The sequence below is a fragment of the Vulpes lagopus genome, chromosome 15 (assembly GCF_018345385.1).
Source record: "Vulpes lagopus strain Blue_001 chromosome 15, ASM1834538v1, whole genome shotgun sequence".
In the NCBI taxonomy this organism is placed as follows: domain Eukaryota; kingdom Metazoa; phylum Chordata; class Mammalia; order Carnivora; family Canidae; genus Vulpes; species Vulpes lagopus.
Window position 1 is genome coordinate 20291100 of NC_054838.1, and position 72089 is coordinate 20363188.

At 37.1% G+C, this 72089-nt stretch overlaps 6 protein-coding genes across 6 annotated transcripts in view; 2 read left to right on the forward strand and 4 right to left on the reverse strand.

The window, feature by feature from the left end:
- Nucleotides 1-448, forward strand: part of LOC121476535 (olfactory receptor 56A4-like) — a 960-nt gene extending 512 nt beyond the window's left edge. The window contains exon 1 of the mRNA XM_041730624.1: nucleotides 1-448. This exon is cut by the window's left edge and continues 512 nt beyond it. Within this exon, the coding sequence (XP_041586558.1) occupies nucleotides 1-448 (448 nt within the window).
- A 13194-nt stretch (nucleotides 449-13642) lies between these two features.
- Nucleotides 13643-15350, forward strand: LOC121476505 (olfactory receptor 56A1-like). The gene is made up of 2 exons (XM_041730570.1): nucleotides 13643-13891; nucleotides 14655-15350. Exons 1-2 carry the CDS (start codon nucleotides 13643-13645, stop codon nucleotides 15348-15350), a joined length of 945 nt encoding a protein of 314 aa, XP_041586504.1.
- Nucleotides 15351-29813: 14463 nt separating this feature from the next.
- On the reverse strand, nucleotides 29814-30755 carry LOC121476528 (olfactory receptor 56A3-like). Its single transcript, XM_041730596.1, has one exon. It carries the CDS (start codon nucleotides 30753-30755, stop codon nucleotides 29814-29816), a length of 942 nt encoding a protein of 313 aa, XP_041586530.1.
- A 3606-nt stretch (nucleotides 30756-34361) lies between these two features.
- Nucleotides 34362-36044, reverse strand: LOC121476352 (cyclin-G1-like). The gene is given in 2 exon segments (XM_041730293.1): nucleotides 34362-35377; nucleotides 35379-36044. Coding segments are annotated over 2 exon segments (888 nt in total). The 3' UTR covers nucleotides 34362-35155.
- Nucleotides 36045-54451: 18407 nt separating this feature from the next.
- Nucleotides 54452-55405, reverse strand: LOC121476536 (olfactory receptor 56A3-like). The gene has a single exon (XM_041730626.1). The coding sequence runs from the start codon at nucleotides 55397-55399 to the stop codon at nucleotides 54452-54454; it is 948 nt and encodes a 315-aa protein (XP_041586560.1). The 5' UTR covers nucleotides 55400-55405.
- Nucleotides 55406-64747: 9342 nt separating this feature from the next.
- Nucleotides 64748-65707, reverse strand: LOC121476100 (olfactory receptor 56A3-like). The gene has a single exon (XM_041729844.1). It carries the CDS (start codon nucleotides 65705-65707, stop codon nucleotides 64748-64750), a length of 960 nt encoding a protein of 319 aa, XP_041585778.1.
- Between the last annotated feature and the right edge of the window lie 6382 nt (nucleotides 65708-72089).

The window sequence follows — 72089 nt, forward strand, 5'->3', positions numbered from 1 at the left end:
TTCTTCCCGGCTCAGATACTGTGCAGAGAACATCATCAAGAACTGTATCTGTACTAACTTGTCTGTATCCAAACTTTCCTGTGATGACATCACCTTCAATCAACTCTACCAGTTTGTGGCAGGCTGGACCCTACTGGGCTCTGACCTCATCCTAATTATTCTGTCCTACTCCTTCATCCTGAAAGCTGTGCTAAGAATCAAGGCTGAGGGTGCTATGGCCAAAGCTCTAGGCACCTGTGGTTCTCACTTCATCCTCATCCTCTTCTTTAGCACAGTCCTGTTGGTTCTGGTCATCACTAACCTGGCCAGGAAGAGAATTCCCCCAGATGTCCCCATCTTGCTCAACATCCTGCACCACCTCATCCCCCCAGCTCTGAACCCCATTGTTTATGGTGTGAGAACCAAGGATATCAAGCAAGGAATCCAGAAGCTACTTAGAAGATTGTAAGAAGTAAAATGAGTAAGAACTCACCTGGAGAATTGAAATTGATAATGGGGAATAGTTTTCATAATACATAGGAAATTTAAATAGTTACTATAGGAATAAGTTTGGAATTTACATTCTCCAAATTTTCATTGATTATGGAGATATTCATATCCTGACTCTTTTTTTTTTTTTTTAACCTGCACTGACTGGAACCTTAGTTTTTTGCATTCTAGAGTTACCTGAAGCTTCCCTTAGGCTCATCTGTGTGAGAGAGAATTGTCAAATCATAATTACAGGAACTTAATTAGAACGATAATGCTTTTCAAATGAAGAAAAAAATGGTATTCTAGTCACTTTCAGTGCCTCTCAGTTTCCTCAATTGCTTAATACTTAAATATGTATTAGGTCTTTTGGTTCTATCTGCCACAGTTCAAACTGATTTTGTGTCATGAATGAGTCTTCTCTGGAAATACAGAAGTTGTCTCTAGGACTTTGATTCTTTTTTTTTTTTTTTTTAAGACTTTGATTCTCATAGTGAGGGAATGACATGTGTCACCCACTGCCTCCTCTAAGCCCTGCCAGATATTGTTAATGTATTTATCTAATGCCACTTCTCTGGAGTATGAATTTCCTGTAGTTCCTCACTTATTTTTAATGAATTAAACAATTTTCACAAGATGACTCATTTTTGTATGTGTGCACTTTGCTTTAAGCAGAAGTGTGTGTCCTGTTTTCAGATGTGCTTTACTAACTCGCGTTTTCATCCTCTCCTATCTGACTTTTTCCATCAGATGTCAGGCACTATCTGTATCCCCACTTCTTCCTGCTTATCTTAGTTATACAATTAAATTGACTTATTCATTCTACTTTCATCTCTGCTGTGTCAGTCTCCTGTGCTGGTGCCAACACAGTGTCCTATGGGATCCAGGCACCGTATTAGTGGGTTATTTGAACAAGGAAGGTGTGTTTAATTCTTTTCAATTCTCTTCCTGATCATGCTCTGAAAATGGTGGGGACTCAATATTTCCTGGAATTATTTTACATTGGCAACATCCTCTTTTGGATACGGAGAGCTTCCTTCTCACATATAAGAGCCATTTGAGAATGTCCTCTAACATAGCTGATCTATGATAAAGCTAGTCATTCTTGGAGGATTTATAAACTAATTTATCATTACCATAGTATTGTCTTTCACCAAAGTGATGGCTTTAATCCATTCTCTCTTATCTGTTGACAGCTCCAAAGACTGATCCTAACCAAAGTATAAACTTCTCAAACAGTATCCTATTCACACATCATTCCAGTTGCTCCTAGCTCATTATTTTCAAATTATACCCATTGATTTTTTTTTTCTTAAGGACAATGCTCAAGAATCTTCTTCCACAAAGAAAACCATTACCAGTGTCTTCATTTGATAAACTGCAAGTTTACAATGCTTCCCTTTATTCACCCCAGTGGAAGTAATCTGATAATCTTGATCAACATGCTTATCTTCTGCTGATACTAGATTATGAATTCCTAAGTCTGTTGAGAGTTTTGTTCATCTTCTTGACTTTATATACTTAGGGCTGCCAACACAATTATTTACATATTTTAGTTATTTTTGTTGAACTAAAGTGAATAATTCATACATGCACATTTTGTTTCTTATTTCCTCTGAAAACTTCTTAGAAGAAAGATCAAGTTGTTAATATAATGTATTCTCCAAAGCACTTTGCAAAAAAAAAGCCTTATATAACTCACAGTTCAATGTGATTTTATATAGCATAGAACATAAGACTGCTTCTTTTGGAGGAGATACAAATGAGTCTTTATTTGAATCCCAGGTATTCCAATCTGGTCACTGACTAGATGTGTAACTTCTGACCCACTGATCTGAGCTCTCATTTTCTCATTTAAGAAGAGTGGTAACTGACCTTTAATTATATAATTATCTGATTATTGGGTGGCCTACTCTATGGAAAGTTTTTCAGTCTCCTTCAGAGACTAAAACATGCTAATAACTTGTAAATGGGAACCCATTTTACTATCTCCTATAAACATTGATTTCTCTCATTCAAAGGAAGATGCTCTTCATTATTTTATACATCACGATGTATTTCAGGAATGTTCTGTCCTGCCCTGTGTGTCATTCCTGGTCCCCAGTGCAATTTCTTGATTATTGTGCATCACTGTCTTATAAAATCCTTTTCTTACTTGAAGTTCATGGTGTTGTGCCACGGCATCCTGAGTCATTCCTTGTTCTAAGTCATCTTTTAAAACCTTGGTCCTGCTGCCTCATTTCAGATGTTGGTAGTTGCCTAACAGTCTGGAATGGATCCAGACTAAAAGCACTTCTCTTCACAATGAAAGACTGTAGGCTTCTCAAGTGAGCCATGAGGAACATGTAATCACAGATTCACCACATGTATTTCTATGATTTTTTATGTTACTATTTCATTTTTATAATTTAGAAATTGTATTTCCACAATTTTTCATGTTACTGACTCATTTAAAAAGATTTATTAAAGTAAATAAATTTTAATTTTGTTAAAATAACATCTTATTTTAATTTTAATTTCATGTTACTGTTTCATTTTTAAAATTTCAAATTTCATTCAAAATGAAGTATGAATTTACAGAAAAAATCAAATTTTCTATAATTTACCTCTTGAAGCACACAATAATATTTGTTAGATTTCCATATTGGCCGTCATTTCTTTTTTTTTTTTTTAATCTTTGGATACTAGGATTTTATATCTAGAATGATTTTTGAGTCATCAAATCTAGAATCCTCTTGGAATTTCCACTAAAGATTATTTGATAACTAAACATTCAAGATTTGCTTAATTTAATATGTTGGCAAGAAACTATCTTGTAGCACTTTGGATAGAAAGCCTTATTTTTGTTTGGGATTTTAAAAATCCTCTCACTTGTCTGCAATTTTTTTCCTTGGGCCCATATGGAAACTATCTGGTAAGTTAAATTTCTAGTATTAGCTTCAGTCATTTTAACAGCATTCCATTTAGGAGCTTGTAGGCTTGATACCTCTCAAAGAGGTATATTGCTCACTGTCTTTCTAAATAATTTCTCATTTCCCTCTAATGTGCTTTCTCCTTTATAAGTTCTATTAGGTTAGTATTTGTTACTCATCTTTGCTTTTCTTACCAAGTCAAGCAGAATAACAAACTTGTAAAAGGTGTTTAGCAAATGCATATGTGATAGATTAACAAAATGTGGAATGAAGCATATAATAAAATAGAATGTGGGAGGTAAATTTTATATTGAGGAATATGGTCCTAAATGTCTGATATCTCTTACAGAGAAATACTCCAATGCATGGGATTTTAAGATGCTTTGGGTGAAGTGGTATAAACCTCTAGTTTTCTCTTTCTTTTTGTATTTAAATGCATACATCTTTCCTTCATCTTTGGAAGTGTGTAGATCTGTGTAAGTATGTGTGTAGGCTTAGGAGGATTCTAGGTTTGATGACTCTAAAATCACTATAGATATGAAATCCTAGATATCCAAAGATTAAGAAAAAAGAAATGACAGCCAATGTGGAGAATCTACCAAATACTATGTTTGTGTAGGATGCAATACTTCAGGGAATGGTGACCATGAGGACAGGAAACTCAAGGCATCTCTATTATCTTTTGATCTACAAAAAAGGCAACATTACGACTTTAGCAATTTCATGGAGCCCATCCAAGAACATAAAGCAACAAGAAGTTGAAGAGTCACATGCTGGAAGCAGACTACTAGCTGAATAAGTTATCTACTTAGAGGAAAGTTACACAGTACCTTCGAAATATCCATTTAAAGGCTTGGCACAAGATAAGTCAGAGAAAAACAAACACTGAATATATCACTTATATGTGGAATCTAAAAAAAAATCAAACCTGGATGGCGCAGCGGTTTGGCGCCTGCCTTTGGCCCAGGGCGCGATCCTGGAGACCCGGGATCGAATCCCACATCGGGCTCCCGGGGCATGGAGCCTGCTTCTCCCTTTGCCTGTGTCTCTGTCTCTCTCTCTCTCTCTCTCTCTGTGGCTATCATAAATAAATAAAAATTAAAAAAAAAATATAAAAAAAAAAACAGAAAGTAGCATGGTAGTTACCAGGGGATGGAGAGTGAGGGAATAATATTGATAGTGTTTAAGGGTATAAACTTATAATGAATCATAAATAGCCCATAAATAGATCTAGTGCACAGTATAATCAATACAAATAATAATAATATTGTACCATAATTATGTAACATGATAAATATTGCTCCAACAGCATAATGCAATATATAAATGTAGCAAAGTAATACTTTCTATATAACTTAAATTTATGCAATGTTATACGTCAAATTTATTCAATTTAAAAAACGTCTTAGCAGAAGTAATACTTTGTGTTAGGGTTTCCATTCCACCCTGAATATAAAAGAATGAGAATGCACCTCTTAGATATTGGTGTTTGAGAACCCAAAGATACAGAGATTATTATGCACCAGACATACACTATTCCATCAGACACATTATTCCACTACACACAGTTTTGGTGGAATGTCTTTAAGTTAGCCCAAAATATGTAAAGTGTAGCTCAGATCTGCATCTAGAAGTGATGCTGAATGGAGAAACCAAGAAAGGAAAATTATTATCCAATTTTGAGATGTAAGTGTCAGGGTTTTTAATTTCTTTTCTGCACCAGATGATGAGTGCTCAAAAATGTCAGAGACTGGGGAACCCTGGGTGGCTCAGCGGTTTAGCGCCTGCCTTTGGCCGGGGGCATGATCCTGGAGTCCCGGGATCGAGTCCCATGTCGAGCTTTCAGCATGGAGCCTGCTTCTCCCTCTGCCTGTGTCTCTGTCTGTCTGTCTGTCTGTCTGTCTCTCTCTCTCTCTCTGTGTCTATCATAAATGAATAATAAATCTTAAAAAAAATGTCTGAGATTTTGTCATTTTTCCTCATGAACTTTGGTATTACCAAGGAAGATGTCAGTTACATTAAGAACTACAGCTCCAAGTTGAAAGATAAAGTTGGAAAAGAGATAGCTGTAAAGCTTTAAACATTGTTTGGAGAAGAGTTTGTCAGCTTGAAGACATAGGGACAGGGAGATACTGGTGCTCAAGTAATGAGAACAGTGGCTTAATGAGAACAGTGGCCATTCTGATGTCTAACACTGAGTAAAATTGTGTCCAGAGCTGGACTAGCTAAGGCAAGAATAAGATTAGGTTAACCTAAAATCAGAGCCCACATGGAGACATTTGAGGAAAGGGAGAATTTACTTTCCTGAGAGATAATTTGTCATGCGTTAAGACTCCAGTTCTCTCTCCCACAGCTGTGGTGGAATGGAACAGTGTATAGAAACACCCCTCCATAAGAGGTTAACACTTGGCTTATTATGTTTTTGGAGAAAACATGGCAAAATTAGTAACTCAGGATGATGGATGGTCTAGGAATCATCCAAAGAGAACTGAAGTACCAATTTGAGATTTTATAGGCTCTTCAACATTTCACTTGTTAACCTACAAAATAAAACAGCCAGTTATTTTACCAGCAAAGTAAGTTTATAGCACAGAATTGCAATACAGGACATGCAAGCTACCCCCAAACCATAGGCAAGCCCAACAAGCAAAGAAGAGGAACATTATTTTACGGAGAAGAAGGAAGAAGTTGGAAGGGGTTGTTGAAAAGTCGATTGGAGAAAAGCAAGAATTCGGGGTTATGACAATTTCTCATTGACTGAGTTGCAGGAGTAGCCAGTTTCTTATCGGAGATGCAATGTACATCTTTTCCTATTGGGTTCTGTAATCGACAAGTTTTCCCGTAATCAGTGCTGAGTCGTATGGCGCCCCCTTCTGGTCTCTGGTCTCTATTTCTGTGACGTTTCCCTTTATTGATTTTCACATACCAAGTTGTCCTTCTGTGGACAACTGGCCACATCTGCCCCTGCCTCAGAAAGCTTAATCCTATATTCTGCAGCTCCTACCCTGAAAGGGCCAAGCATTTGGGATATCAGCTCCCAAATGAACAAAATGAGAGATTGAATACGGTTGAAATGAGTTTGGATTCTGCCTCAATACCACTTAGTTTTATCCTGTTGCTCTAGGATTTAGTCTTCCATCTGAGAGAATCTTCAGAAGGGCACAGGGATGAGGCAAAGCATAAAATTATACTGGTGTGGCTGAATTACTATATTTGCAGAAACACAAAGAATTTGATTTTAAGAGTTTTTTTTATCCAAAACTCATGGGAGCCACAGAAGGATGTTTAAAGGGGGAAATGGCATGATCTAAATTACATTTTATTCAGATTGTTCTGAAAGAAGCATTGCAGAGGTATTTGAGGAGTTACACTAGAGGCATATGGATCATTCTAGACTATCAGAGGAATCATACACCAAAGGATGAATTCACATCTATGGTATTTCAGCCAGACCTAGCCTTTCCCTCTCCCTACTGGCAATGGTGTTATTTTCCAAAAATAAAGGGATGCAGGTAACCAAGACCTTGAGTTACTTCACAGGAATACAGGACACAAAGCACTGCCAATCAATATTTGTGACCTTATTCTTGATTTTGTCACTTGGAAATAGTTTTGTGCTTCAGGGGCCCATAAATTAATTGCCCATCATTATCTCTCTCTCTCATGAATATTCCTCATGCCTCCAAATTAAACACTCTTCAGACCCTCTTCCAAGGCACTAGCTTTTAATTTTAACATTCAGAAGGGAAATCCATCTGGACTTATATTGGTATATAGTGGATATCCTATTGATTCATCTAACATTTGTTAAAATGACGGTTTTTCCCAGGACCCTGAAATTGTTAGTTTGCTTTTCTTATCAGGCAGGTGGCTATCTATCTATCATCTATCTATCTATCATCTATCTATCTATCTATCTATCTATCTATCTATCATCTATCTATCTATCTATCTATCTATCTATCTATCTATCTATCATCTATCTATCTAATCTATTTCTGGGCTAACTGTTTAATTATTTGTTTGGCTATCTTTGTGCCAATATCACACTCTCTTACTCCTGATAGCTCTGTAATATGTTTTGAAATCTGGCAGCCAATATAAGCCATCCAGGTCCTCTTTAAGATTGCTTTATTCAATTCCCACATGAAGCTTTACAGGTTTTACATGTTTTACATTGACTTCTCTCTCTCTCTTTTTTAAAGATTTATTTAAAGATTTTATTTATTTATTCATGAGACACACACGCACACACACACACACACACACACACACACACACACAGGCAGAGACACAGAGGGAGAAGCAGGCTTCATGCAGGGAACCCAATATGGGACTCAATCCTGGGACTCCAGGGTTACACCCTGAGCCTAAGGCAGATGCTCAACTACTGAGCCACCCAGGCATCCCTACAAATGACTTCTTAAAAAAAAAAAAGAGGGAGAAACTGCTGGGAATTTGACTGGGATTGCTTTAACTTTGGGGTAGGGTTGACATCCTTACAGTATTAAATTTTCCAATCAATAGCTACATTTGTGTATTTTATTTAGGTTCCAATTTTGTATATTTCAGTGTAAAGAGTATATAATCTTTGTTAGACTTATTCTTAGATACTATTTTTGTCTGATACTGTTTTGAATGTGTACTTTTTGTTTTGTTTTCTGTTTGTTGTCATAGCTAATTTGTGTATTGGCTATGTTTTGGGTCATAACGCTAAATTCATGTATTCTAGTATTTTACTTTTGGGTTTTCTAAATCCTCATATGTTTGCAAAATGACAGTTTTACTTTTTCTTTGCAATCCTCCTGCTTGCTATTTTTTTCCAGATTTACTGTACTGAAATGAGCCTCCAGTGTTGTGTTGAAGAGAAATGGTGATAGTAGAAATTTTTGCCTTTTATTTTGTCTTTTATTAAAGGAACAGTCTTTATTATTTAACCATTGATTACCATGACTGCTATAGGTCTTTTTGAAATATGCTTTATCAGATGAAGGAAATTCCCTCCTATTTTAACTTGCTAAGATTTTAAAAGGGGTGTTTACTTCGGTCAAATGCTTTTTCTGTTTCCTTTGAGATGATCACATGGATTCATTGTTATTCTGTAAATGTAGCAAGTCACATTAGTTTTCAAATATTACATTCCACTTGTTTGTGATCACTTACCATTTTTATATATTCATGGCATTTGATTTGCTGATGATTTTAAAAGAATTCTTCTAAAAAAGATTTATTTTAGAAAGAGAAAGAGAGTGTATGAGCAGGGGAAGGGGCCGAGGGAGAGAAAGCCTGAGATCATGACCTGAGCCAAAATCAAGAGTTGGCTGCTTAAGGAACCGAGCCACTCACATACTCTGTTAAGAACTTTTATATCCATGTTCATGACAGAAATTGATTTATTTTCTTTTCTGGTAATGGAATTTCTTCCCTCATTCTTTTATTTTTAATCTGTGTATTGTCTGTATAATTGAAGTGGGGTTTTCATAGGTATCGTATAATTGGCCAGGACTTTTTATTCAAACTCACAATTTTTGCCTTTTAATTGGGTGTTAATTTATTTGCACTTAGTTTTATCATTGATATGATTGGATTTAAATCTACCATCTTGTTATTTGTTTTCTATACAATTTATCTGTTCTTTGTTCCATGTTTTCTTGTTTTAATGCTTTATATTGGATTATTTCTTACTGTTTCTTCTCTTCTTTTGATTATTAATTATAGCTTTTTGTTTTTTATTTTAGTTGTTGCTTTAAGTTAAGTATACATCAAGTTATCACAGAATGCCTTAAAGTGATATACCATTTCATATATAGTATAACAATCTTGTAAGAGCTTGCTTATTTATTTACCTGTGTAATTATCATTTCTGGAACTGTTTATTTCTTTGTGTGGAACCAGATTTTCATCTACTGTCATTTTCTTTCTGCTGAAAAAGAATTCCTCTAATATTTTTTGTAGTTCAGGGTTCCTGGTAATGAATAATTTCAGCTTTTATAGGTCTGAAAACATATTTTTTTTCCTCTTTAGTTTTTGAAAGATATTTTCACTAAATATAGAATTCTAAGTTGACAAAATTTTTTTGGTTCTTTAAAGACATTGCTGTATCCTCACTTGAATCACTTTTGACAAAAAAAATCTGCTGTTATACTTAGCATTTTTCCTTTGTGTGTAATTTGTCTGTTTTCCTATGTCTTTTAAGATGTTCTTTTTATCATTGATTTTGAGCCGTTTGATCATGATGTGCCTTCGTGTAGTTTTTCTTCAGGTTTCTTGTGTTTGGGAGATCTTTCTGATTTTACCTTAATTATTGCTTTCCTTTTACTTTTTTGATTAGTTCTTTTTTCAGATGTCATTTATTCATTGCTTTTTATTCTTCTTTTCATTCATATGTAATATATTTTATTACATGTAATACATTAAATGTGTTAAATGTAATATATAATATACATATATGTATATATATTTGACTATAGATTTCTTTTTATGTACTCTTACTATTCTATAGGGTTGCTTATGTTTTATATTATATCAGTTCAAAATATTTGCCGGGGCAGCCTGGGTAGTTTAGCAGTGGTTTAGCACTGCCTTCAGTGGTTTAGCACCGCCTTCAGCCCAGGGTGTGATCCTGGAGACCTGGGATCGAGTCCCATGTCAGGCTTCCTGCATGCAGCCTGCTTCTCCCTCTGCCTGTGTCTCTGCCTCTCTCTCTCTCTCACGCTGTCTCTGTGTCTCTCATGAATAAATAAAATCTTTAAAAAAATAAAAAAACCCAAAATATTTGCCAATTTACATTTTGATTTTTTCTGTTACTTATAGTTAGATATATATTATTTAATATGTGTGATGTGCATATTTTCAGATACATTATTATTATTGTTTCATGGTTTAATTCCACTGTGGTCAGAGCACATATTCTGAATAATTTCAATATTTTGAAATTTGTTAAGACTTTTTTATGTTTCAGCATTTAGTTGGTTTTGATCATGTTTTATATACACTTGAAAAGAATATTCATACTATTGTTATTGGGTATAATGTTCTGTACATGTCATTTGAGCAAGATTTGTTAATTACATCGTTCTAATGTTTCATATCAGGGTGGGTCTTATTTTTATCAGATATTCTGTCATATTTTAGGAAAGGCATGTTGAAATCTAACTTTGTGGATTTATTTCTTGTTTTGTGTTGATTTTTTGCATTATTTTAATAGAAGTTACAATATTGGTATATTTTCTAATTCATCATTATAATCACTTCATCATTATAAAATGTCCTTCATTACTTCTGGTAATGCTTCTAGCTTTAATAAGAATAGCTACTGACATTCTCCTGGTTAGTATTTTCATGATATATTTTTCCATTTTTTTGTTTTCAATCAGAGTGTTTATACTTAAAATGTGTCTTTTTGGTAAGCAACATGAATATATTCAATCTGATAGTCTTAGTCTTTTACTTGGAATACTCGGTCTATTTACATAAATGCAACTGCATATTGCTTTATAGCTACCATCTTATTATTTGTATATTACTTCACACATTTTAATTTCCTTCTTCAGCTTTTTTTGTCTTATTTTGGATTAATGAAATTTTTATGCAGTCTTTTTTAGTGTTATTTCAGTGATAATCCCAGAATAAAAACTGATATTCTTGACTTACTACAGTCTACTTAAATATACTGTTTGGAGTGTTCAGGATTCCTTATAGTTGTTTTCCTATAAGTGACATATTTTTCCCTTTGTGAAAATATTTCTAAAAATTAATATAAATTAATGATGAAATAAATCATCATAAAGTACTCATTTTAAAAACTATTTTTCTATAATGCAGCTAATTTGTAAGATGAAGTCATTCCATAAGTCTGTTACTGTTTGTCTTTCTATAGAGTCCTTTAGTTACATCTTACAAGTCTCTGAGTGATATTCCTTTCCGTTAGAAGTGATACATCTCAGTTTAGGTAACTCTTGGACACCTCAAAAGAAACTATGAGCTAATCACTACTCTATCACTTCCTTTGAGTATAAATGCAAAAATCTCTCTTTTTACGTTAGGAAAGTGTGTGTGCATCTGCAGGGAGGCAGGAACCCATGGGAGCAGGATGCCCCAAGCAACTCTTCATGTTTCCAGCCACAGGAGAGTGGTGGCTGTTATAGGGACAACATCTTCATAAAGCTGTCCAGAGCCAAAGTCACAACACTCTTTCCTGTTCCACCAAAGCCATAAGGAGAGGGCTAGTGAGAGTTGGAGAAGCTACACATTACCTGACAGCAGCTGGATGGTCAAATTGCCATCTGGAGCAGACTTTTTCTGTAAGTATTTTTGATAGCAGTACATTGGAAAGCCAAGCATAAGTGATACTTTGAGTTTGGTCTTCAATTTAGTTCACTGTTTGTTTAGAAGAATGGTATCATATCCTCAGATGTTAGTTTGTGAAGACCCTGCCACACAAAAAAGTGATACATACCTTGTTCTTGACCTTAATGAGCTTTGGTCCTCCTAGGATAAGTGGCTAAGAACTATAGATCCAGGCAGAGAGATAAAACCATGAAAAGGGAACCTATAGAATTCCTCTGTAGGAGGAAGATAACTGTCAAATTAGGAGACCAGAAATTGGCCAGAATTGTGCTCATATAAATAAAGATAATGGGAGAAGCAGCCTGTGATGTTGAGGCTGAACAGAGCTGAGGCTATGGCTGGCTTAACTGAGGTAGCAGTCTTGGATTAGGGTTCATCTAAGTTAGTGGTTAGGTCAGCTATGACAAGTCAGTGTAGCTTTATCATTCTCAAAATATTGTTCCTGAAAAAGAAGTATTGGCATTACCTGGAAACTTGTTAGGAAGGGAAATTCTTGGCTCCTTATCCCCCCAAACTATAAGATTAGTAACTCTGGAGGTTGGTATCAGCAATCTGCATTTCAACTGGCTCTCTAGGTGATCCCATACACACCTATAATTGAGATCCACTGGTCCAGATAAAGGAAAATCCTGATGAGAAGCCCACATTATATATTCAAGAAAAACAAATAAACAGCTCTAATCCTTGATTGGGATATTTGTGTGTATGTGTGTATGTATGCTTGGGGGCATCCTAACAACATGCCCCCAAATCCATCTGTGAGAGATGGTTTTTCTCCAGAGGAGGGGGAAAACAGCAGAGGAGCATGCCTAGAGGAGAATACAGCAGAACGTGGCAACTGCTTCCCATGAGGGCCTGGGATGATTAAGAAGATACATGAAGAGAACTGAAGCTCCAGTGTGTGCAGCATCCGGTCCTGGGGCATATTTCAGTATTCCTTTAGTTATTCTTATTCTAGAAGCTTCATTTCCTTATTTTTTTCTCAACCCAGGAGACAGTGGTTTTTATTTCATTATTTTAAGTTACTTACCAAACCTAGATGCAAGTAACATGCAGGACATGTATCTTTTGTATTTATTATTTTCATCCCTAGGTTTTATCACTAAATTTTTTCCCCATTCTGCTTTGTTCAACTTTATACTGAGTGTTAAACAAGACTGCTGGTGGTTCACAGTACAGCAAGATATGGAGATGCTAAATTAAAAGAGTCAAGGGTATTTTAATGCTTCAATAATCTGTTAATCTCATATATCTGACTTGTACTTATTGAGTGCCTATGATGTCAGCAGGTGCATGAAGTGCTTTCCTCTGTGCTATAATAAAAAGATGAAATTCCATTGCTGACAGATGGAGCACTGACTTTTTTGGAATACAAGCAGGAAATATCATTTGTATAGGAGAGTTTTATTAATGTTTTAACAACAGCCTGCTCAGGATATTTAAGGATCATAAAGAAACAATGGAAAGAAGAGGCATGTAACTATGGATACAGGAAAAATAACAAGAAAAAATATTCCTAAGAACTGTAACTTCTTGTCTAGATAGAATGGGAGAGGCAGAAGTTAGTTATCTGAAGGCAAGAGAGTTGATTCTAGGAGTAGGATATCACATATAAAAACACAGAAGTGAGACAAAGTGCAAAGAATGTTCTATTGGTGGCTGAGTCTATGTGTAGAGTATATATTTGTGAATGGAATTATTCTTTATTCATAGTTATGAATGCTAAGGACATTGTTTTAACAAAGAATAACTTGTATAATTTAAATTGTAGACAGATTTTATGTCATTCGAACTGTGGAGAACCTTGACGGCCTAGAACAGAGGCAGTACATCAGTTAGAAGTTACTAATGAAACAGTCAAACCGCGAATTCATGTCTTTTCTTTCAGCCAGTTTCAGGCCCACCTGCCAGTCATGGTACTATTTCTCAACAACACAGGCACCCAAGTGACTGAATTCCTGATGATCTGCTTCCCAGGATTGCAGGACACACAGCATTGGCTCTCTGTAGTCCTGGCTCCCCTTCTGGTTTTGGCCCTTGGGGCTAACTTTGTGTTGTTACTCACCATCCAGCAGGAGACATCTCTGCATGAACCCATGTACTACCTGCTTGCCATCCTTTCCATGCTGGACATCATCCTTTGCCTCACTGTCATTCCTAAGGTTAGACCCCCCCTCTAGATTCACTTCCAGGTACTCAGTCATCTATCTCTGAATAGTATTGTTTTGTTGCTGTAAATCCTCCTACCTCTGAAGGCAAATTCTTAACGAGTTGCCCACACTACCACACTGGGTCTATCACAGCTCCCACATATGTCCCTTTCATTCTCAGTGTCCACTTCTTGAAAAGTTTCATTCTTCCCAACTGACAGGCCCTCTTTCAATGTCTCAGTCAATGAAATGCCAAGTTTTCACTTTGTTTTTACTTCTAGGGAGAGATTCTTCTTGACTCAGAATGATCCCACCTTTACATCCAAGAAGTCTAGAATTTACTTACTAAAATGTAACTGGATGTATATTTACATCATATGCTGAGATAGGAGTCATATTTGGAAGAGGTTTCTTTTGTGTATAAAGAGATTGGAGGGTATCCAAATATAAGTATTATACTTACTGAGTTCTGATATTCTTGTGATACATTTAGGTGGGCAGATGTGTTCAGCCGGAATTTGGCTAAGAAATCTGAGGTTGATCAAGAGAAGACAGGCTAGAAATAAGCTTTTTTAAACAAAAGACATTATCTATAGATAGAGACAAAAGTGTATAAATCTGGCTTTAATTGGGATACACATAGAAGGTACTTGAAATTAGGATACTGCTATGATTTGGGGATATAGATGGTTGAAAAAGACATTGGGAGTTTCCCCAAAGTTAGGTACCCTAGAGTGGAAATGGATGCAGTTTTTGAGAATAATGATTCTGGCAGGTCCTGCTCATCTTCTGGTTCAACATGAAGACCATCAGCTTTGCAGGCTGCTTTCTGCAGATGTTCATCATGAATACATTCCTTCCCATGGAGTCCTCCACCTTCCTGGTCATGGCCTATGACCGCTATGTGGCCATTTGTTATCCTCTCCGCTACCCATCCATCATCACTGAAAAGTTTGTCTCTTATGCAGCTGTCTTCATTGTCTTCCGCAATTTGCTGGCCACACTACCCACACCAGTTCTGGCTGCCAGGCTCAACTACTGTGCCAGCAATGTGGTGGAAAACTGTATCTGTGCCAACATTTCTGTAGCAAAGCTCTCCTGTGGGAATATCCACCTAAACAAGCTCTACCAGTTTGTGAGTGTTTGGTGTCTACTGGGTTCTGACCTGGTGCTCATCTTGCTATCCTACTGCTTCATCTTGAGGGCTGTTATGCGTCTGCAGTCAGGAGGTGCAGCCACCAAAGCCCTGAGTACTTGTGGTTCCCATCTCATTCTTATACTTTTCTTCTATACATTGCTACTAGTCTTCATCTTTACAAACAAGGCAAGAAAGAAGGTGCCCTTAGAGGTACCCATTCTTCTTAATGTTTTACACCACCTCATTCCACCAGCTCTGAATCCCATTGTTTATGGAGTACGAACCCAGGAAATCAAACAAGGGATTATCAAGCTACTCAAGTACCAGTTCTGAGAGATATGAGTCAAAGACCAGGGATTATGGAAGTTTGTTTTAGTGTTGGTTTCATTTGAATGCCACAAGGAACATATTTGACATCCATGATGCTATCCTCATCTTGAACTTAAACCTTCTCTAGCCACTATCACAATATTTACCCTCACTAACTCCTCTTCAAATCTTCATTAAACACACATTTGGTCATCCATTGCTTTTTAATTTTAACCCCTTGCCATCATGATCCTTCAATTACTCATTAAATGATTATTTAATACCTTCCACATCCTTCTCAGTGTTTAAATTCTGAGTGCCTATCACATTTAATTCATAGGGCAAAGATGAGACACTTTATATAGAACATGGGAAATATGGGTATGGTTAGGGGAGCCAATGAAAGGAGTAATGGCTTGGATTAAGATGTTGAGTAAAAATTAAAGTTATGGGTCACAATATTAGGTGATAGTCCACATGTAGTGTATAAAAGATGGAGAGGAGTAAAGGATGACTCCAAGGCTTTTTAAAAGAATTTAAAAAAATTTTAACTTAAATTCAATTTAGGTAACATATGATGTATTATTAGATTTAGGGGTAGTACTTAGTGATTCATCAGTTGCATATAACACCCAGTGCTCATTACATCAAATGCCCTCTTTAATGCACATCACTCAGTTATCCTATTCCCCTACCCATCGCCCTCTAGCAACCCTCAGTTTGTTTCCTACAGTTAAGAGTTTCTTATGGTTTTCCTCCCTCTCTGTTCTTACTTTATTTTTCCTTCACCTCCCCTATGTTCATCAGTTTTGTTTCTTGAATTCCACATATGAGTGAAATCATATGGTATTTGTCTTTCTCTGTCTAATTACTTCATTTAGCGTAATGCCCTCTGCTCCCATTCACATCACGGCAAATGGCAAGATTTCATTCTTTTTGATGGCTGAGTAATAGTCCATTGCATATCTATACCACATCTTCTTTATCCATTTATATGTCAGTGGACATCTGGGCTCTTTCCATATTTTTTAAAGTTTTAATTTAAATCCCAGTTAGTTTGCCACATCAGTGGCATATTAGTTTCAGGTGTACAATATACTGGTTCAACATTTCCACTCAACACCTAGGGATCATCACAACAAATATACTCCTTAATTTCCATCACCTATTTAACCCATCCTCCCACCCATCTCCATTCTGATAACCTTCAGTTTATTCTCCATAGATAAGAGTCTATTTCTCCAACTTTTTGTAAGAGCAGTTGGAAAGTCAGAGTTGCCATTAATCGAGGAGCCTGTTTTATGTGTGGTATCAGAAGTTTGGCTTTGGACACTTAACTCTATTTTGATACCAAACTCCTACAAATGACTATACTTTTAAAATAACTATTAAATATCTAAATGGGGAAGTAGAAGTAAGCAATTGAACATATGGCACTGCTCCAGGACAAGATCTAAGCTAGAGACAAATTTTTTTAGTCATAAGAGTGAATAGGTGGTATTTAAATCCAATTTAGATGTGTGATATGAATTATGTCTATGAATTATCACTTATTTTTATTTTTTTCTTTGAGAAATTTGTTCAAATGCTGGGTATTCTGGATCCACACTTGTTTGCCACTTTCCAGAGACTATAGTCTCATTAAAGTCAGAAACTGTGTTTAATTCTTCTGTGTATCTGGCACATAGTAGGTGCTTTTTAAATTAATAAATAATTTTGACTGTCTCAAAACTTTTGGTCTTAGTGTGTGACATCTGGATTATGGAGTCTTAATCCAAAAATAATACTATTTGGTGATGAAATTTCATGTGCTGGTTTTTAGCAGATACATATTAAAAGTTTTATCATTTTTATAAGAGTAAAAACGTTCATTAACATAATTTAGCAGAGTAATGGACTTCTTATATTCAAAACAGACAATATTTTAAGGACATAGCAGTAAGCTCCTTGACATCAGTCTTGGCACTGATTTTTTTGGATGATACCAAAAGCAAAAGCAACAAAAGCAAAAATAAACTATTCATACTACATCAAACTAAAAAGCTTCTGCGCAGCAAAGGAAATCATCAACAAAATGAAGAAGCAATCTATCAAATGGGAAAAAAATACTTGCAAATCATATATCTGATAAGGGGTTAATATTAAAAATATATAATGAAGGGGAAGTCATCAGAGAGGAAGAGTTTTAACTATAGGAAAAAAACTGAGTGTTACTGGGGAGGAAGTGAGTAGGCGGATGGGATAATTGAGTGATGGGCCATTAAGAAGGTATGTGATGTGATGAGCACTGGGTGCTATATGCAACTGATGAATTATTGAACATTACATTAGAAACTAAGGATGTACTAAATGTTAGCTAATTGAATGTAAATTAAAAAATAAAAAAACCCCAAATTTGTAATGAACTCATACAACTCAAAAGCAAAAAAGAAAATCTGATTAAATAATAGACAGAGGATCTAATGGACATTTTTCCAAAGAAGACATACAGATGACCAACAGGTACATGAAAAGATGCTCAACATCATTTATCATCAGGGAAATGCAAATTAAAATCCAATAAGATATTACATCACACCCATTAGAATGAATATTATCAAAAATATAAGAAATAAGAAGTATTAGCAAGAATATGAAGAAGAAACACTTATGCATTGTTGGTGGCAATGTAAATTTGTGCAGCTCCTATAGAAAACAATATAGAGGTTCCGAAAAAAATTAAAAATAGAACTACCCAATGATCCATCAATTCCCCTCTGGGCATTTGTCTGAAGAAACTGAAAATACTAATTGGAAAAGATACATGTACTACCACGTTCATTGCAGCTTTATTTATTTATTTATTTATTGTCTATTTATTTACTTGTTTACTTATTTTTTTAATTAATTTTTATTGGTGTTCAATTTACCAACATACAAAAAAACACCCAGTGCTCATTCCGTCAAGTGTCCGCCTCAGTGCCCGTCACCCATTCCCCTCCAACACCCGCCCTCCTCCCCTTCCACCACCCCTAGTTCGTTTCCCCGAGTTAGGAGTCTTTATGTTCTGTCTCCCTTCCTGATATTTCCCAACATTTCTTCTCCCTTCCTTTATATTCCCTTTCACTATTATTTATATTCCCCAAATGAATGAGAACATACACTGTCCTTCTCCGATTGACTTACTTCACTCAGCATAATACCCTCCAGTTCCATCCACGTTGAAGCAAATGGTGGGTATTTGTCGTTTCTAATGGCTGAGTAATATTCCATTGTATACATAAACCACATCTTCTTTATCCATTCATCTTTCGATGGACACCGAGGCTCCTTCCACAGTTTGGCTATTGTGGCCATTGCTGCTAGAAACATCGGGGTGCAGGTGTCCCGACGTTTCATTGCATCTGAATCTTTGGGGTGAATCCCCAACAGTGCAATTGCTGGGTCGGAGGGCAGGTCTATTTTTAACTCTTTGAGGAACCTCCACACAGTTTTCCAGAGTGGCTGCACCAGTTCACATTCCCACCAACAGTGTAAGAGGGTTCCCTTTTCTCCGCATCCTCTCCAACATTTGTGGTTTCCTGCCTTGTTAATTTTCCCCATTCTCACTGGTGTGAGGTGGTATCTCATTGTGGTTTTGATTTGTATTTCCCTGATGGCAAGTGATGCAGAGCATTTTCTCATGTGCATGTTGGCCAGGTCCATGTCTTCCTCTGTGAGATTTCTGTTCATGTCTTTTGCCCATTTCATGATTGGATTGTTTGTTTCTTTGGTGTTGAGTTTAATAAGTTCTTTATAGGTCTTGGAAACTAGCCCTTTATCTGATACGTCATTTGCAAATATCTTCTCCCATTCTGTAGGTTGTCTTTTAGTTTTGTTGACTGTATCCTTTGCTGTGCAAAAGCTTCTTATCTTGATGAAGTCCCAATAGTTCATTTTTGCTTTTGTTTCTTTTGCCTTTGTGGATGTATCCCGCAAGAAGTTACTGTGGCCAAGTTCAAAAAGGGTGTTGCCTGTGTTCTCTTCTATGATTTTGATGGACTCTTGTCTCACATTTAGATCTCTCATCCATTTTGAGTTTATCTTTGTGTATGGTGAAAGAGAGTGGTCCAGTTTCATTCTTCTGCATGTGGATGTCCAATTTTCCCAGCACCATTTATTGAAGAGACTGTCTTTCTTCCAATGGATAGTCTTTCCTCCTTTATCAAATATTAGATGACCGTACATTTCAGGGTCCACTTCTGGGTTCTCTATTCTGTTGCATTGATCTATGTGTCTGTTTTTGTGCCAGTACCACACTGTCTTGATGACCACAGCTTTGTAGTACAACCTGAAATCTGGCATTGTGATGCCCCCAGCTATGGTTTTCTTTTTGAAAATTCCCCTGGCTATTCGGGGTGTTTTCTGATTCCACACAAATCTTAAAATAATTTGTTCTAACTCTCTGAAGAAAGTCCATGGTATTTTGATAGGGATTGCATTAAACGTGTAAATTGCCCTGGGTAACATTGACATTTTCACAATATTAATTCTGCCAATCCATGAGCATGGAATATTTTTCCATCTCTTTGTGTCTTCCTCAATTTCTTTCAGAAGTGTTCTATAGTTTTTAGGGTATAGATCCTGCACCTCTTTGGTTAGTTTTATTCCTAGGTATCTTATGCTTTTGGGTGCAATTGTAAATGGGATTGACTCCTTAATTTCTCTTTCTTCAGTCTCATTGTTAGTGTATAGAAATGCCATTGATTTCTGGGCATTGATTTTATATCCTGCCACGCTACCAAATTGCTGTATGAGTTCTAGCAATCTTGGGGTGGAGTCTTTTGGGTTTTCTATGTAGAGTTATCATGTCATCAGCGAAGAGGGAGAGTTTGACTTCTTCTTTGCCAATTTGAATGCCTTTAATGTCTTTTTGTTGTCTGATTGCTGAGGCGAGGACTTCCAGAACTATGTTGAACAGCAGTGGTGAGAGTGGACATCCCTGTCTTGTTCCTGATCTTAGGGGAAAGGCTCCCAGTGCTTCCCCATTGAGAATGATATTTGCTGTGGGCTTTTCGTAAATGGCTTTTAAGATGTCGAGGAAAGTTCCCTCTATCCTAACACTCTGAAGTGTTTTGATCAGGAATGGATGCTGTATTTTGTCAAATGCTTTCTCTGCATCTAATGAGAGGATCATATAGTTGTTGGTTTCTCTCTTGCTGATATGATGAATCACACTGATTGTTTTACGAGTGTTGAACCAGCCTTGTGTCCCGGAGATAAATCCTACTTGGTCATGGTGAATAATTTTCTTAATGTGTTGTTGGTTCCTATTGGCTAGTATCTTGTTGAGAATTTTTGCATCCATGTTCATCAGGGATATTGGTCTGTAATTCTCCTTTTTGGTGGGGTCTTTGTCTGGTTTCGGAATTAAGGTGATGCTGGCCTCATAGAACGAATTTGGAAGTACTCCATCTCTTTCTATCTTTCCAAACAGCTTTAGTAGAATAGGTATGATTTCTTCTTTAAACGTTTGATAGAATTCCCCTGGGAAGCCATCTGGCCCTGGACTCTTGTGTCTTGGGAGGTTTTTGATGACTGCTTCAATTTCCTCCCTGGTTATTGGCCTGTTCAGGTTTTCTATTTCTTCCTGCTCCAGTTTTGGTAGTTTGTGGCTTTCCAGGAATGCATCCATTTCTTCTAGATTTCCTAATTTATTGGCGTACAGCTGTTCATAATATGTTTTTAAAATCGTTTGTATTTCCTTGGTGTTGGTAGTGATCTCTCCTTTCTCATTCATGATTTTATTAATTTGAGTCTTCTCTCTCTTCTTTTTAATAAGGTTGGCTAATAGTTTATCTATCTTATTAATTCTTTCAAAGAACCAACTCCTGGTTCTGTTGATCTGTTCACAGTTCTTCTGGTCTCGATTTCATTTATTTCTGCTCGAATTTTAATTAACTCTCTTCTTCTGCTGGGCGTGGGGTCCATTTGCTGCTTTTTCTCTAGCTCCTTTATGTGTAAGTTGAGCTTTTGTATTTGAGTTCTTTCCATTTTTTGAATGGATGCTTGTATAGCGATGTATTTCCCCCTCAGGACTGCTTTTGCTGCATCCCCAAGATTTTGAACGGTTGTATCTTCATTCTCATTAGTTTCCATGAATCTTTTTAATTCTTCCTTAATTTCCTGGTTCACCTTTTCATCTTTTAGCAGGATGGTCCTTAACCTCCACGTGTTTGTGGTCCTTCCAAACTTCTTGTTGTGATTAAGTTCTAATTTCAAGGCATTATGGTCTGAGAATATACAGGGGACTATCCCGATCTTTTGGTATCGGTTCAGACCCGATTTGTGACCCAGTATGTGGTCTATTCTGGAGAAAGTTCCATGTGCACTTGAGAAGAATGTGTATTCAGTTGAGTTTGGATGTAAAGTTCTGTAGATATCTGTGAAATCCATCTGGTCCAGTGTATCATTTAAAGCTCTCGTTTCTTTGGAGATGTTGTGCTTAGAAGACCTATCTAGTATAGAGAGAGCTAGATTGAAGTCACCAAGTATAAGTGTATTATTACCAAAGTATTTCTTCAGTTTGGTTATTAATTGGTTTAAATATTTGGCAGCTCCCACATTCGGGGCATATATATTGAGGATTGTTAAGTCCTCTTGTTGGATAGATCCTTTGAGTATGAGATAGTGTCCCTCTTCATCTCTCACTATAGTCTTCGGGGTAAATTTTAATTTATCTGATATAAGGATGGCTACCCCTGCTTTCTTTTGAGGACCATTTGAATGGTAAATGGTTCTCCAACCTTTTATTTTCAGGTTGTAGGTGTCCTTCTGTCTAAAATGAGTCTCTTGTAGACAGCAAATAGATGGGTCCTGCTTTTTTATCCAGTCTGAAACCCTGCGCCTTTTGATGGGGTCATTAAGCCCGTTCACGTTCAGAGTTACTATTGAGAGATATGAGTTTAGTGTCACCATGATATCTATTCAGTCCTTGTTTTTGTGGATTGTTCCACTGAACTTCTTCTTAAAGGGGAATTTTAAGAGTCCCCCTTAAAATTTCTTGCAGAGCTGGTTTGGAGGTTACATATTCTTTCAGTTTCTGCCTGTCTTGGAAGCTCTTTATCTCTCCTTCCATTCTGAATGAGAGCCTTGCTGGATAAAGTATTCTTGGTTGCATGTTCTTCTCCTTTCGGACCCTGAATATATCCTGCCAGCCCTTTCTGGCCTGCCAGGTCTCTGTGGAGAGGTCTGCTGTTACCCTAATATTCCTCCCCATAAAAGTCAGGGACTTTTTTTCTCTTGCTGCTTTAAGGATCTTCTCCTTATCTTTGGAATTTGCAAGCTTCACTATTAAATGTTGAGGTGTTGAACGGTTTTTGTTGATTTTAGGGGGGGATCTCTCTATTTCCTGGATCTGAATGCCTGTTTCCCTTCCCAGATTAGGAAAGTTTTCAGCTAGGATTTGTTCAAATACTTATTCTGGCCCTCTGTCCCTTTTGGCGCCCTCGGGAACCCCAATTAAACATAGGTTTTTCTTCCTCAGGCTGTCATTTATTTCCCTTAATCTATCCTCATGGTCTTTTAATTGTCTGTCTCTTTTTTCCTCAGTTTCCCTCTTTGCCATCAACTTGTCTTCTATGTCACTCACTCGTTCTTCCACCTCGTTAAGCCTCATCGTTAGGACTTCTAGCTTGGATTGCATCTCATTTAATTGATTTTTAATTTCTGCCTGATTGGATCTAAATTCTGCAGTCATGAAGTCTCTTGAGTCCTTTATGCTTTTTTCTAGAGCCACCAGTAGCTGTAAAATAGTGCTTCTGAATTGGCTTTCTGACATTGAATTGTAATCCAGATTTTGTAACTGTGGGAGAGAGGGCTGTTTCTGATTCTTTTTTTTGAGGTGAGGTTTTCCTTCTAGTCATTTTGCTCAGTGCAGAGTGGCCAAAAACAAGTTGTATTGGGAATTGGAGAAAAAGAGAGAGAAGGAAAGAAAAGAGAAAAAGAAAAAAGAGAAAGAAAAAAAAGGGGGAAAAAGAGAAGAAAAAGAGAAAGAAAAAGAAAGAAAGAAAGGAGAAAAAAAGGGGGGTGGGGGGGAAGCAATCAGAAATCAAGAAGAAAGAAAGAAAAAAAAGCACAAAACAAAACAAAAACAAAAAAAAAAAAACAAAAACAAAAACAAAAAAAACACGGGGGAGTATCTTCCGATTCTGTATACTTTAAGTCCCTTGACTTACCCTGGACCTGGTCCGTCTCCTTGGTCTTCTGGGGGAGGGGCCTGCTGTGCTGATTCTCAGGTGTTAGCACTTGGGGGAGCTGCTCTGCCCCTGCCTGGTGCAGGGCTCAATGGGGGTTGTTTACCCCGTGAGGCCCCGGGAGGAAGCCACAGTAGCGGGGGCAGCTCTGGGACCCTGGAGTCAGCTCCCGCAGTAGCTCCGGGGCTCTCCGTCTGCAGGGCCTGGGGGCTCCCGGGCGGGGCCGCTGATCTGCTCAGCTCGGGGCAGGAGCGTCCTCGCTGTCCTGGGCCCTCCCGGCCTCTGCCTGTCCCGGGGGAGGCCGGATCCTGGGCTGTGTCCCGGCGCCCTGTGCTCCGGGGCCTGCGCTGTTGGATTCGCGCTCCCGCCCCGCAGCCCCCTCCGCGGAGCCACCGCCCGAGCCCCTCCGAGCTGTTCCCGGAGCCGCGCAGCCCCCTCCGCGGAGCCGCCGCCCAAGCCCCTCCGAGCTGCTCCGGGTCCCGCCGAGCGCTGCAGCCCTTAGGGAGCTCGGCGCATCTCCGGGTCGCAGTTCCTCTGTTACTGTCCCAGGGAGCCCGAGGGCGTCCCCGCCTTTCTGGGGATCCTGCTCCAATTCCCCTGGAGGCCTTTCCGCGGGGAAGGTTGGTGCAGCTCCTGCTCCTCCGGGACGGGGCTCTCCTGTCCTGGGGACACTCGCCCCGGCCTCAGCCCGGCTCCTCGGGGCCCCTCCCCCTTGGAGGCCTTTTGGTTCTTTATTTCTTTTTCCCGTCTTCCTACCTTGATAGAAGCGCGAATTCTTCTCACTGTAGCATTCCAGCTCGTCTCTCTTTAAGTCTCAGGCCGAATTCGTAGATTTTCAGGATGATTTGAAGGTTTTCTAGGTAATTTGTTGGGACAGGTGATTTGGAGACCCTACTCTTCCGCCGTCTTGCCCCTCCCTCTTTTACTTATTTTTAAATAGGCTTTATGCCCAATATGAGGCTTGAACTCATGACTCTGAGATCATGGGTCTCATGTTCTACTGATTGAGCCAGCCAGGCACCCCTGCAGCATTATTTATAATATTCAAGATATGGAAACAACCTAAATATCCATTGATGGATGAATGGATGAAGAAAATGTGATACACACACACACACACACACACACACAGGAATATTAGTCTGCCATAAAAAAGAATGAAATCTTGCCATCTGTGACAACAGGGATGGACCTTGAGGGTATTATGCTAAGTTAAATAAGTCAGAAAAAGGCAAGTACTGTATAATCTCACTTACATATAAAATCTAAAACAACACAAAAAGGATCCTGAGCTTGTAGAAACAGATAACAGATTGATAATGGCCAGAAGTGGGGGGTGGGGGTTGGGTGAAATTGGTGAATGGGGTCAAAAGGCATAAAGTTTCAGTTATATAACAAATCATGGGGATGTATAGGTAATAAAACTGTACTGCATATTTGAAAGTTGCTATGAGTGTAGATCTTAAAGTTCTCGTCATAAAAAATTTTGTAACTATGTATGGTGATGGATGTTAGGTACACTGTAGGGACCACTTCACAGTATATGCAAATATCAAATCATTATGTTGTACACCTGAAACTAACATAACGTTTTATCAATTAAAACATAAATGAAGACATTCATACAGTAGGATGTTATGAAACATATAGTCAATAGACAGAAAACTTGAAACCTCTCATTGGACAAACAGAATATGTCCCTGCCCCTGCCACTACAACCGAGATCCCCCAGAATCCCTGGTAAAGTATATAGGGAAAGGAGATTGTTTTAGATTTCTTTTATTTACAGCTACCCCAGCCAGATTTAGTAATCTTCTACTCTTCAGCTCAGAACTGCCTCCTCCAGTCTAAGAGTAATGAGAATGAAATTATGCAATTAATCAATATTTGAAGAAAATGCTGAATGTTGAGCACCATTCTAATTAAACTTGCCCAAGATAAAATGTTCTCCCTGTAGTAGCATTCCATCTGTAGTATCATTATAATAATAGGGTCTAGCCTTTAAATTCCAGCCTCTTCTCCTGTATGTCTCTGGTTTGTAGGATTGGGTGCCAGCTTTGGTACTGATGTGAGTTCCCATTTATTAGTTCTGGATTGACCTCTAGTCCTTTGTCAGGTCTTAACTGATAGTCACCTTTTAATATCCATTTGTTCTTTGTCACAGGTCCTGCTACTTCCAGATCTTTCCATTGGCCATTGCCCTAGACTTCTGCCTTAGCCTCCCTTTGGCTGTATCCCCCCTCCCTGCTAGGATGTCCACTACCTCTTGGACTTCTACCTGTTCTCAGCTTTGGCCTCTTTGCTTACTGTTCCATCTGATTGGAACAGTCTTATAGGTTCAAATGATTAATTTATCAACATTCACAATCTCAGTTCAAAAATGACCAACCTACACAGAGAGTACCTTCTTATTTTTTTATTAAAAACATTTTTTTATTGGAGTTCAATTTACCAACATATAGCGTAAAACCCAGTGCTCATCCCGCCAAGTGTCCCCCTCAGTACCCATCACCCAGTCACCCCATCCCCCTGCTCACTTACCTTTCCACTACCTCTTTTTCGTTTCCCAGAGTTGGGAGTCTCTCATGTTTTGTCACCCTCACTGATATTTTCACCATTTTCTCTCCTTTCCCCTTTATTCCCTTTCACTAGTTTTTGTATTCCCCAAATGAATGAGACCATATAATGTTTCTCCTTCTCTGATTGACTTATTTCACTCAGCATAATACCCTCCAGTTCCATCCACGTCGAAGCAAATGGTGGGTATTTGTCATTTCTAATGGCTGAGGAATATTCCATTGTATACATAGACCACAGCTCCTTTATCCATTCATCTTTCAATGGACACCGAGAGTACCTCCTTAATAGTTACACCCAAAGTGGCCTCCTGCTCCTGCTTCAGGTCACTCTAACACATCATGCCATCTTTTTTTCTTTATAGTGCTTACTGCTTTCTGGAATGATTTATCTATTTAGAATCCTACATCATGATATGCCTGGCATTTCAGGTATTGAATACATATTAAGTACAGTAATAACTCATCCCAAAGTTTGTCTTGCAGGGCCACTGTCATACCCTGTGAACATTCTGAAATATTTTCTTAGATCAGTCTCCAGTTTAAGTTACAATGTCCTGAGATATTTGTCTGATACATCTCCCAGTGACAGGGAAAGAATCTGTGATTCCTAGTAATGTTAAAGTTTCCAACAAATCCTTCATTTATCATTATCTGGATTTGCTCCATGGTTCAGAAAGGTAGATTTCCCAGTGTTTCATTTTGAATGGTAGATTATAAGGCTTTCTACATTTTATATCTCCTCTAAAAACCTTAAAAAAATTAAAACTAGTCAATATTAAATACTGATTGTATAAAATTGTGAAATCTCTTCAAGGCAAGATTTCAGCTCAGATAAATAAATATGATGTAATTATTTCCTTTCTGATAAACTCCACTTGAGCAACCATTGCTTATTATCAGGTTAATATTTATTATTATTCACTAATAAAGCTAATTACTAATAACATTTTCCTGGATTTATTTAAGACTTATCTTTAGCCTTAGTCCTGTTATTGGATTTTGGGACTGTTTGACATGCAGAGAGCTAAAAATAAACCTTCCACCGTTTTAATCTTTTACCCTACATTCTGAGATTCTATATTCTCTCATTATTTTTAGCACAAAGAAGTCATCATTTGCCCTGATTCCGTGGCCTCCTTTTCTCTTCATGGTAAAGCAGAAATGAATGAGAGACATTTCATTTATTACTATGGCCATTTAAACAAACATTTTATTTATTTATTCATGAGAGACACAGAGAGAGACAGAGATGGAGGAGGGAGAAACAGGCTCCCTACCGGCAGCCTGATAGAGGACTTGATCCTGGGACCCCAGCATCATGCCCTGAGCCAAAGGAAGATGCTCAACCACTGAGCCAACCAGGGGCCCCACAACAGTAAAATTTTAGTTGGATATCTAGTCTATATAATAAAGGTGCATTGTGTGAAGGAAATTTTGACCTAATATTCCCTGAAATTATTGTTTATTACTAGGATGAAGTACATGTATTTTCATTTTCAAGCAGGTGTTAATAGGAGTCCATCAGTAGTGAAACCAAAGACCATTAGAAGAAAGATTATTTTCATTACTGAATGGAGGATTAAAGAAACAGACAACATGTGGAGGACCCAACCTTAAATAGATCAGTGATTTGTTAAGTAGTTTATTTCAAGACAAAGAGCCTAGACTTGGGGAACTGTACTGATAGTGGACTGTGAGGCATTTTAATTTTAGGGTCAGAAGGCAGGAACCCATAATTTGGGGTCTAGTAGGACTTTCCTGAATTGATATTTCCCCCATCAGTAATTCTAGGAGCATGTGAATCCTAAGGACAAGGTGAAGACTCAAATAGTATGACAGATTTTTAAGACTCAGATAGTATGGCTCAAATCTTATGACAGCTTTTTCAGTATGCTTTGTTTATTAGGGGGCATCAAAGTTATCAGATCATGAAGTAAACATACAAAGAGTCCTCCCATTAGGAAGGACCACCGACTTCCTCCGGGCAGGTGAATGCAGGCTGGACCTATACATGTGCATATATAAATGATCTTTCAGGAAGGCTTGGATTTCCACCTGTGAACAAAATTATAAATTATAGTATTTGGAAGTTATTCCTGACACAATGTTTAAATTTCCCATTTAGTTTCAGCTGTCATGAGGGAGTGGGAGGAAGTGTTCATGCCCATGCTTGGAAACAAGACTCAATAGCATGAGTGATGCCTATCTTAAGGCAGATCATGGTTTCATAGACTCTGAGAAGGAGAAATGTGTTTTAAAATAGCTAGTTCACTGTTTTCATGTAGCAGATGAAGATGCTATAGGGATGCTACTAATTTGTTCCTGGTCACAAATCTTGTATGTGGTTGTGCAAGAACTAGAGTACATAACTTCTAACTCACCATCTCAGGATTTTTCTTTTTTTCAAGTTGCTTACTGAACTTATTCATATATCATTTATTTCCATCTCCTTCTAAGTAGAAGAAAACATTCCTTCAATGTTATAGGGTCTAGATTGCTTTATATTCTGTCTAAACAGCTTGTGCATTTCTCAATGACTATAAATTTGTTCTGTGCATCTTTGTGCCCTCTAACTCCAACAAAGTTCCTATACCAGAGCAGATGCCTAGAAAATCTTTGTTCAATTCATAGTAGGTCTTAGTATATTAAAGTTTCATTACTGGAACATCTTCTGATTCTGTGACATATTAGTACACCAAAGCAGAACTCTATAAACATATCACAAAGTGAATCTTTGACCCCTGAAGATGAAGCTTCAAGCACAGACAGTAGTGTGAAGACATGGAAGAGAGGCTTTGTGAGATAACTTCTCTGAAACCCAGCAAATGCCATTTTTCCACATGTGAGCACTTCTTGGAAAAACTCTAACCATTTGAGGGTTGCACCAGAAAAGGCAGTTTTTGCTTGGTCAAGGAGAAGAAAGTTATTGGCTCGGTTGGAGGTAACTAAAAGAGATTTACTTATGGACTCTAGTTATTTTTCATCATTCAGAGCTGATATTTAAAGACTGTGGTCTTTTTCAACTGGATTATACAACTAGGTTGAGAACAATAATAACAATAACATTATAAACAAAGACATTAATATCCACAGTTTATATATATATACACACACATTTTTAAGATTTATTTATTTATTTTGGACAGAATGAGAGAGAGAGAGAGAGCATGAGTGCAGGGGAGAGAGGCTGAGGGAGAGGAAGAGAGAGAGAGAGAGAATTTTTCAAGTGGACTCCTTGCTGAGTGCAGAGCCTGATGCAGGGCTTGATCTCATGACTGTGAGATTATGACCTGGGATGATATCAAGAGTCAGATGCTTAACAGACTGAGCCACCAGGTGCCCACACAGTTATGTATTTTTAAAAAATTACCTGTACAGAATAGTAAATACAATATTAACTGGGATTCATTTCTTATCTGTATAATTCATCCTCCTGAGTTCTCACATTGTAGATAAGATAGAACTACAAAGATTGGGGAAAATTTTTAAAAAGTCACAGAGATGCCAGATTTTTCTTGGGGGATTATTAGGGCTTGAAGCAGAGGGATAGAGTCAAGAAATTCTTTCACGTTTTAACTTACTTTCCTTAATCTTATGTCTTGACCTATATGGAGCTATGAGTTTCAACCCAAGTTTTCATTATCTGATTTATAACTCATCCTTATATTAGGAATGCAGAGATCCAATTGTCCTCACTACCACCCCTTCTTCAGTAATCTCTGGATTCCTTGCTTGATCTCCTGGGTTCGCACTCCATAAACAATGGGGTTGAGGGCTGCGGGGATGACATTGTGGAGGACATTGAGCAAGACTGGCACATCAGGAGAGACTTTCTTCTTCATCATATGAGTGAGTACGAAGACCAGAAGGACGGTGCTGAAGAAGAGGATAAGGATGAAGTGAGAACCACATGTGCTCAGGGCCTTGGCCATGGCACCCTCTGCCTTGAGTCTCAGCACAGCTCGGAGTATAAGGCCGTAGGAGAGGAAGATGAGGATGAGGTCAGATCCTAGCAGTGTCCAGCCTCCAGCAAATTGGAGAATGCGATTGATGGTGACATCATCACAGGAGAGCTTGGAGACAGACAAATTGGCGCAAATGCAATTCTCAATAACATTTCTCCCACAATAATTGAGTCGCGATGATAGAATGGGGAGAGTCACTGTTACAATCCCATTTCTGGCCAAAATAAAGGCAGCAGCCTTAGCTACAAATCGTTCAGTGATGATAGATGGGTACCTCAGTGGGTGGCATATGGCCACATAGCGGTCATAGGCCATGACCATAAATGTGCAGGACTCCATGGCATAGAAACAATTAATGATGTACATCTGTAGGAAGCAGGCATCAAAGCTGATGGACTTGAGGTCAAACCAGAAGATGATCAGGACCTTCGGGATGACAGTGAGGCAGAGAACAATGTCCAGGAGGGAGAGGAGGCTGAGCAGGTAGTACATGGGCTGGTGTAGAGAGGCTTCCAGCCAGATGGTGATCAGGAGAACACCATTGGCCCCCATGGCCACGAGGAACAAGATGCTGAGGGGCAGGGATAACCAGAGCTGCCAACTGGGGGACCTGACAAAACAATTCAGGAGGAACTCTGAAACCCCAGTGGAGCCATTTCTGTGAGGTGTCATCTTGTGGTTTTTGTTTCTATAGATTTTCTTTCACGATCTAAAAAGTTAGGATCAAAATTAACCTCTGACTGTAATTAAAATGGAAGAAAAGTCACTTCATTGGAATCAACTTATGGCTCTATTTTGCTTTAACTGGAGATTTTGCATGTTACATATAGGAGAAGAAATTAATTTCAATCCTTAACAAATTTTTTTCTCACTTCTGGAATATTTCTAATTTCTTAATGAATCAACCTTATAAAATAGAATTAGTAATTTCAGTTAGCTGTGAGGCAGCATCCTTACTTTTGAAAAAATAGGTCCTCTAATTTAAGCAGTGTGAAGGTGGTGAGATTGGCCTTTAGTAATTCCTCTCTGAATCCCTTTACCCAGTTGTCCATATAATGTCCCCAACCTCCACAGCAGGTACTGTTCAATGTTGTCACTCCTTTCTTCCCATGTACCTTTCATACAAGAGACACAAAGATTATCTTTGTTCTCAAGGAAATGACAATCTGTTGGGTGTGATAAGAATAGATAAATATAACAACAATACTAAGAATAATAACAGAGCATTATGCAGAATATTTGGAGAGTATAGGTAAATATTAACTTCATTCACAGGGAAGTCAAGTGTTCCCAGGACTCCCCTCCTGTTGAATTTTAAAGACAAGTCCAAAAAACTCTTGTGGAAAAGAGTTATCTATTGCAACGAGAGATGCCTTCAAAATGTTTAACATCAGCATGTCTAGAGTCTTTAAAATCATGCTGTGTAGGGTCCCTAGATTTATCCATCTAGTACTGATGTTCTGCTCAGGTGTCATCCCATGATTGGAAATTACTCTGCTTCATCAGCGTTTGAATTTCACTGTTTTGCATTTGTTTCGCTAGCAGGAAAATACAAACCTCTGCAGCGTATTGAATGGATTTCCAACACCTACCAGGCACTGTGTTAAAATATATTAGCAGCATTATCTCACTTTACTATTAAAACAGCTGTGTGAGGTATGCCTTAATATGAATTTACAAATGAGGAAAATGAGGTGAAGAAAGCTTGAGAAAATTAGATCATAGGTAGTAGAACTTTCAATCTAGATGCAAAATTCTATTTCATTTTAAACCCAACTTTTAGTCACCTATACTGTACTACATCTCACCAGCAAAGGATCATTAGTTGTGTAGTCTCTCAGAATTCTTCTGAGACCTGGCATGCCATGATAATGTGTTTGGTTCCTCAGTCTCTGTCAAAGGAAAAAAATCTGTCCTTCTAAGGTAGCAAAAATTTTTGAAAATTGATTACAACAGTAGAGAGGTAGTTTTGGAACGGGGGCTGAGGAGATAAGAGGATTTTTAACAGAATTATGAATGGAGAACTGAAAATAGTTTTTAGTCATCACAATCCATGTGATGTAGCTGTTAAAATGACACGCTTGTTTCCATCTTTGTATGTCCTTGTTCCTATAGGTCCAGTCCTGATCACCTTGTTGTTTCTTAGACCTGAACCTTCTTACCAATAGCCTCGGGAACTGCTGGGTCAGAGAAAGGTAGTGGGAATTACCCTCCTCCTCCCCAACTCCTCTTTTCATTCCATTCAATGTTCTGCTTTAAAATCAAGGGAATGCTCTCCTTTAAGTGTCTGCCAGGAACCGTGTGTCTCTTCCTGGAGGCAAAAGTAATTTTAAGACACATGGAGAGTTTACCTTATCTCCCACTTCTTTTCCTGTTATTAAGGATAGCATATGCTAACAATGTCTACATAAATTTCAGAGTGGTTTTAAAGTTTGCTTCAATGTGGATGGAACTGGAGGGTATTATGCTGAGTGAAATAAGTCAATCGGAGAAGGACAAACAGTGTATGTTCTCATTCATTTGGGGAATATAAATAATAGTGAAAGGGAATATAAAGGAAGGGAAAAGAAATGTTGGGAAATATCAGGAAGGGAGACAGAACATAAAGACTCCTAACTCTGGGAAACGAACTAGGGGTGGTGGAAGGGGAGGAGGGCGGGTGTTGGAGGGGAATGGGTGACGGGCACTGAGGCTGGACACTTGACGGGATGAGCATTGGGTGTTTTTCTGTATGTTGGTAAATTGAACACCAATAAAAATTAATTTTAAAAAAATAAAGTTTAAAGTTGTCTCATTTGTGCCAATGAGACACAGTACAAGGAAGATTTGCTGTTATACCAGCTAGTTTTACCACAGCACATGCAAATTTCAGTGTCAAATTCTGACACTACTTCCTCCTGTCAAGACTTGTCTTTTGCACTTCATTTTTTTATTCCAGCTTCTCCTCTGCTCACATCTTATACAGTAACATTATAGCACTTTCATTCTTAGCACAGCTTCCAATCTCACCTTAGTTAAGCTGGATGAAGGATCCCCTCCCTGATTAAGCTGGATGAAGGATCCCCTGATTTCTAGAGAGTCCAGCCATTTGGAAGCACCCCTGCTGCAGGAAAAGGGGATCCATAAGGAAACCTAGAAGAAGGAGAATTTTTAAAAAATTTTCTGAGTAGTCTTGGAAAGATTATTTCTAGCACTAGGATAGAATTTCTAGAGAGCACAAAGGAAGAATTTTCCATCTTATGGTTCTATTCTCTTTTTTTTCTTTCTTTTTTTCTTCCTGTCTCTTTTTCTTCAACCAACAATTTATTCAACAATGAGTATCTACTCACCTCTACGCTAAAGTACTTGGATGTACATAGATACTTTTTGTTTCCTTTTTCAATCGTCCTCTGCGATCAGAGACCATCTATGGTGGATAGGACAGAAGCCCCAAAGCTAATTTTTCTTGCCTGCATGAGGGTCAGACTGAAGAAAGCCAGTTGAAGTTGGAAACTAATGCAGGGAATTAATTTAAGCCCTTTCCCTAGGCTCCAGAATGGAACTGTGTTATGGGATGCTAGAAACACAGCTTTGAAATTTGGAGGGGATGAAAAGGTTGCCTAGCCCCATGGTATTTGGATAAACTTGTGAAATATTCCCACCAGTCTATCCTTTGAATTATGGACTGGATCCAGAGACAGAAAGGAAATTACTTTTTTTTTTTTCCTGGCAGCTTTTTCTAGGATTAGTATTCCAGCTTTTAGAAATTCTTTATCTTGAACTGAGGTAAGTTATCTCCCTCTCCTTGAGCTTATACGTATTTTTTTTTTTCTTTTTCATTTCAGTAACTTTATTGAAAGGTATAGCCCTTAGTACCAAAACATAATGGTAGTTGGTTAGGCTACTTCTGCCAACTCAGAATTAACACTGATGTCAAATTATTGAAATATGTCAGCTTTTTGGGAAAACTGAAGTTATCCATAAAACACAGTTCACAAAAGTATAAGATATATTGTGGTTCTTTGGTTTATTTTCCAGTGCACATTTACCCATAACATGTCATAAATGGGTACAGCCATTCTGGATGGACACAAGCTACTTGCTGCACTGAGTAACTGTTTACATCACTTTTAATGCCGTAGATCTCCTTACGGTCACTGACTTAATAGAAAATCTCATATACTACCTTAGCAACTTCATAATTATGAGGATGCCTACTGACTTTTTTTTAAAGACTTTCTTTGGGCACAGGAGGGGCAAGTAATGAAAGTATATTCTCTTCCTTTAAAAATTCTAAGTTAGAAGCAATAGCAGTTTTTATAAAAACAGCCCTTAGTAAAAACTTCTGGAGTGTTAAATCAAGTTTTTGGAGCATAGTTATTTTGAATTACTAACACAATAAAAACAAAGTTTCTTGATGGGATTAGATGGAGGCAGCAAATACTGTGTAAATTTTACCATGGATGCAAACCACCAGTTTTTTTAGGAAAAATATTAACAATAACTTAATATGCCAAAATAACTAGGCCTGTAGTTTTACTTTTATAAAATGCCCTCAAATTTAAGTGTAATTCCCAAGTAGCAGTAAAGTCCAGATCTCGGAATTATCTATTATTTGCACTATAGGTACCAAGAAACCATTTTCATTGCCTAGAATAGTGACCCTTGTTATGCCTTAAAAGTGCATTTGTGAAATGTTGGTTTTAATGTATACCTCATAATTTAGAATTTAATTAGGTTACCACTTTTGATACCACCTAAATATAATATATTGACCCAACATAGAAAGTTGGGTCAATGTTAGAAATGAAGATTCACAGTTTACCTTCCCAGGCTTGTTATTAACATTTCACATTTATGCTCTTAGCTTTCATTTGTATGCCTCACAGATGGATTTAAATTTAATTTAAATTTAATTCCACTACAGCATGTTAATTAGGTAGTTTTCCCAAATCTGAGAACATCAATGCTAATCTAGTTGTGATTATCTGAGGCTTCACAGCTTAAATTCATTATAACATCATGGAATCTATAGCTCAGGATTGTGGAGAAAGGCTTCAGAGAAGAGCTTTTTTGTTTCTGTAACAATCCAATTAAGGGACCATTTCAGGAATTGTTGGAAGGTGGGTTATGCTGTAGTAAGTATGCTTCAATTGCCATGCAGTACGTCCAGAAACAATCCATTTCAACTTCTGAACATTTGGTTTGGAACACTTGTTTGATGAATATTCAGTTAAACACTTGGATACAAGTTCTTGCCAGAAGGTCAAATCTCTGCCATTTATCTTGGAATGTGTCTGAAGACATTCTATTCCCTTCAGTTAACTCTACAAACTTCTGTGCTTGGATCTCCAGTGCAATGATAGACAATGCCAACACAGAAGGCTTTGCTTTAGAAAATATGATCCTGCAGTGGCATGCCTTAAGTTGAGCTTCTAGTCTTTCAAAATTAAGGCTATTCTTCCTTTCAGTTGGTAAGTTCTCTTGAATAAGTGAGTAGTAGAGTTGCAGAAATTGAAAGGGAGTAGTAGCTTTGACTTTCCAACACACTTTCTCCGATACAATCTTTTCCATTCTCATCAAGTCTGAAACTGTGAACCTATACTGGCTTATTCGGATCAAGTCAGTTGCCAATGGGACATTCCTTTCCTCTTCTATTGATTTAACAGCCAAATAGAAGCAGCTCAGCCCAACACAGCCAAGGTGTTTGGGCTGTACCTTCATTTTGGACAGGAATCTGTCCAGTAAATTCACAGCTAGAGAAAATATCTCCGTGTCAAAGCCAAAGAACTGAGTTAGACTAAGAAGACCTTTTACTTCAAAGTCCCTTAGTCTTGCAATCATTCTGAGGCCATTATCGTGTGCAGATTCAATTAGTCTCAAGCTGCAGACCTTTAGCTGACATCTGGACTCCTGTTCCAACAGGGCATTCAGCTGGTGTAGCAGTTTCTGAGATTCAGTTGTTGTCAGTACTTTTATCATCTTGACCCCGACTGTGGCTCCTCAGCAGTAACTACCCTCCCCGGGCCTGTCATCTCACCCCGCGATAACAGATCCCATAGGCCCACGAGGCGAGGGGACTTGCGGGTAAGAGGGGAGAGGCCCGGGGAGGGGAGCCGTCCTGGGTGGAGGTCTCCGCAGCACCGCCCAGACGACACTCCGTATCTTTGTTTTTTGACCTTTGTCATGACATAGGATGAGTTTACTTCTCTCCCTAATGAATCAAGTATATATACACAGATTTCCTCCTGTATGGCTTCTAGATTTACAGACTTCAGATTAAAAACATCAGTTTATTTTATTGAAAAAAAGTCCTACTTTTCAGCTATCCTAAGATTGGTTGATATTCCATGGGCAAATTCCAGCTTAAGTATATATCCCTGGTATATGAAGCCCCAGTTGTAGTCAAGGCAGCTAAGAAGGGTCCTTTTGTCACACAGGCTATAATCTCTATTACCTCTGACCACTTAAGCACCCTTGACTCAGGAAAGGACAGGGATACACATCTTGATTGAAAAGATAGAGCCCTGTCTTCTGGCAAATCTTGATGTCTGTGCCCTACAGGTACCTCTCCAGACTTTCTTTCACAGACTCACCTTCAGAGGATATTGTAGCATGGGTTCTGCCTCCACTGATGATGGAGCTCTGACTAGTAAAGCTGAGACTCTAATAATCCCAGTGGCTTTAGGGATCCACCCTGGGGGAAACTGTCCATCCCTCTTCCCTATAGAGGGAGATGAAAATCAAGATTAGCAATCTCATAAGGCCCATCTAGAACAAATAGCCATGTAGTTAAGGGAGAGAATGATTGTTTCTACCTAGGAAAAAGAGCCTTTGGGAGCCCAGCCCTAGGGGGTGCTATGTTGTCTATATCACCTGCAGTGGATTATTTCTTTGTATGTCAAAGGCTTACATTTGCACGTGAGCATTCATTTGTGTATGTGTATGCTATCATCTTCCTCCAAGGATGCTCTAAGTTCATCTACACACTTTTGTGCATTTCAGGCACATGCTCAGTGAAGGATTGATATCGTCTGTCTGTATTGTTGAATGGATAATCATGTATAGTGACTTTAACCATGCCATTATAATGATAAAATGGAAATGAAACAAAAATTTTACCTATTGAGAAATGAAATGCATTTTCCAGAGAGGATACCCATGTAAGAGTATTTTTGTTACAATGAAAATGTAATTTGATTTTAACTGAATAATTGTTATGGAACATGAAGTCTTCCTTCATTTTACTTTGGGGCCACTGGTGCCCTGAATTGAGGTACTCACATTCTTTACATTATTGTACATTAGTATTATGACCTTAATTTGGCTTTATGCTAATGTTTTTGTTTATTAATATTAATAATGAAATCTTATTTAATTTTACTTCATCTAATGAAAAAGTTAACTTCCATCTGAATCTCTGCCCCCTCCAAAAGGCACAAACCTTATTTATTTAATATATATCCTTTCTAATTCACTTTTAATATGTTTATTTCTCTATGGGTTATCCAAAAGAAAGAGTTTTTCTCAGTGTTGATGAGTGTTCAATTTTTACATATTGTATTATAAATCTCATCTTGGCTCTTAATTTTTCACTTAATACTTAAAAAAAAGACTTGTCCAAGATACAACATGCAAATATAGTTCATTTCTTTTAATTTTGATAGTATTCTATTGTATGTATGTAACTTTTTATTAATATAGGCAACATTTAGGTTGGGACCTTGTTATTAATACATTAGGAGGGATATTGTCTTTTACCATTTTCTAAACGGACATATGAAAGTTTACCTTTGTTATATACTTAAGAGTAGGATTACTGAATCAGGAGGTTCAAACTTACTTTTATCTACCTATACCAGATTTCTCTAGGATACCTATATGCAATCCTACCAGAATTAGATTAAGTGTCTTGATTTCTTATATCCATAGCACTGTTAGATATTATCCAATTTTTTCTTTACAGACATGATAGTTGAGGGTAGCCCTCATTGTTTTGATTTAGTTTTTATGTTTGCTTAGTGTTTTTATTTATTATTATTTTTTATTGGTGTTTTTAAAATAAACTTCTTAGTCATTCTGGTTTTCCTTTCTCTGAATTATATACTTTTACTCTTTACTCATTCTTGCTCTCCTTTTTTTGTGATGACTTACAGAACGTTTTATTTAAAAAATTAGGGTTTAGAACATTTAATTCTAGCTTTAGACTTTGCTAATATTCTCTCCTAATCTCTCATATATTTGTCTATTTTTGAACATGATATCTTTTGTTGAGTAGAAATCTTTAGTATTGATATAGGCAACCCTGTCTAGATCTCTCCTGATAGTTTCTACTGTTGGACCCTTGTTTAGGAACTCTTTCTCCATCTCAAGGTCACAAAGTTGTTATCTTTTCCATAAGTTCTTAAGTCTTTTATTTTTATATCCTTATTTATGCTTTATGTTGTCTACCTTGGGGCTGATATTCTGTTGGTTGTTTTGGTATAGTCATTTGGTCATCAAGATACTTGGTTGATAAAATCTGCTATTCTGATTATCTCTGGGCAACTATCCCCACCACTGCCCTGGTGTCTGTCATCTATTTAGGATCAAACAATTAAGGGTTAAATATTTGGCAAACTGATGGTCTTTGGCTATGTTTCATGATGCTAATTCACTCTGATCACTTAGTGTCCAAGCTATACTAGTTATTAAATACTTTTAATTTTTCCTATGTAGATATTCTAAAGTACATAATCACCTTTGCTTTTTGCAAATGGGAAACCCAGCTAACCAACAAAATTTACAAAATAATGGATATTTAGTATTGATTAGTAATAGATATTTAACAATACTGATTTGTGTGGTTAACTATGATGTTTGTTACATTCTCATATACAAGAGACTATTGTTCACATCTAAGTTGGTGTATTTGACTATTTTTGAATCAGTTCTACAATGTTTTTGTTACAATTGTTTGTGAAATATATTAATATCAACAGGATGAATTGGATTTTAATGTTTCCCTAAATTGTTTTAGTCACTGTGAAAAATTAGAATACATGATTTTTAAGAAGATTTATTTATTTATATTAGAGAGAGAGAGAGAAAGAGAGAATGCTCTATGGAAGTCATATGTGACCAATTTTTTGGAAGGGTTGTAAAATAAATTTAAATAAATAGATATAACTTTATTCAAATTTTCTTCTTGTATGAGTGAATTAGTCAGAGTCATTTACTTATTTGTTTATTTGTTTATTAAGAAATTGGCTCCTATGAGTAAGGAGAGGCTGGCAAATCCAAAATTGGCAGGGTGAGTGGGCAGGCTTGAGACTCAGGAGGGCTAATCTTTCAGATTGAGTCTGAAGGCCATCTTCTATAGAATCAGAAAAAGCCAGGGTAGATAAGGCAGTCTGCTAGCTAATTCACTCATGTTCAGCATCACACCAGTCTTTTTGTTTTACTCGAGACTTCAACTGATTGGATGAGCCTCACCCATGTTATGAAGAATAATCTGTTTTATTCAAATTCCACTGATTTAAATGTTAATTTCATCCAAAACACTCTCACAGAAATATCCAGAATAATATGGGACCAAATATCTAGCCATTTCATGACCCAGCCACGCTGACAAAACTAGCCATCATAATCAGTTTTGATAATTTGTGCCACTGAAGAATTTGTCCATTTTGTATAGTTGTCAAATTTATTGTTACAATGTTCACAATTTTCATTTATTATCTTTTTAAAGTCTGTATTCCCTATAATGATGTCCTTTTCCCCTTCCACCTAGGAAATTTGTACCTTTTTTCCCATTTTTCTTTTTTTAAGTGTACAATTAAAAAAATTTTAATTTGAATTCAATTTAGTTAACATATATTTTATTATTAGTTTCAGGGGTAGAATTTAGTGATTCACCAGTTGCATATAACATTCAGTGCTCATTACATAAAGTTCCCACCTTAAAACACATCACCCAGTTACCCAATCCCCCCACCCATCACCCTTGGTTTGTTTCCTATAGTTCAGCATCTCTTATGGGTTTGTCTCCCTCTCTGTTTTTGTCTCATTTTATTTTTTCTTTGCTTCCCCTACACTCATCTGTTTTGTTTCTTAAATCCCATATATAAGTAAAATCACATGGTATTTGTCTTTCTCTGAGTGGTTTATTTTGCTTAGCCTAATACCCTCTTAGTTCAGGCCATGTTGTTGCAAATGGCAAAGTTTCATTTTTTTGATGGCTGAATAATATTCCATTGTATTTATATACCACATCTTCTTCATTCATTCATTAGTCAATGGACATCTGGGTTATTTTGATATTTTGGCTATTGTGGACATTGCTGCTGTAAACATTGGGGTGAACGTATCACTTCAAATCACTTTGTATCCTTTGAATACATTCCTAGTAGTGCAATTGCTGGGAACCTCTATACCGTTTTACAGAATGACTGCACCAGTTTGCATTCCCACTCACAGTGTAAGAGGGTTCCCCTTTCTCCACGTCCTTCACCAACATCTGTTGTTAATAGTTTTTAATAAACTCAGAGTTGTGAAATTATAATCATTAATTTAGTAATATTTTATCATTCCAAAAAGAAACCTCATACCCATTACGAGTCATTCTCTATTTTTCCCAAGCCCCCCCTCCCAGTCAGTACCTAGGCAACTACTAATATACTCTCTGTTTCTAAGGATTTTCTTATTATGGACATATTATATAAGTGAGATCCTGAAATGTGTGGTTCTTTAACATTGGCTTCTTTCAGCTAGCATCTCTTTAAGGTTTTTCCATGTTGTAGTGTGTATCAGTACTTCCATTTATTTTTATTGCTGAATAATATCCTATTGCATGGATATACCACATTTTATTGATCCATTCATTCATCAATTAATGGATATTTGGATTGATTCCATTTTTATCTATTATGTATAATGTTGCTATGAGCATTTGTATAGCACTTTTGTATAGACATATATACATACATAGAAATATATGTATATATACATATAATATATATTATATATACAAAAATATATGTATATTTTATATTATATATGTATATATAACATATTATATATAATATGTATGTGTGTGTGTATATATATATACACACACACACATATATATATATATTGTTTACCTAGGAATAGAATTGCTGGGTCATATAGTAAATCCATAAAAACTTTAGAGAAATTGACTCTATTCCAAAGTGGCTGCATCATTTTATAACCCCACTGGTAGTGTGTGAGGATTCTTATTTCTTCACATCCTCATTAATCTGCCTTTTTGATTATAGAAATCTTAGAATAAAATAGTATGTCATTATGGTTTTGATTTTCATTTTCAAGATATTGAACATCTTTTCATACTTATTGGTCATTTGTATATCTCCTTTGGAAAAATGCATCTTTTCCCCCATTTATTATTTATTTATTCTCCCATTTATTTAAACCCATTTATTAATTGGGTTGTCTCTTTGTGTTGAGTTGGAAAAATTCTTTTTATTTCCTGGATACAATTCCCTTATCAGATACATAATTTGCAAGTATTTCTCTTATTATGTGGGTTGTGTGTGTATATATATATATATATATATATATATATATATATATATAAAATATACAAATAAATAAATATATATAAATAAATTTGTATAATATATACAAATAAATATTTATTTATTTATTTGTTTAACAGACAATGTTACATTAGTTTTTGGTATACAACATGGTGATTCAAGAACTCTATAGGTTATGCTATACTCACCACAAGTGTAGCTGCCATCTGTTACCATGCGATGCTATTGTAGTATCATTGACTATATTCCCTGTTCTTTACCTTTTATTCCCATGATGTATTCATTCCACAACTGGAAGCCTGTATCTCCCATTCCCCTTCACCTATTTTGTCCACCTTCCCAGCTCTCTCCTTTCATGGCAACCATCAGTTTATTTTCCATATTTATAGATCTGATTCTGCTTTTTGTATGTTTATTCATTTGTATTGTTTTCTTAGATTTCAAGTATAATTGAAATCATATGGTATTTGTCTATACCTGTCTGACTTATTATATCCTCTGGGTCCATTCATGTTGTCACAAATGGCAAGATCTCATTCTTTTTTATGGCTGAGTAATATTATATATTATATATATATATATATATATAAATACATAAATGTTTATATATATATATATATATATATATATATATATATATATATAATTACATCTTATTTATCCATTCATTTGTCAATAGACATTTGGGCTGCTTCCATAGCTTGGCTGTTGTAAATATTGTTTCAGTAAACATAGAAGTACATATATAGTTTTCAATTAGTGTCTCATTTTCTTTGGGTAAATACCCAGTAGTGGAGTTATTGGCTCTATTGGATCATATATTTCTATTTTTAATTTCTTGAGGAATGTCCACACTGTTTTTGATAGTGGTTCTACCAATTTACAATCCCACCACAGAGCATGAAGTTTCCTTTTTCTCTATATTCTTAATAACATTTGTTATTTATTCTTTTTTAAATTAGAACCATTCTGACAGGTGCAAGGTAATCTCTCACTAGTTTTGATTTGCATTTCCTTTATAATTAGTGATGTTGAGCATCTTTTCATGTGTCTGTTGGCCATCTGTATGCCTTCTTTGGAAAAAGGTCTATTCAGGTCCTCTGCTCATGTTTAATTAGATTAATTGTGGGTTTGTTTGTTTGTTTGTTTGTTTTTTGGTATGGAATTGTGTAAGTTCTTTATATATTTTGGAAATTAACCCCTTATTGAATCATTTGAAATGTCTTCTCTCATTCAGTTGGTTGTTTTTTGTTTTGGTGATGGCATCTTTCACCGTGTGGAAATCTTTTATTTTGATGTAGTCCCCATAGTTTATTTTTCCTTTTGCTCCCTTCCCTAGGATGACTTGTCTAGAAAAATGTTGCTATAGTGAATGTCAAAGAAATTACTGCCTACATTCTCTTCTAGAATTTTTATGGTTTCAGGTTTCACATTTAGGTCTTTAATCCATTTTGGGTTTATTTTTGGGTATAGTGTTAGTAAGTTGTCTGGTTTCATTCTTTTGCATCTGGCTGTCCAGTTTTCCCAGCACCATTTGTTGAAGAAACTGTCTTTTCCTCATCGTATAGATTTGCCTCTTTTGTTATAGGTTAATTGACATATAAGCATGGTTTATTTCTGGGCCCTCTATTTTGTTTATTGATCTATATGTTTGTTTTTGTACCAAAACCATACTATTGGTAGTGTATCTTGAAATTTGTAATTTTGATACCTCTAGCTTTTTTACCCATAAAATTGCTTTGACTACTTAGGGTCTTTTTTGTTTCATACAAATTTTAGGATTATTCATTCTAGTTCTGTGAAAAACATTGTGGATATTTTAATAGGCATTGCATTGAATCTGTCGATCACATTGGGTAGTATGCACATTTACACAATATTAATTCTTCTAATCCCTGAGCATGGAATGTCTTTCCATTTGTGTGTGTTGTCCTCAATTTTTTTCATCAGTGTTTCATAGTTTTTAGGATATATGTCTTTCACTCCCTTGGTTAAGTTTATTCCTAGGTATTTAATTCTTTTTGGTACAATTATAAATGCTATTGTTTTAAAACTTTCACTTTTTCCTACTTTGTTATTAGTGTACCAATTTCTATGTATTAATTTTGTATTCTGTGACTTTACTGAATTCTTTTATTATTTCTAATAGTTTTTTGGTCTTAGAGTCTTTAGGGTTTTCTGTGTATATATATTATGTCATCTGCAAATGATGACAGTTTAAATTTTTCCTTACCAATATAGATGCTTTTAATTTTTTTCTTGTCTGTTTAAGACTTCCAGTACTATGTTGAATAAAAGTGGCAAGATGAACACCCTTCTCTTGTTCCTGGTCTTAGAGGAAAAGCTCTCAGCTTTTTCCTATTAAGTATGATGTTAGCTGTGGAGTTTTCACGTACGGTCTTTATTATGTTGAAGTATATTCCCTCTAAACACACTTTGTTGAGAGAACAAATGTTGAATTTTGTCAAATGCCTTTTCTGAATCTATTGAGATGATCATACTATTTTTATCCTTCATTTTGTTCATGTGAAGACTCCTAACTCTGGGAAACAAACTAGGGGTGGTGGAAGGGGAGGAGGGCCGGGGTTGGGGGTGAATGGGTGAGGGGCACTGAGGGGGGCACTTGACAGGATGAGCACTGGGTGTTATTCTGTATGTTGGCAAATTGAGCACCAATAAAAAATAAATTTATTATTAAAAAAATAATGTGGTGTATCAAATTGATTTGTGAATGTTGAACTATTTTTGCATTCCCAGAATAAATCCCACTTTATTGTGGTGAAAGATCCTTTTAATGTATTGTTGGATTTAGTTTGCTAATAGTTTGTAGAGAATTGTCGAATTTATGTTTATCAGGGATATTGGCCTCTAGTTTTCTTTGTTTTGGTATCAGGCTAATGCTGGCCTTATAGGCTGTACATAGGCACTTTCCTTCTTTCTACAATTTGGAATAGTTTGAGAAGAGTAGGCATTAAATCTCCTATAAATGTGTAGTAGGATTCACCTGTGAATCCATCTGGTTTTGAATTTTCATTTTTTGGTAGTTTTTTGAAAACCAATTCAATCTTGTTTCTAGCAATTGGTCTGTTCAGATTTTCTGTATCTTCTTGATTCAGTTTTATTTTTTATTTTATTTTATTTTTTTTTAATTTTTATTTATTTATGATAGTCACACAGAGAGAGAGAAAGAGAGGCAGAGACACAGGCAGAGGGAGAAGCAGGCTCCATGCACCGGGAGCCCCAACAAGCTATCTGAAACTGAAGCAGTGTGAGCCTAAAGTGTTCCAGGGTATTATGTATACATGTAACCTTGGCATGAAGGCTGGGGCTATGTCTTGGTGTGCACTGCCTTGGGATAACTTGGTGGGATGGCAGGGGCTGGGGTAGGCTAGGGGCCCTGGGCTCACTGGGCAAGTTGGTTAGGGTGCCTGCACCCTTCTCCCATTAAGGCTATCAAGGTGGAGGGGTAATGTAAACTGAGTCTCTTACCAGCCCCTTTAAATTTGAGACAGTTCCAGCAGCTCCTCGACCATTTGGTGGAGTTTTAAAGACTGACTTCTTTATATGCTACTTGATCTTTTAAACTGTAGCTCTCTTTCTGTGCCCTAGTGTTTCTAGGGCTGATGTGGGCTAGAAACTCAATACTAGCTTAGGTAGCAGGCTGGCTATGGCTTCCAGAACCTGCCTCAGTCTTCCCTTTCAAGGTGGAAGGGGATCATAAACTAGTGCTCACCAGTCCCTTCCACTCTCACACCACTTGGCAGCTTTCTAGGGATGGATCTTTTATAAACGAGCTGCTTATTGGACCTCGGTTTTTTTCCCCTGTAACTTAGGGCAGATGAATCTGCTCCCAGTCCCTCAGTACTGTCCTTCCCCACTGCAGTTCTCAGCCTTGGGGATGGAGGTTCTCTTCATTACTGTCTCCATTTCTCTTGTAGTTCTTTGTATCTTTTGCTGTGTAGAAGCTGTTCAGCTAGCCGTCAGTTCTTCAGGATGGTTTGTTCTATAAATAGCTGTAGATTTGGGGTGTTCTTGGAAGAGATGAGTTTGGGGTTGCCATCTCGTACTAGAATCCTTTTTTTCCTGATCAGCTTGTTTATTCATATATTAATTTCTATCTATATTAATATCAGTTTTTGGTTTCATTGATTTTTCTCTATTTTTTTTGTCTTTTTACTATTTCATTGATTTTCAGTCTTATCCCTGTTATGCTGAATATTGTGTATATCATGTTATGGAGGCTCTGGAGTCTGTTACAGTCTTCCAAAGGGGGTTGAAGCTTTTGTTTAAGCAGATAGTTAACATGGTTTGGTCCTGAAACAGAAAGTTCTGTGGGAAAACAACTTAGATATTACTTCAGCTCTTTATCTAACTGCTTTGTATTTGCTGTATGCATGCTTGTTTCAGGAATTAGCCAGAGACTTGAGAGAGTTAATATACAGAACTTAGGTTTTCTACACTCTGGCACTCTCCTTTTCTTTACTCAAAAAAAATTTTTTTATTGGAGTTCAATTTGCCAACATATAGAATAACACCCAGTGTTCATCCTGCCAAGTGCTCTCTTCAGTGCCCATCATCCAGTCATCCCAAGCCCTCCCCCACTTCCATATCCAAAGAAGTCAAACTCTCCCTCTTCGCCGATGACATGATATTGTACATAGAAAACCCAAAAGCCTCCACCCCAAGATTGCTAGAACTCATACAGCAATTTGGCAGCATGGCAGGATACAAAATAAATGCCCAGAAATCAGTGGCATTACTATACACTAACAATGAGACTGAAGAAAGAGAAATTAAGGAGTCAATCCCATTTACAATTGCACCCAAAAGCATAAGATACCTAGGAATAAACCTAACCAAAGAGGTAAAGTTCTCTACCCTAAAAACTACAGAACACTTCTGAAAGAAATTGAGGAAGACACAAAGAGATGGAAAAATATTCCATGCTCATGGATTGGCAGAATTAATATTGTGAAAATGTCAATGTTACCCAGGGCAATTTACACATTTAATGCAATCCCTATCAAAATACCATGGACTTTCTTCAGGGAGTTGGAACAAATCATCTTAAGATTTGTGTGGAATCAGAAAAGACCCCAAATAGCTAGGGGAATATTAAAAAAGAAAACCATAGCTGGGGGCATCACAATGCCAGATTTCAGGTTGTACTACAAAGCTGTGGTCATCAAGACAGTGTGGGACTGGCACAAAAACAGACACATAGATCAATGGAACAGAATAGAGAATCCAAAAGTGGACCCTCAACTTTATGGTCAACTAATGTTCGACAAAGCAGGAAAGACTATCCACTGCAAAAAACACAGTTTCTTCAATAAATGGTGCTGGGAAAATTGGACATCCACATGCAGATGAAACCAGACCATTCTCTTACACCATACACAAAGATAAATTCAAAATGGATGAAAGATCTGAATGTGAGACAAGATTCCATCAAAATCCTAGAGGAGAAGACAGGCAACACCCTTTTTGAACTTGGCCACAGCAACTTCTTGCAAGATACATCTTTGAAGGCAGGAGAAACAAAAGCAAAAATGAACTATTGGGACTTAATCAAGATAAAAAGCTTTTGCATAGCAAAAGAAACAGCCCACAAAACTGAAAGACAACCTACAGAATGGGAGAAGATATTTGCAAATGACCTATCAGATAAGGGGCTGGTATCCAAGATCTATAAAGAACTTATTCAACTCAACAGCAAAGAAACAAACAATCCAATCATGAAATGGGCAAAAAACAGGAACAGAAATCTCACAGAGGAAGACATAGACATGGCCAACAAGCACATGAGAAAGTGCTCCTCATCACTGGCCATCAGGGAAATACAAATCTCCTTTTCTTGATACTTGTTTCCTATTCCAGTGGCTGCGATTATCCAAAACTTTTCTTTAGCTTTTTCAGGACAGATAAAAGACTGTTGGTCTTAAGTACTCCATGTTTTGTACTGACTTTGTTATTCATTCAGGCTAATTTCAACGGAGATGATAAATTACCCACAGCATTTCTTTCCTTTTAGGCTTCAGCTTTCATCCTATGTCCTAAAAATGTTTTCCTTCACCTTTCAGTGCCTTCAGCCCCTCTTCTTCTGAGGTTTATAGAGGTTATCTGTAACATTAGCAGGCCTTCTACAGTGTACCTGACTGTACCCGAAACAGAAATTCATCTGATATTAGTATTTTTTATTTTTATTTTAATTTTTTTAGAGAGAGAGAGAGTGTGTGTACGTGAGTGGTTGGAGGAGAAGAAGAGTAAGAGAATTATAAGCAGGCTCGACCTCCAGAGTGGGGCCTGATTCAGGGTTCAATCTCATGACCCTAAGATCATGACCTGAACAAAAATCAAGAGTCAGATGCTTGGCCACTGAGTCATCCAGGCACTCTATATCTGATATTAGTATAACCATTCACGTTTTTTTTTTTTTTGAGTATTTGCTTTGTGTGTTCAATTTTTTGAACCTTCCTTTAAAAACCTCCCATTTTTAGTTTTTATTACTCTGTGATCTTTTTAAAATTTAATTTTTTTAAAAGCAGTTTTAGTTTACAACAAAATAAAAAGGGAGGTACAGAGATTTCCCATATACTCCCTGTTCCACGCATATGCTTAGCTTTCTCTGTAATCAATGTCATTCATTTTTACCAAGGATGAACCTAAAATGACGCATCATAATCAGCCTTTGACCATTAGTGGCAAATTGCGAGGGCTGGTAGTTTCAAGAACAATAACTAATTAAACATACTTCAGGCCTTAGCTGTCCTGTTTAATTTTTTAAAAATATTTTATTTATTTATCCATGAGACACACACACACACACACACACACACAGAGAAGTAGAGACACAGGCAGAGGGAGAAGCAGGCTTCATGCAGGGAGCCCGATGTGGGACTCAATCCCGGGTCCCCAGGATCACACCCTGTGCTGAAGGTGGTGCTAAACTGCTGAGCCACTCAGACTTCCCAAATATGAGCTTTTTAAAGAAAACTGCTGTTGTCAGTTGTAGCATTTAAAAAATGCATCTATTATCACAGCAAACCTATTAATATTATTCTACTTCATGTATAAGAGTTCAAAAACGTTTACTTCTGTTTCACTCCTTCTTATCATTCTTCTATTTTTACCATATATTTTATTTCTCCATGTTTCATAAATCCTAGTATATTGCCAGTATGTTTTGCTCCCTTACTTTTCCTCTGTCAATGGCTTCAGTTACCAAGTACACAAATACTAGGCTGGCTAATATTATCTCATTAGTTGTCAGGTCGCTGTACTTTTTATTTTATTTTATTTTATTTTATTTTAGCATTGTTCTTTCCATTAGTTTAAATAGTTTACATACCTATACTTTTAAGTTCTTTTTATTCCCTAAACTGTCAAATTCTGCTATAAAAGCCCATGTATATAGGCAGTACCTCTTTTATAAGAAAACATTCACTAAAATCATACAACATTACAAGTAACCATCTTCATATACATGAAATAGAGCTTACAACATTCAAGCAAGATATAAAATTATGCAGAAGGAAAAATAAATACTGTTAATTACCAGAAAGTTTGAAAACTCTCGCTGACAAAGGAGAGTGTGTCTGAGTCCTGGAATTAGATTGCTACCCTTTTCCAAGGTTCTACCAGATATAGCCAGATCTGAACTTCTATGAATTGTTTCACTTTCACTCATGTGACACCTAATCTAGGCATGCTGGAAGAATAATGTAATTATTTGATTAATATTTTGGAAAATGGAGGTCTTAGTATTGAGTTATAATTTCTATTAGACTACCCTTAAATATATTTTATCTGGATTATACCTGGTTTGGATGAAGGGCTTCCTGTTTGTCAGCTCCAGTTTGTTCTGTATAGCTTCAGTCATGAAGATTGTGTTACTTCTTTGGCTCACTATTACAATATTCTGTCTAGATTTTCAAATTCTATTCTAGATTTGGGCCTTGACTTCCTGCCAAGTGGCTGCTGCCTTAGACTTTTACTTTAGCTTCTTTTTGGCTATGTCCTTCTTACGTATTGATTTCCCCATGTTCTTGGACTTCTGCTTCTCTAGGCATGGACTCTTTGCACTTAGAAACACGGACTTTGCCTATCTTACTCATTATTGCAAATGTAGCACCATAACAAAGATTTGTCTATATTAGGTATAAGTACATATTTTGCAGATAATATAATGTTAACTGTGGGCCCAAAGGGCCATTGCCATTCTCTGTATGCACTCTGCATTGTTCTCTTGGCCCAGTTTCTAGTGTCAGCTGGGCCTCCCTTACTTTCTCAGGCTATTGAAGGAGGGTCTAATTATGGATAATGCGTGAGTAAACTGAAAAGTCTTACCAACAAAATCTAAACTTCAACATTTTCTGGATGACTATTTGGTTTGAACAGACTGATTTCCTACTTATATGTTATATTGAATAATTACAACACTTTCACTATTAAGCATTTCATATAAATATAATATAATAGAGTACAAAAGAACCAATTTAAAATATACATATGTGCATGTAAATAGTGTTAAGAGAAATTTAAAGAATTACAAAATATGATTATTTTCATCTACCTTTTGACAAACCTTTGACACTAACATCTATTGCTTCTCCTAGCACTAATATTCCTGCCTTATCATGAGTAAAGTCTCTATTTACATTTTTCCTTGGGTTCTGTAACTTCCCAGGTTCATACATGGCTCTATTTCAAATCTGTTGCTATAGGATTTGAGGACTATGTGTTGTAAGAAGCCAATAAATGAACCATCTCATATTGTACTGTTCTCACATTGGTGTCTAGGACATAAGTACTCATGTAATGTGGCATTTTAAGACAAAGACATTATTATTCATCCCCTAAAACACTGCCTTCCTCTTCTCCACATGGAAAAACATAAGAGAAAAATCACAGCCAAAGAGAGGGAATTTTGTTTTAGCTCTTTTCCAAGAAGGATACATTTTTTCCTTAATTCAATTGCTCTCCTACCCATTTTTCATTTGCATTTTAAAGCTATATGATTTAGTGCAGTTCTGATCCATATAGCATCTACTAGTCATTATTGAGCCCCTGAAATGAGATTGTTCCGACAAAATATACTGTGAATGTAAAATACATACTGTATTTCAAAGACCTTGGCTACACAAAAAGAATGTAAACTATGTTATTATTAAATCTTTTATATTTATTTTGCATTGAAGTGATAATGTTTTAGATATATTGATTTCAACAAAATACATTAAGATCCATTTAACTTTTTCTTTTTATATTTTAATGTGGCCACTAAAATGTTTAAAATTAAATGGCTCATATTAGACAGTGCTGTTCTAGGGCATCCTGGGTGGCTTAGCGGTTTAGTGGTGCCTTCAGCCCAGGACGTGATCCTGGAGACCCGGGATTGAGTCCCACGTCGGGTTCCCTGCATGGAACCATTTTCACTCTCTGCCTCTCTCTCTCTCTCTGTCTGTCTCTCATGAATAAATAAATAAATAAAATATTTAAAAAAGCACTATTCTAGAGGATATCATTATTAGTGTCAATTATTTTAGTGGGATAAAGTCATTAATCTGTTCACCTTGTTTTTCAAATGATCCTATCAGTGCTGCTTTTTTGAAAATATTGCTTTGATGGGAGCCAAAAATATGTAAAAGTTGCATATAAGCACAACAATGCAAAGCCTTCAAAAATATATGTTTTAAATATAAAGATATTACCAGTCTATTTTGGAAGATAAGACTTGTATCTAACTTTCTCAGTCATGGATGGTACATGTTTTAAATCCCTTGATGTAGCCCTTTTTGTGCATTCAGTGTTCAAGCTTTCTAACAGTTAACTGGAGAAATCTAGGTTTGTTGTACAATGTGACCCTGGTAGAGATTAATTCTGAAAGTTTGTAGTCCCTTGACTTGTAGATGTTAATATATGATAGTGTTAAAACTAGTAGACTTTTAATATTCCCTAAGAGATAGTAGCTTCAATTTACACTAGCACATTGTATTTTCTTATTTGTAAGACCTTCCTGTTTTTATTATGCACACTTTAAACCAAGTCATTTTTTTCTTATGTTGAAATGTATGAGGAAATGAGATTTTTGGGAATTCTTTTTCAAGTTATAAAGAAAAAGAGCATCTATGGTATGAACCTAATTGGATCTTGACTTTTTTTAAAGAAAGATTTATTTTTTTTAAAGAAAGATTATTTATTTATTAGAGAGAGAGAGAGAGAGAGAGAGAGAGAGAGAGAGAGAGAGAGAGCACCAGCAATGGGAGAGGGAGAGGGAGAAACAGACTTTCTGCTAAGTGTGGAGTTGGACATGGGACTTGATAGCAAGACCTTGGGACCATGACCTGAGCCAAAGGCAGATGTTTAACTGACTGATACACACAGGAACTCCAACATTCTTCTTTTCCTTTTGAGAAATATATTATTCCTAGTTAAAATGTTGATTATGTGCTTTTAACTATTGCTTCTTAATTATGTGAGTCCATATGTGTTTTTCAAATGGTAGCTCACAGTGATATCCAGGAGCAGAGGACTGAAATATTGTTCTTCACTGTGAGACAGAGAAGACAAAGAATTGGATAGTTTGTTGAATGAAAGTTTAAGTAGTCTAAGGATGAATCAGTTAAGGCTGAAGAACCTAGATTTGGGGGAGAGTATTGGTATTAAAATATTGAGAGATTTTCCTTCCATGGTCAAAACAAGGAAACACACATTTAAGTTGTTATTGAGGCATAAAATATTATATTTAGAAAGGATCTTCTAAAACAAATTGCTCACTGTTCTCAGGGGTAGGAGATAAGTAACATGAAACACAATGGAACCACCTCATTTGTTCCCAAGGACCTACCTTTTTTGTGGTAGTTGTGCAAGGCTTACAATTCAGATCTTTAACTCTCTATGTAATGCTTTCTTATATTGCCAGGTACCTTACTGCTTATAGGTGCCTTATTCCATTCCCATTCTCTCCCACTGAGAACAACATATCCCTGGAACTCATATTTATATTCCTCCTAACCAAACTTTGTACTCTGATAGCAAAATATTCTATCTATTTTTGTGTCTTAATAGCTAACAGAATTCCCAGGATGCAAAGTGTGCTTAGAAACTGTCCACTTCCCTCATGGCAAGTGATGCAGAGCATTTTCTCATGTGCTTGTTGGCCATGTGTGTCTTCTTTGGTGAAATTATTGTCCATATCTTTTGCCCATTTAATGATTGGATTGTTTGTTTCTTTGCTGTTGAGTTTAATAAGTTCTTTATAGATCTTTGACACTAGCCCTTTATCTGATATGTCATTTGCAAAACCACAATGAGATACCACCTCACACCAGTGAGAATGGGGAAAATTAACAAGACAAGAAACAACAAATGTTGGAGAGGATGTGGAGAAAGGGGAACCTCTTGGACTGTTGGTGGGAATGTGAACTGGTACAGCCACTCTGGAAAACTGTGTGGAGGTTCCTCAAAGAGTTAAAAATAAAGCTACCCTATGACCCAGAAATTGCACTGCTGGGGATTTACCCCAAAGATACAGATGCAGTGAAAGACTGAGACACCTGCACTCCGATGTTTATAGCAGCATTGTGCACATAGCCAAACAGTGGAAGGAGCTTCGGTATTCACCGCAAGATGAATGGATAAAGAAGATGTTGTCTATGTATGCAATGGAATGTTACTCAGCCATTAGATGACGAATACACACCATTTGCTTTAATGTGGATAGAACTGGAGGGTATTATGCTGAGTGAAGTAAGTCAATCAGAGAAGGACAAATATTATATGGTTTCATTTATATGAGGAATATAAAAAATAGTGAAAGGGATTAAAAGGAAAGGAGAGAAAATGAGTGCGAAATATCAGTGAAGGTGACAGAACATGAGAGACTCCTAACTCTGGAAAACGAACAAGGGGTAGTGGAAGGAGAGGTGGGCAGGGGGATAGGGTGACTGGGTGCTGGGCACTGAGGAGGGCACTTGACGGGATGAGCACTGGGTGTTATACTATATGTTGGCAAATTGAACTCCAATAAAAATTATACGAAAAACCAGAAACTGTCCACTTAATATGAAAACAATGTTTAGATATTATGTTTTCAAAATTTTAAATTATTATTATTGGATAATGTATTTTAATTTTCCAATCCTTAACTCATTAGCAGAGCTGTTTGTGCATACCATTAATTATGACAACCTGGATCCAAAAGATAAATGTCTAAAGCACAAGCCCACTGGGGAGGAGAATTTAAGAGTCTCTCAAATATAATGAAATTCATTACTTATTGTTGGATGAATGAGAAATCCATGCAAAACTCCTCTCCTCTTGCAATGCTTATTTCGAATAACTGCCCATTTGCAGAACCAATTACGGATGAATAGTAACACTCTATCATTTAGGACTGAAATTTTACTTCCATGTCTTTGTCTCCTATAAGCTTCCTTCTATGAAAATGAGAATAAGAAGGCATTACACATTACACAACTCTACCCCAAAATTTCCTCAAATACATATTCATGATTGTAAAAGCATAGCATATTCACAGCTGTGTATTCCAAACCCTTAATTTATCACCTTAAAACCTGCCCCAAGGACCCCAGTATTTTGTTAAAATACGATAATATGTATGGGAAATCAAAAGGGGTCAAGAATGTTGTTATAGGAAAAGTTAGAGAAAAGGGAACTATAATATAACAAGTTTTATTAATGAAGACACAATATCCAATTTACCCAGTGTAAATTTCAACTCACAGATTTGAATTTCAGTCTATTCACCAATTATTGATTAAAAGCTCATCCTATATTATGAATGCAGAGATCCAGTTGTCCTTACTACCATCCTTTCTTCAGTAATCTCTGGATTCCTTGCTTGATCTCCTGAGTTCGCACTCCATAAACAATGGGGTTGAGGGCTGAGAAGATGACATGATGGAGGATATTGAGCAAGACTGGCACATCAGGGGAGACTTTCTTCTTCACCACAAGAGTGAGCACGAAGACCAGAAGGATGGTGCTGAAGAAGAGGATAAGTATGAAGTGAGAACCACATGTGCTCAGGGCCTTGGCCATGGCACCCTCTGCCTTGAGTCCCAGCACAGCTCGCAGTATGAGGCTGTAGGAGAGGAAGATGAGGATGAGGTCAGATCCTAGCAGTGTCCATCCTACAACAAACTGGTAAAGACGATTGATGGTGACATCATCACAGGAGAGCTTGGAGACAGACATATTGGCACAGATGCAATTCTCAATAACATTTCTCCCACAATAATTGAGTCGGGATGATAGAATTGGGATAGGCACTGTTAAAATCCCATTTCTGGCCAAAATAAAGGCAGCAGCCTTAGCTACAAATTGTTCTGTGATGATAGATGGGTACCTCAGTGGGTGGCAGATGGCCACATAGCGGTCATAGGCCATGACCATGAATGTGCAGGACTCCATGGAAAGGAAGCAATTCATGATGTACATCTGGATGAAGCAGGCATAGAAGTTGATGGACTTGAGGTCAAACCAGAAGATGGCCAGGACCTTGGGGATGACAGTGAGGCAGACAACAATGTCTAACAGGGACAGAAGGCTCAGCAGGTAGTACATGGGCTCATGCAGAGAGGCCTCCTGCTGGATGGTGACCAAGAGAACACTATTGGCCCCCATGGCCAGGAGGAAGAGGAAGCTTAGGGGCAGGGACAACCAGAGCTTCCAGCTGGGAGACCTGACAAAACAATTCAGGAGGAAGTCTGAAACCTCAATGGAGATTGTACCATTTGGATGTGCTGTCATATTTTGCCAAATATTTCTACGGCGTTCTTTTTATGATCTGTAAAATTAGGATAAAAATTAGCTAGTGACTGAAGACACATGACTTTACAACAATTTGCTTCATCTGGGTGAAACTTGTTAGTTCTAGCAGGTCATCCAGACCCATGTGAATTCATCTGTTTATTCTTTGTGGTCTGCTACTAGGACATTCCTATCACTTTAAGTAGTATAGAGGACTTAGGAAAGATGGTTTATTTATACATTTTTGATTAGTTCAAGATTTATTTTTAATGGAACTATTATGTTCTTGTAGAATGTAAAAAGAAGGGAAAAAAATGCTTCGGAATCTTTGTGACAGGTTAGTCTCTAAATTTGTCCTTATAAGGTTCTTCCTTTTTTAAATGTCCACATAGGCCACCATGTGATCATTTAACTGTAACAATATGCACAGATAAGTAGTGGAACCAGGCACAAATAGGGACTCAGATAAATGTTCCTAGTTCCCCATTCTACCTGTATTCTGAGTTTTCAAGTGGAGTCTGATTTAATTGAATTTTAAAAAATGATACCCTGGGAATCCCTGGGTGGCTCAGTGGTTTAGCACCTGCCTTCAGCCCAGGGCATGATCCTGGAGTCCCTGGATTGAGTCCCACATCAGGCTCCCTGCATGGAGCCTGCTTCTCCCTCTGCCTGTGTCTTTGCCTCTCTCTCTCTCTCTCTTTCTGTGTCTCTCATGAGAAAATAATAAAATATTTTTTAAAAAATGATATCCTGAAAATAAAGTTATTTAATTTTCATTTTGTCTAAAATTTTAATTAGGTAGGTATGGATCCTGGCAAATAATTGCTCCTTCCCCTATACATTTGCATATTGTAGGATTCTTAACTTCTGGAAGAAACAATATTAAAAGGAGCATAAGTAATTGCCCATAGGTATGTGAGAGTGATACCTGTCATTGAAGAAGATGAAGTTTGTTTTATTTGTAATAGTGTGTGGGTGATGAACTATCTTTAAAGTTTTCATCTGCTGTTTTTCTTTATATCATATCCTCAATATAATGATCCAGCTTCTTTTGTCTAGTAGTTTTATGCTTTGCCTTGGTAGAGTGGCCCACAAGGCATGGGATATACTGGAATTGCAGGAAGTCATGAAGACAAAAACCCATGGACAAATAAAGCTAGTCTTGAGTTGTTGACCAAAAACTTTCTCCTGTCTTGGGCACTATGTTCATTGAACTCTGCCTATCTGTTATTTTTTTCTCATTAGATACATTTACTTATAAGTTTGAAGGATAAAGTAATACTTCTTGCTCAGCTCAGACCTTGCTACAATGACCCACAGTATGTACATCCTCAGGCCACCAAATGAAAATACTCCCTTAAACTGCTTTCATCATTTAGGTTTTGTCATTTGATCTTTACTGATTGCATCTTTTGTTCCTACTCTCTGTAAAAGTTTCACATTTGGCTCTTACAAGTCAGAACACCAAATCTTACCATTTCCAAGAAGATTTTCATCTTCAGGGATGTCAGAGTATTCTTGGAAAGAATTAGGGATTCATTGAATAGAAAGAGGGAAAAACTTGAAATGACCGTTGAAGGGTACAGCCACGTGGAAGAAATGGTAATTCAGACAGAAATGCTCATGGAGAAGTATAGAGGAAGAAGCAGATTTTCTTTGTCTCCTGAAGAACTTTTGGATAATTATTTCTAGCACCAGAATGAGACTTCTGAGGACAATGTAAGGGGACTATTTTATCTGTACTTTCTACTCACTGACTCTTCCTTTCTCCTATTTTCTTTGGAATGTTCTCTTACATGTTCTTCAATCTACAACTCATCCAATAAGCATTGAACTATCTACTCAGCCCTAGAAGCAAAGTAGCTGAGACCATCTATGTCCTTTTTCCCCTCTCCTGTTTTAACCTTGGATTGCAGTCAGAGCTAGGCAATGACAGCACTTGGGCTAAGGAACCAGAGCAAATGACTACTGGTTCCAGGTAGGGACAGGATGAAGAAGCCAGTGAAGTTGAAGGGCAATGATACAAGCAGAGACCCTGCAGGGCAAGCTTTTTTCTCAGGCTTCGGGATGGGCCCCAACATAGCACTATGGAAGCTCTGTTTGAAGAAGAGGAGGGATTGTTAAGGACCACCTAACTCCATAAATACAGACACAATTGTGAGACATCTCTCTCAGTATTTTTTCAGACATTAATCTGAACCAATCAGTCACAGATATCTCTTTGATCCCATGATCTGTGCATAATTTTCTATTTTTGGTGACAGTAGTTTGTAGAAATTATTTAGACTGAGCTGAAATCTGAGGAATTACTTTCTGACTGTCGTTGACCCTCAACTGGGCTCTAGGCCTTCAATTTCTGAAGCTATATAGGTTATATTTAATTCCTGTGCCATGATTCAAGCATTTGTGGGCATATTCTTTGCTCTAAAGCTAGCAAATTTTCATTTTCAGAGATGAAAACCTAGTCTGATGTCCACATAGTATACTTCCCCAGCCCCCTCTGCTTATTAATCTCCTATGGACAAATTCCTGATTCTCTGCATTTTTGGCACCACTGAGCAAAAGATCCTAAAAGTCAAGAGGATGGCAAAAGTAAAGTCTCAGAGCACAAGTTCTCACATGGCCTTCTGACCTGAGTCAGGATGCCGTCTCTATTATCCCATTTTCAGGCTAATTTCATCAGTACTGACTCAGGAATGAAAAGGAGCACAGATCTGACTGAAGAGAAAGGTCCCTCTCCCCTGCCTCCCCAAGTTCTGGCTAATATTGGTATAGTTGCCTCTCAGGTACCCTGTAAGCAGACTTACCTACAGAGAATGTGGAGCATGGGGTACACTGATATTGGGATTCTGGTTAGTTCCTCAAGTATCTAAGGTAGTTATAACTACAGAGCCTCAGGGACTTTGTCCTCTGTGAACTTCCCATCCCTAATTCTTTGAGGCCAAGATCCTCCTGGGACAGACAGGCAGGCAGGTATAAGAAGAAAATAATTTTCTTTCTCTCTAAAAGTGAGGAGTTAATTCAGCCCCAAATTGATTGTATGTTCTGTAGGCAGTCTTCTGGATGTAGGGGTGTTACATCCATCCATCCATCCATCCATCCATCCATCCATCCATGTTCACGCTCCTTTGCATTTGCATGCTCAGTGCCTTCCACGGGTTCAATAAGCTCATTTAGAAGTTCTCATGGGCTTCCTGCACATAATTGTTAGATATATACCTCCAAAATTATGCTATTGAGAGGATTGATGTTAACTTACTGTGACTTTTATGATGGCATCATAATAATAATGCAAGAGAACTTTAAAAAATATTCTGGAGGAAATGTAATGTGCTTTTCAGAGAGAAATTTCACAGAAATTTTATTCTCTAACAAGAGATGTTTTAAATGGGATGTATATACAACAGAATATTAGAAAACACGATTTTTCTTTTATTTTTTACTTTCATTTTGAATTTTATGTGAATTATTCACACCCCTCAAGTAATAAGAGCAAGCATCATCAGTTGTTACTTATTTTCATTAATTTTTTTGAGTGTAGTTGACACAAAATGTTCCATTAGTTTCAGGTGTGTAACATAGTGTTTCAACAAGTCTGTACATTATGCTATGGTCACCCCAAAGCTACCATCTGTCACCATACAAAGCCAATAAAATAAATAAATTTTATTTATTTATTTTATAAAATAAATAAATTTTATTTATTTATTTTATAAAATAAATAATACCAATAAAAATAAATTTATTATAAAAAAAAGAAAGTTGGGATCCCTGGGTGGCGCAGCGGTTCGGCGCCTGCCTTTGGCCCAGGGCGCGATCCTGGAGGCCCGGGATCGAATCCCACATCGGGCTCCCGGTGCATGGAGCCTGCTTCTCCCTCTGCCTGTGTCTCTGCCTCTCTCTCTCTCTCTGTAACTATCATAAATAAATAATAAAAAAAAAAAAAAAAAGAAAGTGCTTCTTTTGCTGTAGTTTCACTTCTTTTTCTTCTGTGTATATCAATATCACTCCTATTTCTGCTTTCTTCACAAAAGTAAAAATGCAGAATTTTAAATTATGTCTTTCTAATTAATCTTAAGTATGGTTATTGAGGTAGTGTGCTTATGGGGAAGAGCTTGGATATTGAATTTATACAAATATTCTTGTTTTGTAAATCTGATGGTTTTTGTTTTGTTTTGTATTTAGAGAAAGAGTGAGCACATTGGGGGGCAGGAGGAGCAGAGGGAGAGAGACACCCTGAGATCATGACCTGAACTGAACTCAAGATTCAGATACTTAACTGATTGAATCACCTAGGCACCTCATCTGATGTTATTCTTTGTTTTCACTCAACACTACATCTTAAACATCTCTCCATATTGCTTTGTGAAAGTCCACTTCATTCTTTTTGACCATTGTTCAATTCCTATTATGTACATTTCCCTCTTCTTTTTTTATAATAAATTTATTTTTTATTGGTGTTCAATTTGCCAACATACAGAATAACACCCAGTGCTCATCCCGTCAGGTGCCCCCCTCAGTGCCCATTACCCAGTCACCCCCACCCCCTGCCCTCCTCCCCTTCCACCACCCCTAGTTCGTTTCCCAGAGTTAGGAGTCTTCATGTTCTGTCTCCCTTTCTGATATTTCCCACACATTTCTTCTCCCTTCCCTTATATTCCCTTTCACTATTATTTATATTTCCCAAATGAATGAGAACATATAATGTTTGTCCTTCTCCGACTGACTTACTTCACTCAGCATAATACCCTCCAGTTCTATCCACGTTGAAGCAAATGGTGGGTATTTGTTATTTCTAATGGCTGAGTAATATTCCATTGTATCCCTCTTTATGTAAGTAGTCAACACTCAAGTGACCTATAATTGTTACTAAAAATAATGTTGCTGTCAATATCCTTGTATGCTTCTCTTTATTTTATTTATTTATTTTTTTATGCTTCTCTTTATAGACTTAAAATGGTATATGTGGAGGATTTTTTTCAGTGGAGGATTTTTTCAGTTATAACATATAAAATTTTTCACTAGGAACTATCAAATTTCTCTCCAAATTATTTTTAAAAATCCCCCTAGAACTTCCTTAAGTTAATTTATTTTCAATTTCCTTACATCATTTAATGCTATGTTTTTTAAAAATAAAAACCTAGATGTATAGAAATTAGTATTTTATTTTATTTTTTTGTTTTTTATTATTTTTAATTTGAATTTTCTTTTTTTTAATTTTCTTTTTTATTTTTTTAATAATAAATTTATTTTTTATTGGTGTTCAATTTGCCAACATACAGAATAACACCCAGTGCTCATCCCATCAAGTGCCCCCTTCAGTGCCCATCACCCAGTCACCCCCACCCCCCACCCTCCTCCCTTTCCACCACCCCTAGTTTGTTTCCCAGAGTTAGGAGTCTTCCATGTTCTGTCTCCCTTTCTGATATTTCCCAAAATTTCTTCTCCCTTCCCTTCTATTCCCTTTCACTATTATTTATATTCCCCAAATGAATGAGAACATACAATGTTTGCCCTTCTCCAATTGACTCATTTCACTCAGCATAATACCCTCCAATTCCATCCATTTTGAAGCAAATGGTGGGTATTTGTTATTTCTAATGGCTGAGTAATATTCCATTGTATACATAAACCACATCTTCTTTATCCATTCATCTTTCAATGGACACCGAGGCTCCTTCCACAGTTTGGCTGCTGTGGACATTGCTGCTAGAAACATCAGGGTGCAGGTGTCCCAGTGTTTCATTGCATCTGAATCCTTGGGGTAAATCCCCAGCAGTGCAATTGCTGGGTCGTAGGGCAGGTCTATTTTTAACTCTTTAAGGAACCTCCACACAGTTTTCCAGAGTGGCTGCACCAGTTCACATTCCCACCAACAGTGCAAGAGGGTTTGCTTTTCTCCGCATCCTCTTCAACATTTGTGGTTTCCTGCCTTGTTAATTTTCCCCATTCTCACTGGTGTGAGGTGGTATCTCATTGTGGTTTTGATTTGTATTTCCCTGATGGCAAGTGATGCAGAGCATTTTCTCATGTGCATGTTGGCCATGTCTATGTCTTCCTCTGTGAGATTTCTGTTCATGTCTTTTGCCCATTTCATGATTGGATTGTTTGTTTCTTTGGTGTTGAATTTAATAAGTTCTTTATAGATCTTGGAAACTAGCCCTTTATCTAATGGTCCCCTGTGTATTCTCAGACCATAATGCCTTGAAATTAGAACTAAATCATAAGAAGCAGTTTGGAAGGATTTAAAACACGTGGAGGTTAAGGACATCCTGCTAAAAGATGAAAGGGTCAACCAGGAAATTAAGGAAGAATTAAAAAGATTCATGGAAACTAATGAGAATGAAGATACAACCATTCAAAATCTTTGGGATGCAGCAAAAGCAGTCCTGAGGGGGAAATACATTGCAATACAAACATCCATCCAAAAACTGGAAAGAACTCGAATACAAAAGCTAAACTTACACCTAAAGGAGCTAGAGAAAAAACAGCAAATAGATCCTACACCCAGCAGAAGAAGAGAGTTAATAAAGATTCGAGCAGAACTCAATGGAATAGAGACCAGAAGAACTGTGAATATATTTTTAAAATTCCATTTTATCTTATTTTTTTTTCTTATGAGTTTTAACTATTATAGTTTGGGGGCTTGCTTTCAAGATTATAGTATGATCTCTAACTATTCAGAGTTTACCTTCAAGTAGTAACACATATTTTCATATATAATGTAAAGATTTGCCATGATGTAGTTCCATTTCTTCTTTTCCGTTTTGTGCTATTATTGTCATACATCTTATAAACCACACACCACATTGTTATTTTTTGTTATAGACAATAATTTTTAAATAACTATAAATAATTTAAAAATCTTACAATTTACCCACGTACAACAAATTCTGATAGTCTTTATACCTTTCTGTATGTCTGTATTTACATTAGATAATTTTCCTTCTTCTTTTCAAACATTTTTAGTATGAGTATGTTGGTGAAAATTATTTCAACTTTTGCCTATTAAAAACATACGCCTGTTTTTGGAAAGCATTTGTAGGCAATAGAATTGTAACTTAATTTTTTTTTCTCTTGGGATACTTGTGTGGCTCAGCAGTTTAAGAGTCTGCCTTCCGCTAGGGATGTGATCCTGGAGTCCTGGGATCGAGTCCCATATGGGGCTTCCTGCATGGAGACTGCTTCTCCATCTGCCTGTGTCTCTGCCTCTCTCTCTCTGTATCTCTCATGAATAAATACATTCTTAAAATGTTATTCTCTTTTAATCTTTTGAGATATTGCTCTATGTTTTCTTGCTTGCATTGTTTTTTTTTTTTTTTATTTATTTATTTTATTTTTTATTTTTATTTTTATTTTATTTTTTTTTTAAATTAACTTTTATTGGTGTTTAATTTACCAACATACAGAAAAACACCCAGTGCTCATCCCGTCAAGTGTCCACCTCAGTGCCCGTCACCCATTCCCCTCCAACACCCGCCCTCCTCCCCTTCCACCACCCCTAGTTCGTTTCCCAGAGTTAGGAGTCTTTATGTTCTGTCTCCCTTCCTGATATTTCCCAACATTTCTTTTCCCTTCCTTTATATTCCCTTTCACTATTATTCATATTCCCCAAATGAATGAGAACATACACTGTTTGTCCTTCTCCGATTGACTTATTTCACTCAGCATAATACCCTCCAGTTCCATCCACGTTGAAGCAAATGGTGGGTATTTGTCGTTTCTAATTGCTGAGTAATATTCCATTGTATACATAAACCACATCTTCTTTATCCATTCATCTTTCGATGGACACCGAGGCTCCTTCCACAGTTTGGCTATTGTGGCCATTGCTGATAGAAACATCGGGGTGCAGGTGTCGCTTGCATTGTTTTTGATAAGAAATCTGTTGTCATACTTAATTTAGTCTCTCTTTTTTAAAGATCTTATTTATTTGATTTGTTTTCTCATTGGTTTTGTAATGACATGTAGTCAATTCCTAAGTATGCATCTTTTTTTTATAAATTTATTTTTTATTGGTGTTCAATTAGCCAACATATAGAATAACACCCAGTGCTAAGTATATATCTTATTTGAGTGTTAAACCTGTCAGTGGAATTGTTTACACTATCACTTAGATTTCTCATATGTATTCAAACCAAAGTGAGTAAAAATGTACTCCTGGTCTTACCTCTAAGCTCTCATCTTCCCCTCAGCAATATTTTATACAGTCCTCAGACCATGGAATTTTGCATGAAATATGATATCCTTCACGTTTGATGTTTAATATAAAAACTCAGAGGACAAGGATAGTGTATGAATTATATTCCTAGTAACTAGCATACGTTTAATAATTTTTTTACATTTAATAATTTATTCAACTTGGATTCAGTCATTGATTTCACAAGTATTTATGGTATCTACTGTACCTATCACAGTTTGGACACTGGAAATACAACAATGAACATATCAGGAAAAAGTTCTTGCCCTTATGCTCCTTAAATTTTAGTAAATGTAGGGCTGACTAAACAAATGAGCAAAATGCACTATCAGTAGATATGATTAGGGCAGAACAAGGAAACAGAGAAGACATTAAGGCATCATTTGTGCTTTGGCAGAATATTATTGGATGTTATTTTAAAATACTGTGAACAGGAGACCCAAGGAGGGAAGGGGCTATGTGGTCAGAGGAACAACAAGCAAAAAAGTCCCAGAGACAGTGGTTCATGTTTTTGAGAAGCTGTTAGGGAGGCAGTCCTGACTGAGGGACTGAAGGAGGAGATCAGATATGCAAGGAATTCCACCTATACAAACAAATTCCTCTCTCCTCTGGGCTTATTGATGAGTTTTAATCTAACCCTTCTACATTGATTTTACATGTTTTTGGGTTTTCCACCAGGCCTTTTTGAGTAATGGGATCAAGATTTACGTATGTTGGAGTCTCATTTTCTAGTTCTGTGCTGTACATACCATAAATTTCAGTAAATATGTTTGAATGCCTGAGGGAAAGACTAAAGCATAATGGTTACTGTCAATATTTTTTAACAGTTGCTTTTTAATCTCATTTTAGTTTTCTAAAGTCAATGCACTGTCGGTAAATACCAATGCTTCCTATCAGCCACACATCTTTAAATGAGTATTTATTTTCTATCACACTGACTCTAAAAGGGATTTAATCAGGAGCAGACAAGGAGGTGTGATGAACAGTCTTCAGCATCATGGCTGGGGGAAGTAAGAGGGAAACCATACAGTTCATATCTACAGGCATGTCCAGAGAGAGGATTAGGACTGTAATTTTATCTCCAAGTCCCTGCCTTCCAATAGTGATTTTGAGTATTCGGGGTTGAGAAAAGTCAAGCTAGAACAAAATTACTTGAATCTCTCTGCTAATCTCCTCAGTAATTTCCTAATTCCCTCTTTAATCTCCTGGGTTCGTATCCCATAGACAATGGGATTGAGAGCTGCAGGAATTACATGGTGTAGGACATTAAGTAAGATGGGAATATCAGGGGAAACTTTTTTTTTGGCAATGTGGGTAAAAACCAAAACCAGCAGGATGGTGCTAAAGAAGAGGATGAGAATGAAGTGAGAGCCGCATGTGCTCAGAGCTTTGGCAGCTGCCCCTTTTGCCTTGAGTCTAAGAACAGTTTTTAGGATGAAGACATAAGAGAGGAAGATGAGGACTAGGTCAGAGCCCAGAAGAGTCCAGGCCACAATTAACTGGTATATTTTGTTAAGGAAAACATTATCACAGGAGAGCTTGGACACAGAGAGGTTGGCACAGATACAGTTCTCAATTATATTTTTTCCACAATAATGGAGCTGGGCAGAGAGGATAGGAATGAACATAGTAAGAAGTGCATTCCTCGTCAAAATAAACATAGCAGCCCTAGCTACAAATTGATCAGTGATGATGGAAGAGTACCTCAGTGGGTGGCAGATGGCCACATAGCGGTCATAGGCCATGACCATGAACGTGCAAGACTCCATGCCAAGGAAGCAATTCATGATGTACATCTGAATGAAGCAGGCAGAGAAGCTGATGGACCTGAGATCAAACCAGAAGATGGCCAGGACCTTGGGTATAACAGTCAGGCAGAGGACGATGTCCAGCAGAGAGAGGATGCTGAGCAGGTAGTACATGGGCTCATGCAGAGAGGCCTCCAGCTGGATGGTGACCAGGAGAACACCATTGGCCCCCATGGCCAGGAGGAAGAGGAAGCTTAGGGGCAGGGACAACCAGAACTTCCAGCTGGAAGACCTGCCTAAACAATTCAGGAGGAAGTCTGAAACGACAACGGGGATGGTGCCATTTTGGTGTGCTGTCATATTTTGCCAAATAGTTCTACAGTTTTCCTTTAGTGATCTGTCAAATTAGGATACAAATGAACTATTAATTCAAGACACATGGATTTAGAGCCATTTGCTTTGCTGAGCTGAAACTTGTGAGTTCTAGCAGGTCATCCAGACCCATGTGAATCCACCTGTTTATCGTTTGTGCCGTGTTCCTGGGATGTTCCTATCACTTTAAGCAGTATAGAGGCCTGAAGAAATATGATTTGTTTATACGTGTTGGATGATCAAAGTTTATTTTTAATAGGATTGTATTTTCTTTGCAGAAATGAAAGAGTAGGAATTACTTAGTAAAGTACTTTTTGACAGTTTTGTCCTCAAGTTTGTATGTTTTACATATTTTCTGTTTTTTTATTCTTTAGTGACCACATAGACTACTACATGACAATTTTACTTTTACAATATGCATAGATAAGTGGCATAGGCAGGCCCAAATAGGGACTCAGATATGTGTCCCTAGCTCTTCATGCCACCTCCATTCTGATTTTCTGGAAGTACTTTGCTTTAAATACAGATTTAAAAAATGATACTCTGGTAATAAAGCTTATCAGTCTTCATGATCCCTAAATAGTCATCTAAGGAGGGACATATGGATCCTCCCAAATTATCATATTCACCTCCCTCTATCTGTTTTCAGATTTGTAGGATTCTTAACAACTTTAAAAGGAGAAGAAGCAATCTATATAGCTATGTGAGAGCCATATCTGCTCTTAGATAAGGTGAAAACTCGATTGTTCTGCTTGAAATAGTGTGAGGGTGTTGAAGTCTATCTTTAAAGTTTGTACGTCCCCTTTTGTATTTTATTTTCCCATCTTAAATGTAATGATCCAGGTACATATTCCTCTGCTTCTGGGCATAGTTCAATGTTGTCATGTTCTCTTATCACTTAACCTCCTCCTCTGGCATTCTATTAGGTGCTAGGATCACAGTATTGAAAAAGAAACTGTCCTTACTCTCAGGAAGTAGAAGTAAAACCCATTCCGGGGGCAATGAGTAATAATAAGAACAAATGACAGGATGTTGCCCAAACTATGAAAAGAGTGTAGGCTTAGCTGAGTCACTGCAATGTGGGCCGTAGACTGGTGAAAAGGGATTGTAAATAAAGTGGAGTGGTCCTCTACTTTACATGAAAGGTGAAGGATTTTAACAGATGGCTGTAGGTTTGCAAAGGCAAGGTCCAGTTTTTTGGGATCCTTCAAATCATGATGTCCATTGTAGATAAATCTGTGTACATGCACCAAGTCTCTGTGGTGTTATTTTGTGGGTATAGAAACACTTTTTCATTAGAGGTTTATGTACTTCCTTGTTTGTCATTCTTTGCTAAGTAATATAAATGGCATATTAGTTTGGGAACTTTTTTTATTTCCTGTAACTATACTCAAATATGCTAGGGCTTCATCCTGTTGAATTATTTGGCATCCAATGCGATATGTTATAATATCACATTCCTAATGAGAGAATTTATATCTCCCAATCTTACCCACCCAGACTGTATCACATTGATCTTTTGCCTGCTTATATAGTGGGTGGGTGGGAGTAATTTCTAGGATTCCTCTGGATCTCATGAGTAATTGTATGATAATGTGTTTGCCCTATCAGTTCTATAAAAAGAAAACAAACCTCAGCCATGATACAATGAATTGTTTTGACAACAGAATCTGATGGAGGAGAAACAGTATTGGAGTGGGGATAGGGTGGCAAGAAAGGAAGTTTTAATAAAACTGTGAACCCAGATCTGAACAATATTTCATCCCTTTTGAAACGCACTTTCTCTTGGTGTGGTTCAAATAGTACCTTTGTTTCTGTTTATGATTCTCTATTCTCCAAATGCAGTTCCAGTCCTGCTCAGCTGACTCTTGTTACATTCTGTTCATTAGAGAGACCCTGTTTAGAGCTGGGGTTCGCTCTCACAGGAGGGAGGAGAGGCATTCCCTTCCAGGGCTCCTTTCTTCACTTTTGATACTCTGCCTCCCCAGGCAAGAGTTTGTGTAGCTGGAGTCAGCAAGGCATGGCTCCCTCCTGATATGTAGAAGAGATTTAATGGCTTTCCCATTCTTGTTCTCCTGGTATAATAGAATACCTCAGTAGTAACTTTGACAATTTGGGGATGAATTTTAAACATATTATTTCATTTGTGACTCATACCACTGTGAAGTAGTAGGATAAATTGACCATTATAACAATTTATCTTTTGAAACGGCAAGTTGAGATTCAGTGTTTTTATGCATATTTACACAGTTTAATTAGTAGGGTTCAGATGTGGAAGAAATAAAATTTAGATCCAAAGCCCGTGAATATATGAATATACCTGTGTTCTGGGTTACCAGCAGTGATGTAGCAATGGGTATCTGAACTGTCATTCTATTTTATATGTTTTTATGTTCCTCTCTTTTACCTCACCACCACTGCCCATGCACTTACAATCCTTGGGCAGTTTTCCAAAAATCTGAAATTCTCCTTTTAAACACACTTACCAGTCTGACTCCTGCTTCCACTGCTCAGAGTCCAATTTTCTTCTTTCTTTCCCTTTATTTTGTGTATCTTTTATTATTTCCCTTCGAAGTAGCCACCCAGTCTGGGTTCAATAAAGATTTTAATTCAATTTCCATAAGCACAATGTCTGATTTATTTTTCTGTCACAAAACTGTATACACGTCAGCTTATCTTGGCTATCCTTTGCCTTGTTTGAGTGTCCCGCCAAAGACTGGGAGATATGAAGATAAAAACCAAGGGAGAAGTGATCTCCAGGCTTGATTGGTGACCAAAGGACCTTTTGTATATTTTGGGCATCATGTTTATTCAACTCTATCTTTCCCTCCCATTCTTTTTGAATACTTTCACTTGTATGTTTGAGGCATAACTAATAGCACCTGCTCAACCCAGACCTTGCCACGATGACCCTCAGCATGTACAACAGCAGGCTGTTGAATTCCAAATATTCCATCTAAAACCCACTTTCATCATTTAGGTTTTGTCATTTGTATTTGCTCATCACACCCTCTCATCCTATTCTGCCAAATTTTTACATTTAATACTTCTAAGACACAGCCCCAAATCTCACCAACTCCAAGAAACTTTCCTTCTCCAGAGTATTCCATGTATTCTTGCACATAATTAGTGTGTTGTTGCATGGAATAGAGGAAATGTTGAAATGACCTTTGGAAGATAGAGACTAATGGAAGAACTGGTAATTCAGACATGAATGCTCATTGAGAAGTAACGAGGAAGAGGCAGGTTTTTTTTTGTCTCCTGAGGAACTTTGGGATAATTATTTCTAGCACTAGAATGAGACTTCTGAGGACAATGTAAGGGGATTATTTTATCTGTTCTTTCTACTCATTGACTCTTCCTCTCTCTTCTTTTCTTTGGAATGTTCTCTTACATGTTCTTCAATCTACAACTCATCCAATAAACATTGAACTATCTACTCAGTCCTAGCAACAAAGTAGCTGAGACAATCTATGTCCTTCTTCCCTTCTCCTGTTTTGACTTTGGATTGCAGTCAGAGCTAGACAATGACAGCAATTGGGCTGAGGACGTAGAGCAAATGACTACTGGTTCCAGGTAGGGGCAGGATTAAGAAGCCAGTGAAGTTGAAGGGCAATGATCCAAGCCGAGACCCTGTAGGGCAAGCTTTTCTCCCAGACTGCAGGATGGGCCCCTAACATAGCTCTATGGAAGCCCTGTTTGAAGGAGAGTAGGGGTTGGTAGGGACCACCTAACTCCGTAAATTCAAGCAGATTTGTGATACATCTCTCTGAGGTATCATTTTAAACAACATTGATCTGAATGAATCTGTGACAGATACCTCTATGATTTGTGCATAATTTTCTGTTTTTGGTGACAGTAGCTTGTAGAAATTCTTTAGATTGAGCTGAATCTGAAGAACTACTTTTGGACTCCACTGACCCCCACTTGTGGTCTCTGTCCTCAGCATCTTGAGTTACTTAGATTAATTTAATTCCTATACATGATTCAAGCCTTTGTGTGCAGAACCTTTGCCCTAAAGTCCCTACGTTTCAATATGTACATTTGAAAACCCCAAATCACCTAAACTAAACTACAGATGATGCACTTTTCATGCTGGCTATAGCAACCCCCATTAATCTCTTACGGCTGAATTCCTGCTTTTCTAATATCTCTGGCATCACCCAGCAAAAAAATCGAAAAAGGCAAGATGATGGCAAAAGGGAAGGTCCCAGAGCACAGGTTCTCACATGTGCCACCTGACTTGAGACAAGAAACAGTCTCTACTACCCCATTTTCAGACTATCTCAGCCATACTGACTCAGGAATGGAAAAGTACACAAATCTGGACTGAATAGAAAGGTTCCCCCTTCTTCCTCCCACCCCCACCCCAGTGTTCTGGCTAATATTGGTATAGCTGCCTCTCAGTCACCCTCTACACAGACTCACTTACAGAGGATGTGAAGCACGAGGTCTGCTGATATTGGAGTTCTGGTTAGGTCTTGAAGTATCTGGAGGTAGTTATAACTCCAGAGCCCAAGGGACTTTACACTCTGTGAACCTCTCCATCCCTAATTCCTTGGGCCCAAGAGGTCCTCTTAGGACTGATAAGTAGGCAAGTGTGAGAAGAAAATGATTTTCTTTCTCTCTAAAAGCAAGGAGCACTGGTAATCCATCCCTGTATTGACTGTGAATTCTGTAGGACTCTTGATTGATGTTGACTTATGACTTTTATGATGGCATTATAAGGATAATAATTCAAGAGAAACTTGAAACAAATATTCCTGAGAAAGTGCATATTGTTTTTCAGAGAGATAATCCTATAGAAATTTTCATTGTACTAAAGATTTCTTAATTGGGAGATACATAGAACTTTATACTAGGAAATATCACTAAAAATTTTTAAATTCCCACTTGAACTTAGTGTGAATTATTCATATTCCTCATTATGGTAGCAAGCATCATTGGTTTCTTTATTATTTCTTTTTTTATGTACTATTTTACTTGCGTATGGTGGACACATAATGTATTAGTTTCAAGTGTACAACATAGTGATTTGCCAAATTTATACATTATTCTTTTACCACAAGCTACCATCTGCTACCATGCATTGCCATTTATATGTCATTGACCATATTCCCTGTGCTGTCTCATCATCATGAGTTTCGATAAAGATCTTCTTTTGCTTTATTTATTTTTTAAAAGATTTATTTATTTATTTATTTATGAGAGAGTAAGAGCAAGGGCAGATGGAAGGACAGAGAGTTGGGGACAAGAAGACTACCTGTGAGCAGAAATTCCAATGAGGGGCTGTATCTCAGGACCCTGAGATCATGACCTGAGGGAAAGTCAGATAGATACTTAACCAACTGAGCCACCCAGGGGCCCTTCATTTTGGTTATTTTTTGTTTGTTTCTGCACATATCATCATTACTTCTATTTCTCTTACCTTCAGAAAAGTGTCTTTCTAATTAATCTCTATTGTTCTTATATAATTGTGTTTCATTTATAGGTGATTGTTTTGGACATTGAATTTGTTCAGATGGTATTGAGTTATAAATCTGAGGTTATTCTTTGATTTCACCCAACACTAAATTTTACATCTGTCCATGTTGCTCTGTGTATGTCTACTTCATTATTTTTACCTGCTATTCAATTTCTCTTATGTGCATTTTCCCCTCTTACTATGAGTAGTCAATACCTCAATGGTCCATAATTTACTGTTAGCAAAAATAATGTTGCTGTCAATATCCTTGTATACTGCTCTTTATAGACATAAAATATCTTTTTTGTGCAGTAGTTGCTTCCTTTCAGATATGATATAAAAATATTTAATTTCACTAGTAATTATCAAATTTCTTTTCAAAATGTTACAAAATAGCCCTAGGGATTACTAAAGTTTCTTTAGTTTTCACACTTCTTTGTATTATTTTATTTTTATTTTTTTAATAATAAATTTATTTTTTATTGGTGTTCAATTTGCCAACATACAGAATAACACCCAGTGCTCATCCTGTCAAGTGCCCCGCTCAGTGCTTGTCACCCATTCACCCCCACCCCCTGCCCTCCTCCCCTTTCACTTGTTATACCATTTGATGTTATCATTTTTAAAAAGCTTGGTTGATATAAAATAGTATCTCATTATTTTAATTAGGTTATCTCCTGATAACTGAGATTTGTTCACATAACACTTAGTCATTTGGGATTTCCATACCTTGAATTATATGTTGACATTTCTTGCCTTTTTTAAAATTAATTTTTATTTTTTTTGTGTATTACAAAATCTTGCACTTTTAAATATGAGAGCGCCTTTATGGCTAGATATTGCTAATATCTCTTCAAATCTGTCATTTACTGTGAGTTTTAGTGTATGCTATCCAGTATTCAGTAA

Coding starts and splice junctions, on each gene's coding strand:
- LOC121476100 (XM_041729844.1), bottom strand. CDS start 65,707: ATGACAGCACACCAAAATGGCACCATCCCCGTTGTCGTTTCAGACTTC.
- LOC121476505 (XM_041730570.1), top strand. CDS start 13,643: ATGGTACTATTTCTCAACAACACAGGCACCCAAGTGACTGAATTCCTG. Junction 13,892..14,654: donor GCCTCACTGTCATTCCTAAG/GTTAGACCCCCC, acceptor TGATTCTGGCAG/GTCCTGCTCATCTTCTGGTT.
- LOC121476528 (XM_041730596.1), bottom strand. CDS start 30,755: ATGACACCTCACAGAAATGGCTCCACTGGGGTTTCAGAGTTCCTCCTG.
- LOC121476536 (XM_041730626.1), bottom strand. CDS start 55,399: ATGACAGCACATCCAAATGGTACAATCTCCATTGAGGTTTCAGACTTC.